The 72,089-nt window shown below is 46.4% G+C and overlaps 1 protein-coding gene across 2 annotated transcripts; it reads right to left on the bottom strand.

Moving 5' to 3' along the window:
• Positions 1-13,464: 13,464 nt before the first annotated feature.
• On the bottom strand, positions 13,465-56,418 carry LOC146839146 (uncharacterized). Of its 2 annotated transcripts, XM_085603197.1 has the most exons (3): positions 56,350-56,418; positions 17,145-17,222; positions 13,465-16,676 (listed from the first exon to the last, which is right to left on the bottom strand). In XM_085603197.1, exon 3 carries the CDS (start codon positions 15,790-15,792, stop codon positions 14,746-14,748), a length of 1,047 nt encoding a protein of 348 aa, XP_085459323.1. In that variant the 5' UTR covers positions 15,793-16,676; positions 17,145-17,222; positions 56,350-56,418; the 3' UTR covers positions 13,465-14,745. The 2 variants fall into 2 exon arrangements, with proteins under 2 accessions (XP_085459323.1, XP_085459324.1); XM_085603198.1 differs by lacking the exon at positions 17,145-17,222 and having other exon boundaries at positions 56,350-56,414.
• Positions 56,419-72,089: the final 15,671 nt, after the last annotated feature.

The following is a 72,089-nucleotide window of genomic DNA, read 5'->3' as shown; positions in this document are numbered from 1 at the left end:
TTTGTGATCTGTACTTACTTCAAATGGCAAACGCCACACATAGAAACTGAAGTGTTTAATCGCCCAATACACAGCCAACGCCTCCTTTGCTACTGTTGAATAATTTGACTCCGCCCCGGACAAAGACCTAGATGCAAAAGCCACTACTTTCATACTATTATCAAATCTTTGTGATAGCATGGCTCCTATTCCTTTGCCACTGACATCTGTGGAAATGATAGTGTCCTTGTTCACATCAAAGTTGCCTATGAATGGAGCTGAAATGCTGGACTCCTTTATGTTTTCAAAAGCCAGTTCTTGATTTTTTCCCCAAGTGAATGCAATGTCATTTTTTAAGATCTCTCTGAGGGGTTGCGATATCATCGCAAAATTCTTGATAAACTTAGCCATATATTCAGCCAAACCTAGAAATGAGAGAACTTCCTCTTTACAAGTTGGGGTAGGTGCTCTCCTCACTGCTTCCACCAGATCAATTTTTGGCTTTATTCCCTCTTCAGAAATTGTGTGCCCTAAATAGTCAACCGATGTTACACCAACCTTACATTTGCTTTCTTTCGTGGTGAACCCTACTTCTCTTAACCTTTTGAGGACTAACTCAGCATTCAAATTATGTTCTGTGTCACTCGAACCATAAATTAGAATATCATCTTGAAAACACATCGATTTAGGGCAATCTTTCAGGACATGTTGCATTGCTCTTTGAAATGCAGATGCAGCAGACGCCAGCCCAAATGGCATCCTTAAGAATTTGTAGTTGCCAAATGGGGTGGTGAAAGCTGTCAATGGTTGGGAATCAGGATGTAGTTTGATTTGGTAATAGGCCGATGAGAGATCAAGTACACTAAAAACCTTAGCACCTTGCAAAGTGCTCAGCATCTCATGGATCATTGGTAAAGGATGTCTGTCAACTACAATGTTGGCATTCAAAGCCCTCAAGTCCACACATAGCCTAATGCTCTTCCCACCATCCTTACTTGTAATGACAATGGGCGCCAACCATGCTGAACATTCAATCTCTTGAATGACACCCTGTTTGACCAATTTTTCTAATTCCATTCTTAAAGGTTCTCTCATCAACAAGGGGATCGAACGTGTTTTATGAATTACAGGTATAGCTCCTTCCTTAAGTACAATTTTATGCATGTCGTTTTTAGTACATCCAACTTTTCGTTGAAAACTTCGGGAAATTCCTTTACAAGATTAGCACCTACCACTGGAGGATCAATAAGTAGTACCTGCTCATGGTTATTTGGGTCTAGTTTAATTCCTAATTACTTCTGATGTTTCCACCCTAGGATACTTGAGCCCTCACTGGTTATATATATCTTCCCTACTGTGTGCCTGTTTTTGAATGAAATTCTCATTCTTACCATACCTTCCAAAGGGATGGGAACTCTATTGTACCCTGAGGGAGCAATATCAGCTGTTTCTAACTTGATGTTGTGTTTAGAAAATTTCTCATTAAAAATGTTCTTATCCACCAGGGTAAAAGGAGAGCACGAATCTGCATAAAATTTGAATTTTTCCCCATCTAGACTAATCTCACATGTGGGATACTGGGTTTTTTCTTCCTTGCTCCCGTCCTCTATCTGAAAGATAAAACTATTTTCCTCCGCTTCATCAACCACCTTGTGTTCAACAACATGAACCTTAGGACTGAATACATTGCACACTTTAGAAAAATGTCCCTTTTTGTTGCACTTCCTACACATAACGTTTCTGGCTGGACATCGCCAATTGTTGGCCAAATGAATATGGTTTCCACACCTAAAACATTGCAAGCCTCCCGTTTTATTACTAGGGGCCTCTCTATTTTTATTATCTAATTTGCAGACAGCCTCCACACTAGTAGAATCTTTGATTTCAGACTTTTCCGTAACCACCTCCAAACTTTTCATTTCTCTCGTACATAGTGCCGTGTGTTCCAGCCCTTTTGCTATACTAATAGCCTCCTCAAGGTCTGGATTTCTTGTAAGTAATTCCTCTTGAACCTTCACATCATTAGTGCATCTTACTAATTGGTCTCGGATGAGGGAGTCAGTAAGCGCCCCAAACTCGCAAGTGGCAGCCATACTCCTCAACACCGCTACATAAGAGGATACCTTCTCATCCTTCCTTTGATTTCTTTTGAAAAATGTATGTCTTTCAAGAACCACATTTATTTTAACTTTGAAATGCGCCTCCAATTTCCTTAACGTGTACTCATACACATCCACACCTTCCTCATCCTCATGAGGTTCATCCTCTATTAGTCTCCCTGTGATGTCCTCAAAAACTTTCCTCCCATGTATACCAAGATTGTGTAACAGTATGTGTTGCTTCCTTACATTTGAAAAATTACCACCCCCTATGGCTATAAGGCAAGACTTGAAAATTCCTTCCCACCTTCTCCATGGAATTTCAGGCTCCCCTAACTCATTTAAAAATGGGGGTGGTTGACTCATTCCTGCACCAGCCATTATGAAATAGTTTAAACAGTACTAAAATAAATACGGATCTTATGTCTTCCCTTTCATTTGGATAAGAAAACATCTTTCTTACTCGTTTTCTCCCTATGTCTTGAACTGTTTATTGGTTTTTATTGTTTGTTCATTGTGCATTATCTACTGAACAAGATGTGTTTTTAACTTTTTTAATTTTGTTACTTAATTTTGTTATTGTGTTGATATTTAGGGTTTTTAATAAAATACATGAATTCTATCTACACAAATATCCGACTGGGTACAGACTCTGGTGTCTTGTTCTGGTGATTGATTGGTTCGATGCATGTATGAGTGTGTGAGGTTCTTATATGTGCCAAAAAGGGGAATCTTTCTCTGGACTAAAATAAATCCAAGCCAATTACTAAACAGGTGATTACCTAGACAGATGGAAGTGATGAAAGGGAAGATTAAAAGGTAAGAAAAATAGAAAGAAATATGTATATAGAGAGAAAAAAAAATAATAATAATAAGACTAATTACATGCACTTATGCAGAAGACATTCCTACACCAGATATTATTCTAAATATCACAAAAACGATAGTACTGAAAAAAAAAGTAACACAAGTGGACAGCAACTCTTTTAACACCAATTAATTTTAGTCCTATTTTTGTGTTTAAAGTTAACCTCCCATAGTTCCACCAGAGAGGCAGGGGCGGGAACTTCCTGTTATTATATGCAGAAGAAGAAAAAAACACAGGAAACGCTGGCTTTCTCTCCTCCTGGATAAATCACAAACAAAATGCAAACCTTCTGTAGAAGTACGAGTAAAAATGTTCATGAATCAATCCTTTTAAAACCGCAGACTCCCACACGATCTTGAAAACAGTTCGTAATCCGAAACCCACACACGCTAGACGCTCGTGTGGAACTCTCCGAAACTGATGCGTAGAAGCCCGGGATGCCTGAAGAGAAGCGCCGCAGTGCATACGTCTCACACATCAAATCTTCCAAGGCGCGTAATAGGGGACAGAGGACACGCAGAAGACAAAGCCTGTCAGATGAACTGCCGAATGACGAATGAATTCAGGATCCCAGGGAAACACAAGCAACAGCCTCCGTGCTAACCACAAGCAAGACGCAAACCACCTCACAGTCACCAAGACTCTGCAGAGAAAATCTTCCGGAGAAGTAAAAAAAAACAAAATGAAAAAAAAAAAACGGAGGACTAGGAGATAACCGTCTGATTATCCCCCGTTATTTTGCACGATGCACCAGAAAGTCCGCTAAGGGGTACCGAGCAGCGGCTGTCTCTTTATGATGAGGAGGCTCCCCACAAAGTCAACGCTCGAGGGCACACTTGAGGGCAGGCTACGGAGGTGAATTCAACCCGTAGCAAAGCACCTAAAGTACCCCTGACTGAAGAGTTTGTCCTCTTGATGAGTTTCGGAGGGCAGGTCACTGACAAACTGCGCCCAGATCGCACCATGAAATAAGCACCCAGCAAAGATGAATAGAACACCTCACCGTCTTGTATAAATGATTAAAGCTGAATAACTCAAGAGGAGCTTCACTCGCAGGAGAATGACGGCAGTTCCTTAAACCAGCCAGCAAGACGAAATGTTCACAGGGAAGGATGCAGCGCTGTCCCTGTCACAGCTCTGTTTTCCCTCGTCGCCAAAATGAAGTAATGTTCACCACACAGGTAAGAGACAAGTTCCTTTATTTTTATGAACGATAACTGCACCCTCAGCCTGCTGGCGTAAGGTAACCTCAGTGAAGTTAGCTTGTCAACATTCCAAGGCTGCCTTCAAGTCAAAGTTCTAAACAATACCATGTATCATGAGTGGGGAGGGGAGGGTGGATTGTACCAAGTGGCAAACTATAACAGTTTGGCTACCCCTAGGGCCTGACGTGTATTTGTGCTATTTTACTGTCATATTTGAAGTGTAACTTATGTGTTTTGACCTCTCGTCTCATAAAGAGACTAAGAGGGTGTGTTTAGTAATAAATACATATATTTTATATATACCTGGTGTGCGATTCTAGAGGCGAAAGGCACCCTGCCTATCACAGTCGTGGTTCTTATACCACTTTATTGGTATATGGGTTGGTACGCCCCTAGGGCCCAAACGTCTATTTGTGCTTTTACTGATGCTTAAACACTTGTAACTAAAGTACTTCGAATTTCAGTCTCATAAAGAGACTAGAGGGGTGTGTGTTATCTTAAAGAGATATATTTTGAATATATACCTGGTGTGGTTGTCTTTCATTTAGGCACTCAAGTGATTATAGACTGGTAAAACAAGCTGCTTTACATTCCTTCAAGACTTAGACTGAAGGCTGCTCTCCATAGCTACCACTAGGATAGCTTAAAATAAAGGTTGTCTTTAACCTATAACCAATAAGGGCTTGTTTGGACTGGTACAGGGTGCCCACTATAATTAGTGGACAGCATATACCAGGCCAACTTCTAACATCCTTTGTCTAGTTTCGCGCCAGATCAGGAGTCAACAGCTCCCAGAACTGGTTTGAGCTGGACTAGGCACAGGGACACTAAATGTACCCCCAGTGCAGACTTTCCGGCATTCTCAGAGTGCACCCACCCAGCCCCAATACACTAAACCCTCTCTGGGAGCTGGTTACACCTCCCTGTGACAGGATGCCTATTGTCATGCCTTACTCTGCTCGAGCTTGGCTCAGCAGCAGGAGGTCAGAAATGTGTCTGTGGCTGGCAACGTCCATTTTGTGCTGCCCGGGTCGAGAAAGCCGAGACCGGGTAGACTTCATTTTACCTACCAAATAGGATTGTTTATATACTTCCGCTTACCATCTTCAATACTTTCTTTGATGGCACCTCACTATTTTTATCTATCTTTCGCCTTATCTGACTCAATTCCAATATGGCCACGTCTTACTCACTGGAACCTTGCTCATTTGTGGCTTAGTCCCTTTTCTATTACGCTGCTTGCCCATGGTATACTCTATCCTTTGACATGATATTTGGATTGGCTCAGTCCACTTTCTATTACCTTAGTAGCATACGTCACGCATTTCCCTATCGGCGGGAGATCTACACTTGATTTCTTTAAAAGCCTGAAAAATCCCTTACGGACGAAATTGATTGCAGATCGGCCCAGTCCACTTTCTATTACTCTGCTACCATACGTCACGCATCTCCCTATTGGCGGGAGATTCACCCTTGAACGTTTAAAACCTGAAAAATTCTTCACGGACAAAACTGATTGCAGACGCCTGCCTGCTTGGATTCCGACGAACGTATGATGTGGCCCGGGTAGTACTGTGAGTATCCTGTCCTGTTCTTCCGCCGCGTTCACCTAGGTCCCCCTCTATGAGCCATATAACAGCCATCAATAACGAGGCAGTCTTACTAATTTACGAGTTTCCAAAATAGAATTAGATCGTACTGACAAATATTTCCATCTGGCTGCTAACCCTTACATCCTCTGTTCCCTTACCTGTAGGAAACTATTTATCATCAGAAACGCTTGCGCTGCCACAGTGTCCTTTGACCTTTTGTTGCTTGATAAACATGTCCAGATGACTCAAGCCTCCAACCTATTCTCAATCATCATGATTTGCCGCTGTATTGTCTAAACAGGTGGGTGGTCACCCACTTCTCTTCAAACACGTGATTGTTTATCTTGCGTTTTTCTTAACATGATCATCCTGTCTCTTTCTTTTTCCCCCCTATACCATTCCCCCTCCTTCTCCTAAACAACCCCCCCCCGTGCCCTTCCCCCCCCCCCCTTCTCCAGGCTCTAACCTAAATACCTTTTTGTATGTTTTCTTTACAGACTTATCAATACCTATTACAAGCCGCTGCTGGTTGAAACTTACGCTTGCCTCTTCAACTGACAAAAATTTACCACCACATGTCCTACGTTTGTTTGAGCTTTTTTTCCGGACACCTGAGTCCTGGTGGGTTCCCCTCCTCCCCCTTAAACCCCCCCCCCCCCTTTTCCCCTTTCCTTTCCCTCCCGACCGCCCTTTCCCCTTTCCCTCCCCTGGTGCTACCAAATCCCTGATTAGATATGAGTCTTAATACCCCATGATTTTTCTCACCTTTACAGACCTCCTCAGTCCGGAGATGAAATACTAACTTAAAATTACTCATCCATCTGATTGACGCCATTTTTAATTCGTTCTATCAGGACATATGTCCCAACCTATACACGTAAGATTCTGCTCTACCTTTGTGCCTTCTCTGCGTCCAAAAGCAGTCCTATTCATGCATTGTTTATTACCTATTGACGAGCGTATATACTTTATACTTTGTTTATTCTGTGTTCTTTCACGTATTCCTTTCTTTTTCTATCATCTGTTCTCATATAGGAACCTCTATTTTGTTATATTGTTGGTATACCTTATTTGTGTATCCTTGAGATGCACCCGTTTCTATTGTTCTCCCTGGGTACCGTTTGGACCCTATTTTGTATCTTGATATCCATGTACGCACTCTGTTTTGAGCTGATTGCAACTAAGAAAAATGATATGCTTGATCTTCAACTCTGTAATTATCTGCACAAATATGTTTTTGTTATTCACTAGAAATCTATAAATCTCACACGTCTTCCTTTGGATTAAATTTAGGTATCGTCCATGTCCCCCTCGATTTATCCACCCTGCGCCCTGATGAAGGTGTGACCCCGATTGGGGTCTTACTCCGAAACGTGCGTTGGCGCCCGTATTTCTGGCACTCCTGTACCCCATCCAACCGTGTGTCTTCCAACCTGGATGATATACTTGTTAATCCTCCATATGACCCTTGTGAAGGAATTGTGCCAAATGTGATTGTCTTATATTAATTGATTTGTCCTGAATGATTGTTGGTATGTGTGTGTTGAATGTGGAATGGGACATGTCACTTTTTTGAATTGATCAATCTTGTGTATTGTTTGTCTTTTATCTATTGGATTTTTGCATCCAATTTTATTTTTAAAAAATTATACAAAAAGTATTCTATTATTCTAATTTTGTATCATCCTCTATGAAAAAAAGTAAAAAAAGAATTAAATAAACCAGAAATATATATATACATTTTTTGCTCATCACTCTATTATGTTACATATTGTATTGTCTTATATTTAGTGTCTTGTTGTAAATGCCTTCAGCCCAAATTGAGTGCGTTTTGATCTAGGGACCTATGCCTTAGGCCCGTCTGTATATACATAAAGGGGTGGGTGTTGTCGCTTATTTCTTATCGGGTAGACTGATGACCCATAAAGGTTACTTCTGAAGGGCGGAATCATACCTCCCACACCAGTTACTGGTGTGGAGGTATGATTCCAAGGTGTTTGACACCAAACACAACATGTTTCTACGCTGCCTTTTTAAAGATAGCATTATACCGAGGTTATAATGCACCTTTACCTATATGTCTGGCTGCATCACAGACAACCTCGGAGAATGGTCTCCAAAGGCTGCAGAGGGACACTACTCATGCAGGGGCACCCTCTCATGTAAAACGCAGCACCCTGCCTTCAGGATTGATAATGCCTGCCATAGGGGTGACTGGTATGTTTTAAGTGTAAAGATTTAGATAGATATAGTGAACCTATATCTGAGTAAGTGGTGTAAGCACCAGCTTACACAGGTTGCAGTAGCAGACCTGTTGTGTCATTTTGAAAGGCCTTTCATGGGTGGCATAATACATACTTAAGCCCAGGGGAGGCCTCTGGGGTACCTATGCCCGAGTACATGTGTACCATATGCTAGGGACTGATAAGGGTACCCCAGTATTTAATCTGGAGTGCACCTAAGGTACATAGATAGCAATTTAAAGGAGAAAGCAGGTAGACTGGGGTCCTGGATAGCAGGATCCCAGTCAGACTAGTTCAAAAACAGTGTGACATCAGCAAAAAGTGGGGGTAACCATAAGAAGCAGATACTACTTTCCTACAAAGACGACATCTGCCAACTGAAAGAGCAAGTAACCCACCTACGAGCCCACACCAAGGAACTGCACAGAAGAGCTGAGGACGCCAAAAATAGGTCACAGAGCAACAAACCCCATCTGGTGGGATTCCTGGAGGGGGCCAAATGGGACCAAATGCTGGCCTTCCTTGAAAGCAGGCTGACATCATAGATGCCCAGAGACGAGCTATCACCATGGTTCGCTATCGAACGTGCCCACCGATCTCTTGCACCTAAACCACCTCCTGGCGCCCCACTACGCCCCATCATTGCCCGAATCCTCATTTTTAAAGACAGAGATGCTATCCTGAATGCGGCTCGGGCCCAGGGCGCCCTGAAATTCTAAAATGAAACCATAATGATCATCTCAGATTACACTAAGGAAGTTCAGGTCCAGCGGCGCTCCCACACAGAGGTCAAGCAGAAACTTTGTAACTTGGGCCTCCAATACAGACTTCTCTTTCCAGCCCGTCTCTGAGTTGTTTTCCAAAACAAAACGCATTTCTTTGAGTCTCGGCAATCAGCCTGGACCTGGATAACCGAAGAATGACCCCTTCGGGTCCGCTCCGTTTCCTCGCCTGGGTCATCCAGATCACAAATACCTGGTCCTCCATCCCCTATGCAAAGCAGGAGATGCACAGAATCACGTAGGGGCAGGGGAGCACGCAAGGAGGCTTCCAAATCGTCTGGTGCAACGATCCGGGGATCCAGTATCCAGTGCTGCCACTTACCCGATGGGCTCTCCCTCACCCCACCCCCGACATCGAGATGGCTCTGCGAATGACCTGTCCCCTGCAAGAAGTCCCTCCTAGACTTTAGATCCGACAGCTACATACTCAGATCTCTCCAGAAGCCCTGTGATTTGAGGTATCACATCACCATTGGGAGGTGGGCAAGGGAGGGTCTAGCGGAAAAGAGACATGTGGACCATATCCCACGGAATTACAGAACCTAGGGATGCCTGCCATTGCTAACATTAGATCCGATATTATGGAGGGGTCCAACACGCAGCTCTCAGCGAAACGTATTAGTTTAGTTTAAGTAGTTATGTTTTTATTTTGCAGGGCGACAGATGCTTCCGTTCCGGAAGTATAGGGTGGAGGGGAGCAGGGCGGGGAGGGGTAGGACATTTGTCCTCTGCCTAATTTTATGTTGCAATTTGTAAAAATTTCCCTTCTTCATTGTTTGCAGCACCTCAGCACTTGATCACCATGTAAGCGCTACGACCACGCACCTCAAAGGGAGAAGACCAGTTGCACCCTCCCACAACACAGCACCAATCCCCTGGGGATTCCCTGCCCCATTTCCCATCCAATGCATACACCAGATATGACACGATCATCCACTTAGGGTAATCCCCTCTAAATTTTATCTTGGAATGTGAATGGATTGCTAGACCGTATTAAACGGACAGCGGCCCTTAAATGCGCCCAATGACACACCCCTGACATACACCTACTTCAGGAAAACCACCTCCTTGGGACTCAGTGCCCCTTCCTTGCGAGGTATGGCTTTGATAGGGTATGGAACTCTGGGTTTGAGCGAGGGTCATGAAGAATCATCATCCTGCTATGACGAGGCCTTCCTTTCACATTCAACCACATTACTACAGATCCTCAAGGCCGGTTTGTCGCCGTATCCGGGCCGCTCGAGGGGAGCACCCTCAACTTGGCATCCATATACATTCCACCAGCTACGGTCACCTCCTCTCTGCACCACCTCACTGACATTATCACTGCCCTACCCCTGGGCAGACGGTGATAGGGGGTGACTTTAATGCGGTTATGGCATCAACGCTCAACACCACTAGCACACTCACTACCGCTAGGTTGGCGAACGCAAAGAAACTGGTTGACTGGGCGGCTACCCTGGGGCTGTGCAATGTCTGGAGCATCTGGAACCCCTGGTGCTCTCAGTACACTCATACCTTGGCGGCACATCACACACATTCGCGAATCAACATGATCCTCGTGCCTGCCTCTGAGTGCCAGAGAGTATCAAACATTGCCGTCCTCCCCGGGGAATCTCAGACCATTCAGACCTACTTCTATACCTAGGCGAAACCCCTGATACGCCCTGCCCACTGTGGTGACTAAACGCTTGGTTCCTGCAGGACAAGGAGGCCAAGGAAGCGATAGGGGAGGAGATATGCCAATACTTCCCCGCTAATCTAGGATCTGTCCCCTCCTGAGCACCCTTTGGGAGGCAAGTAAAGCCACCATGCCGGGATGTAGCCAGAAGTCAAGTCCAAGCACGTCGGCTGGCCCAGACCAGCCGCTTAACCCTTTTTGAGGCCCAAGCAATACGGATTGAAACAGTCCCAAATGAATCCCCAAGCGATCTGGGAGACAGGCAACTCACGGTCATACGTGAGGAGATTAAACATATCGCATTAGAAACGGCCAAGATAATGTGGCGTTCCTCTGTAGCCCGAGTGTACGGCTGGGGAGACAAGAACGGGAAGCTGCTGTACAACCTGGTCTCTTACCCCCTGGCCAACCGAATAATCCCCGAGATCCATGACGCCTCAGGGACCACCAAGCACACGTCACCGACAATCGCACAGGCATTTGCAGACTATTACGCTCACCTATACTCCACTCCCAGGTCCGAAACTTCAGTCGTGGACATGATTAGCCAAACGAGGGTCCAGCTCCCCTGTCTCGTGGAGACCGAGGCGGCAGACCTGCATCTTCCCTTCACTCCAGAGGAAATACACAGCGCAATCTCCTTGCTGAAGGCCGGGAAAATGCCGGGGCCAGATGGCTTCCCGCAGGAGTATTATGCAGCTTATCGGGACCTATAGGTCCCCCACCTTACTGAACTGTATCGCTGTGTTGCTGAGGCCCGGTCTTTCCCCCCTTAAATAGATTGGGGTGGCAACCATAGTGGTGATCCCCACGACCCAACCACCTTCACCATCCTGCACAGACTACCGCCCCATTTCCTTAATTAACACCGAAGTAAAGATATATGCCACGATACTGGCCCAATGTCTGCACCCACTCTTAAACAAACTACTCCACCCGGACCAATGCAGCTTCATGCCAGCACACAGTACGAGGCACTGCCTGAGGCACCTCCACCTGGCCCATGTGCACCGTCGTCTTCTCTCACCCTACCGGACGCTCCTCCTTGTCTACTTTGAAAAAGCCTTCGACGCGGTTGACTCGCTCTACCTGGAGGGGGTTTTAAAGACAATGGGCCTGGGTCAGCACACCAAGCGAGCCCTGTCAGAGGCGTTCCCCATTCAAAGAGGAACGAGACAGGGCTGCCCCCTCTCCCCCTTCTATTTGTGCTGGCAATGGAGCCCTTGGCATGCCTAATTCGGTCAGATGACTTGATCCAGGGCTGGGCTTGGAGGAGCCACCACATCGACAAAATTGCCCTATATGCGGACAATGTCCTGCTTTTCCTGGCAGACCTGGCCAACTTGGGTCCACGCTGTCTCCAGGCCCACCATACCTTTGAGAGCGTCTCTGGGTTCCGGCTCAACCCGGAAAATTCGACCCTAGTACTCCTTCATCCCTCTAGGGAATGCTTCGACTGGCAATCCTCCATCCCTATTAGGAGACAATCCTTCAAATACCTGGGGATATGGATTGCTCTGCTCCCCAAACTAGAATGGGCATTAAATATTACCCCGCTGGTCAGAAAAACCAAAGAGGATCTCAAGCGCTGGCAATCCCTACCACTCAACCCACTGGGGAGGGTGGCTCTGTTTAAAATTATGATCCTCCTTCCACCTCCCATGCAGCTGGTTTAAGCTACAAGATTCCTGTGGGGGGGGGGCGCAAGAGCACGCATCGCCCTTGCTCGATGTCTGATCTCACTTTTGATGGCGACATGGGCATGATTGACTTTCACCTGTACTAATTAGCTACCCTACTTTTAGTCCTCCACGACTGGTTCACCGGGGGCTGGTCTGACTCGGCTTACAGAGCAGAGCTCAAGGACTGGGAGTTTCCTCAGATACAGGCATTCCTATATGGCAGCCCACTACCTACAGCAATACCACCAATTACCAGGGCAGTGCTGATAGCCTGGCGTATGGCCATCAGACACACACGTTGGGACAAGAAACTAAGCCAGCAGACACCTCTCTGGCAGGGCATGTGGCTGGGCAAGGTGGCGGCAGTCATGGGGGGTTCAGGCGATGGGACCATATTGGAATATCCCAACTGGGCGATGTCTGGGTGGGCGACCACATTAGACATTTCAAGACCTGCAGAAAAGCTACACTCTTCATACCTCACAATTTTATAAGTACCTACATTTATGTCATGCTCTCGGCACACATATTCCAGCAGACACAACACTCCTTGAATTTAGCCCATTAGAAGCGGAGGTCATAATGGGAAACTTGGGGAAGGGAGGAGTATCCCGGATATACCATACCTGGTGGAAAGGACGGCTGGCCTCTGGAGGAAGAGGACTGGCACGATGACCTTATGGCCCCCAAAGCCATTGCAACTTTGGCCAGACTCCGCCTAATCCAACCATATTACTTACACACTGCCTATGTCACCCCAGAGCGCCTTTTAAGAGCGGGCTTACGGCCCTCCCCAAGCTGCACACGCTGTGACCACAAACCAGCAGACTTTTACCACATGACCTGGACCTGCCCATGCCTTGCCCCTTACTGAGCTGCAATAGAGTCTGAACTCACACACATCCTGGGCTAGCAGGTTCCCCACAATCCCCTAAGGCTCTTTTTAGGAGTAATGGACGGTCTAGATGGATCTCGATCCGACAAGGTGTTCCCGGGGACAGCCATAGCAGTAGCCAAACGCGATGTTGCGGCGACATGGGCACAGTCTAAGCTTGCAACCATATCTAGGTGGCACCGAGGAGTAGACTGGTGTGCCGCGCAGCTAAAAAACCATATTTGAGGCCAGGGGATGCCATACTAAATACCAAAGGGTCTGGGGCAAATGGACAAATCAGTTAAATTGATTAGAATTGACACCCACCACTGTCTACAAATGTAATGTCCATGTGCTGTGGTTGTAGATCGACACGCTTACCTGTACCTTACCAATGCAACTGTACTCTGAGATACCATGTATTTCTGATCAAATGTGCTATGCTGCTATTTGTTTGCTGAGAAATCAATAACATTGTTTATCCAAAAAAATCCTCTTTAATAGTAAAGTTAGATTTTTACTTTCTATTTTGAAAATGGCACTTTCGGAAGGTTTTTACATTAAGTGGGATTTGATCCTGTTCACACTCATGGGGGGATCAAGTATTAAAAGTCGAACAGAAACAATACCTCCACCAGCCTTAGATTAAACTCTGCTGACCCCTGTGGGACTGAGTCCTATCCCCCAATTGTTGTCCTCCAGGTCCTGGACCCTTGGTTGGAGTCGGACTGTACTCCTCATTGCCCAACTGGAGACTTCACAGAATGCAGCACATGATGACACTGGGCCTCACAGCACCACTCAGCTCCTGGTCAGCAGATTTACCCTGACCTGATGCAGAGCAATGCCAAGAGTTGCATCACAGCTCACAGCACTGTACAGCTCCCGATCTTTGGCTCCACCGGACCACACACAGAGTCTCACATAGAAGCACCATGCAACTCCAGAGGGGTGGCTTCACCGGGTCCAACTCAGCATGCACAGTTTGACACAGAGCCCTGCAGAGCCGCACCACACCGTCTTCGCACCAATAGCACAAGGTAAAACTTCCAGCCGAATTAACCTGGACCTTGATACGGCCCACGCTTTTTCACAGTCATCCTGAACTTGTCACGTTTTCCCGCGCCGGTGTAATCAGATACCCACAATTGGTGCTTTGCACCTTTTTGTGATATTTTTACCTAAAATTGTAAAAACTCATAACACCGATTCTACTTATTGGATTTTTGTTTCCATGGTACCAATTTATTAATTAAAATATCCTCTATTTTTCTAAAGTGGTTTGAGATTCTTATTCTTCTTGTGTTGTGTTTTCACATTATTTCTGTTAGAGTGCTATGAATACTATGCACACCAACCCCAAGTTAAGCCTGACTGCCTAACCAGAATGTTAACCAAAGGTTTATTTAGTGAAGCTTGTGGTTCCACCTGACAACGACTGTGATATTATTAGACAAGGTTCTCACCCCCTTCAACCAATAATTCAATTTTGTACAGGCACTTTTATAACCCTACAGATAACTCTGCTTTTCTTTATTCTGACTGGTCAAGTTTTCTATCTACCTTTTATCATCTGGTATTTCAATGTCCTACGCAGTTGTATTTTTATAATTTTACGTAATTCCTTCATCTAACAATAACTGCACAATTTTGCTCCTTTGTGAGTCCACTGATGGGTCAAGATTATTGTTGTTTGTACTTAAATTATTGCCAATTTTGCTGCATCTCTATAAATTATTTCTATGTTTGTTCAGTGATGATGTGTTTTTGGTGATGTCCTTGTAAGTGTACTAACCGACTAAAGCTCTTCCCACATTCACTGCACTTGAATGCCTTTTCATCTGTGTGTGTTCGATGATGTCTTTGGAGGTGTGATAACAGACTAAAGCTTTTCACACATTCACTGCAATGATATGGTTTTTCCCCTGTGTGTGTTCGTTGATGTCTTTGTAGGTTTGATAATTGACAAAAGCTCCTCGCACATTCACTGCACTTGAATGGCTTTTCCCCTGTGTGTGTTCGCTGATGTCTTTTTAGGGCTGAGGAGTCCCTAAAGCTCTTCACACATTGATTGCACCTGAATGGCTTTTCCCCTGTGTGTGTTCGTTGATGTCTTTGTAGGTCTGATAATTGATAAAAGCTCCTCGCACATTCACTGCACTTGAATGGTTTTTCCCCTGTATGTATTCGCTGATGTCTTTTTAGGGCTGAGGGGTCACTAAAGCTCTTCTCACATTCATTGCACCTGAATGGCTTTTCTCCTGTGTGTGTTCGCTGATGTTTTTGGAGATCTGATAATTGATAAAAGCTTTTCACACATTCACTGCAATGATATGGTTTTTCCCATGTGTGTGTTTGCTGATGTGTTTTGAGGTTTGATGACTGACAAAAGCTTTTCACACATTCACTGCAATGATATGGTTTTTCCCCTGTGTGTGTTCGTTGATGTCTTTGTAGGTTTGATAATTGACAAAAGCTCCTCGCACATTCACTGCACTTGAATGGTTTTTCCCCTGTATGTATTCGCTGATGTTTTGTTAGGGCTGAGGAGTCACTAAAGCTCTTCACATATTCATTGCACCTGAATGGCTTTTCCCCTGTGTGTGTTCGCTGATGTTTTTGGCGAGCTGATAATTGACAAAAGCTCCTTGCACATTCGCTGCAATGGTATGGTTTTTGCCCTGTGTGTGTTTGCTGATGTCTTTGTAGCTGTGATAACCAACTATAGCTCTTCTCACATTCACTGCATTTGAATGATTTTTCCTTTGTGTATGTTAGCTGATTCATTTTTAGGTTTCCTGAGTGACCAAAGCTACTTCCACAGTCACTGCACTTGAATGGCTTTTCCCCTCTGTGTGTTCGCTGATGTCTTTCTGTGTGTAATATCAGCCTAAACCTCTTCACATATTTACTGCACTTGACTGTCTTTTCCACCTTGTGTGTTTGGTGATGATGCTTTAGTTCTGATGACAAACTGAAGATTCAGCGGCATGTGTTTTTTTTTCTTTCTCGGGTAGATATTTTTCTACATCCCATGATTGTGTTTTCTGAATGGCCCCTGTATGTATTGGTATTTTGTAAGTTTGATTTCTAATTTAACAATAAAGTACAATGGTCACTAAATACTTGTCGCATTCATAATATGTGTCAGGCGTCTTTTTGGGTGATTGTCTCTTTAAACTAGATAACGGTTTTGCTCACTTGTGGGTACAGATCCTTCCTCCTCCTAGTTGATGCAAACTGAGGCAGTCCTCTGTATTTAAGACAGAAGAGCTCCTCTTTGCCTCACCCTCCAGTTGTCTGGCTCCACTCCATTGTGCCTTTGTCTGGTTGCTGTGGTTTTGCCAGAAAGAGTTTACAAGACACTCAGAGCACTGAATGATGGTCTGATATCATTTTAGAAAGAAGAGCACTGCTGTAACCACATCATACCGATCCCATGATCAAAGCTGTTGTTGGACACTGACTTATACCGGAGGTGGTTTGTTATTGTTTTTGCCTTTAGTTTCTAGATGTCATTTCTTCGTCGTGTGGCTGGAGGCGCCCAACTCTGACTTATGCATTCACTGAACTGCCCTTGACGGCTCCTTCCAGGATCGGTGAGTTTAGGTTCAGGTTCCTCTGTCTCGGACTGCGCTTATTTTGTGCGCTCAAGACTTGTTTCCTGTTGGCTGTAAAGAGATTGAAAATCGCTAAATGGAAATGTAATGGAATATGAATACACAATATTTTACTGGTTGCAAAAGACATGTCTCCTTCACCATCTGTGAAACTTATCAAGCGATATTTCATCATACACTAATAATTAACTAAAAGTTCTATTACCCATGTGACATCTTTACTTCACAAAAGGTGGAGATTTACCAGGGTTCACAGAGTAACTCAGTAAAGAATGGGCGGTCACAGAGCACCATGTCCAGCTTTAGGCAGATCCAAGTGGACAATATTACATTTAAACAAGAACAGATTCAGGAAACAGAGATGGATCAGGACATGATGCTGCTACTTTAGTTTGAGGAAGTGTATAACAAAGGTAACTCTTCGGGAAGTATATAACAAAGGTAACTCCATTCACACACTTCTTCACAATCCTTTCCTGTTCACATTGGATCAGCTGATGCGCCAACTCCTTTCTTTACCTTGTTGCTCACTTGTTATCTTTGCCACTTTGCACAGCCCCCCTGGGGTTGGTTCAAGCATTTCTGGTCGCTTCAAACCTGTAAGATTGGAGCATTATTGTGAATTGAGGTGGATTTTCTATCGCCATAATATCCGCCCATCTCCCTGAGACTAGTGCAGCTACACGGCCTAGTTCAGGCCCGGACACTTTACACAAACTAGAGATTCTTTAGTTCTTCCTAAAGCAGATAAAGTTCGGATCTTGTTACACTTTCAGCTGCAACTCTTTCCAGGATGAGACAAGGCACAGAAACAACAGCAATATCAGTCATTTAGCTCTAAACAGAGTGAATCCACCACAATCAATAGTTTACCTGACATACCCTTGCAGCCAAAAGAGGTGTTCATATTACACAACTGTTGCTTTTTTTCCTTTCAATGATATTTAATTTAATTTAATGTTGTCCGTTTAGTGCTGAGGAGGCTACTCTGTGGCCACAAGGGTATTTGGCGGAGCGGAGGAGGTGTAAGTTCATCACCCCCTACCACTCCCCTATACCTGCTTTCTCACTCTACAGGGCTCACTGTTAGCCAAAACAAAGGGAGCGGTTTGAAACCTGTTCAGAGCACAAATCGGGTAACAGCCTAATAGTCAAACGACCATTGTTGGCAGTGTGGGATCACAAGCTTCATTTTTAGAAGTTCACCTGGGAGGTATAAATGGAGGAGGTGCACCGGTAGGTGCTTATGGGGTACAGACAGAGGAGGGGCAGAGGTAGGTACTAATGAGGTACAAGCAGAGGAGGTGCATGGCTAGATGCTTGTGAGGTACAAACAGAGGCGGTGCAAAGGTAAGTACTTATGAGATACAAACAGAGGAGGTGCAGAGGTAGGTGCTTATGACATACAAACAGAGGAAGCACACAGGTAGGTGCTTCTGAGGTACAAACAGAGGAGGTGCAGAGGTAAGTACTTATGAGGTACTAACAGAGGACGTGCAGAGGTAGGTGCTTATGACATACAAACAGAGGAAGCACACAGGTAGGTGCTTATTGGGTACAAATGGAGGATGTGCACTGGTAGGTGCTTAAGGGGTACAAACAGAAAAGGTGCAGATGTAAGTGTGTATGAGGTACAAACAGAGGAGGCACACAGCTAGATGCTTGTGAAGTACAAACAGAGGAGGTGCACAGGTAGGTGCTTCTGAGGTACAAACCGAGGAGGCGCACAGCAGGTGCTTATGGGGTACAAATGGAGGCGGTGCACCGGTAGGTGCTTATGGGGTACAAACAGAAAAGGTGCAGAGGTATGTGTGTATGAGGTACAAACAGAGGAGGCACACAGCTAGATGCTTGTGAAGTACAAACAGAGGAGGTGCACAGGTAGGTGCTTCTGAGGTACAAACCGAGGAGGCACACAGCAGGTGCTTATGGGGTACAAATGGAGGCGGTGCACCGGTAGGTGCTTATGGGGTACAAACAGATAAGGTGCAGATGTAGGTGTGTATGAGGTACAAACAGAGGAGGCACACAGCTAGATGCTTGTGAAGTACAAACAGAGGAGGTGCACAGGTAGGTGCTTCTGAGGTACAAACGGAGGAGGCGCACAGCAGGTGCTTATGGGGTACAAATGGAGGCGGTGCACCGGTAGGTGCTTATGGGGTACAAACAGAAAAGGTGCAGATGTAGGTGTGTATGAGGTGCAAACAGAGGAGGCACACAGCTAGATGCTTGTGAGATACAAACAGAGGAGGTGGACATGAAGGTGCTTATGAGGTACAAACAGAGGAGGTGGACATGAAGGTGCTTATGAGGTGCAGACAGAGGAGGTGCACAGGCAGGTGCTTGGGAGGTACACACAGAGGAGGTGCACAGATAGTTGCTTATGAGGTACAGAGGAGGCACACAGACAGGTGCTTATTAGGTATAAAAAGAGGAGGTGCAAAGGTATGTGCTTGTGAGGTACAAACAGAGGAGGTGCCCAGGTAGGTGCTTATGAGGTATAAAAAGAGGAGGTGCACAGGTAGGTACTTATGAGGTACAAACAGAGGAGGCGCACAGGTAGATGCTTGTGAGATACAAACAGAGGAGGCGCACAGGTAGGTGCTTCATGAGGTATAAAAAGAGGAGGTGCACAGGTAGGTGCTTATGAGGTCCAAACAGAGGAGGCGCACAGGTAGATGCTTGTGAGATACAAACAGAGGAGGCGCACAGGTAGGTGCTTTATGAGGTATAAAAAGAGGAGTTGCACAGGTAGGTGCTTATGAGGTACAAACAGAGGAGGCGCACAGGTAGATGCTTGTGAGATACAAACAGAGTAGGCGCACAGGTAGGTGCTTTATGAGGTATAAAGAGGAGGTACACGGGTTGGTGCTTATGAGGTACAAACAGAGGAGGCACACAGGTAGATGCTTGTGAGATACAAACAGAGGAGGCGCACAGGTAGGTGCTTCTGAGGTACAAACAGAGGAGGTGCAGAGGTATGTGCTTTATGAGGTATAAAAAGAGGAGGTGCACAGGTAGGTGCTTATGAGGTATAAAAAGAGGAGTTGCACAGGTAGGTGCTTTATGAGGTATAAAAAGAGGAGTTGCACAGGTAGGGGCTTATGAGGTGCAAACAGAGGAGGCGCACAGACAGGTGCTTATGAGGTGCAAACAGAGGAGGTGCACAGACAGGTGCTTATGAGGTGCAAACAGAGGAGGCGCACAGGTAGGTGCTTATGAGGTATAAAAAGAGGAGTTGCACAGGTAGGTGCTTATGATGTGCAAACAAAGGAGGCGCACAGACAGGTGCTTATGAGGTGCAAACAGAGGAGGCGCACAGACAGGTGCTTATGAGGTGCAAACAGAGGAGGCACACAGACAGGTGCTTATGAGGTATATGCAAAAGAAACAATTGATGGACGGAATGCTGGACAATGCAAACATTCACCCCTAGTCACAAGGATCTCGGTTTAATCCATCATTCCTTCAAGATTTAGGTACCTTTAATATGCCCCAGATCCCTCTTGTCATCCTCCGTATAAAGAGAGCAATAAAACTTACCAAATGCATCCCTTATGGACTCTGGATTAGTGGTCTGTCCTATCCCCGGGTGGATAATGTCTTGCATTATATTGGATGTTGTTTGCTCCCTGATGCGAACTGCTGGTTGGTGGCCAACCTGTTGATTTAATTCATACACCATTTCCCTTCGTGCTATCGTTTTGCTCACCGCTTTGTCCGTAAATTCATTGATAATGGCTGCTTTTGCAAATCGGTATCTCCCGCTGTATTAACGCAAGATCTTGACCTTCCTCAACTGCCCTGACCAAATCTTCTTCAGCTGCCCCCAGATTATCCTGTAATGTTTTTAGGGACTGCTTGACCTGTTTGTCACGATTCAAGGAATATCGCAATGTTTCCCCCCTAATTCTGCTTTCATGGCATCCCATACTACCTCGATGGAGGTACTTCCCTATATTATCTGCCAGAAATATTGGGATCCAGCGTTTCATATGGGTAGAATATTCAGTATCAGAGAGTAAAGCTCTCTCGAATGACCAAGACCTCCAGTTAAAATTAGCTCCCTCTATTTCAATCTCTAGTACTAACGGATGATGATCCGATAGTACTCGTGGCAGTTTCGATATATGGCATATTGAATTCAATGAATTTGAAACAAACATATAATCCAATCTTGCATGGGACCTGTGTGGATTAGAAAAAGAGGTGTACCCTGGTGTACCCTGGATCATTTGATCTTAACAATTGCAAACAGTCAACTAAGCCATGAGTCTGACACATGATCCTTAAGGCTTGAAATACTTTTGACTTTCGTCCCACATATCTCCACCCTCCCTCCAGAGACCAATCACTTGGTAAATTAATATTGTAGTCTCCACATACAATAAGTGGGAGTGGCCAGTGAGCGAGTTCGCTCGAGATAGTATTCAATACTGTAGGATCATCTCTGTTGCATCCATATAATGTGCACAGCGTTAGTTTCTTTCCCGCCCCATATTGGCATTAAGAGATAGCCCAACGTCTGAATTTATCTGAACATGATCGATTAAACTGTAGCCCCCCTCCTTTAGCCAGGATCACCACACCCCGTACCTTAACCCCCTGTGTTGTCGCACTTATCACCCTAAATCCCAGTGTATTTAGAATATGTAGTTGTGACCCATCTATATGTGTCTTCTGGAGGCAAATGATATTAGCACCCATCAATTGTAACCCAACCGCAACTTTCTGTCTTTTCTTTACACCGTTTAAACCACATATATTCATAGACACCACTCTCAATATCTCCATACCATTTTATGGTGTTGACCTACGACTAATACCTTATCTCCATTAAACCCCGCCACCTTTCCAAAAATTTCTATCCCCTTATAAGAAGTACTGCACAAATGTCTAAACCATCCAAGAAGCAATGTAGGCATAACTTAGTTCATTTCCTCCCCTGTCTGGGAGCCCCCCCTCCCTCTCCCCCTCACCCCCCACCACAATTCAGGTAACCAGGCTCAGCCATGAGCTCGTGTGAGGACATCTGTACCGACTCTCCTCTCCCTTAAGCTCCTCCCCCATCGAATGTGCCTTACCAAATACCCATATCCAGAGGAACCATCCTTCAAGCCTACAATTCTTGCTTACAATAGTTACTACATTTTTTTTTACAATTTACGATTTACCCCCCCATACTCCCCGCTGCAATATCGTCCAAGAGTTTCTGTGCTTGAATTTCAGAGGTGAAACTGAAATTCTGGCCTTTGTATATCACCTTTAACCTCGCTCGATTTTGTAGGAAAACCACGGTCCCTGCACATTGAAATGGGGTCATTAATTGCCTGAGCCGACCATCTCCTCTCGACCGTAGCGTGTGCAAAATCCGGTTTGGCAAAAACAGAAAAACCTTCAAAGTTCCTTTTGGCATTGGGTCTAACTAAATCATACACGGCTTGTTGAAGCAAGAAGTTACCAAAATAGATCAATATTGCATGGGGTAGAGCTTTTTCTCTGGAGGAATGCCTTGATGGTAAAAGGGGGAATCTGTGAGCACGTTGAACTTCCTTGTCCCAATCCCATGTTGGGAGCTCGGGTAGGGAGCCTCTTAGCATGGTTTCTATGAACTTTCTTATGTTGTTACCCTCACAGTTTTCAGGAACTCCCTAACAGCCTGAGGTTATTGCGGTGCTGCTGGTTCTCATTGCCCTCAAGCATTTACATCACATCTTTTATAGTACTGCCCTGCGATGACGCCTGCGCCTTTCCACTGTGCTTTCAAGCATTTCCGTTCAGTCACTCAGCAATGTCCGAGCAGATCTTTCCCACTTTCCCTATGGAACCTTAAAGTTTCTTAGTTGCTAGTCGTGCCTGTCGATTGTCGGCTTTGACATCATCTTGAAAAGCTTGTAGGGACCGCAATATCAGAGCCAGTGAGGGATCAGCCGGGTTAACTCGCTTCGTCTGATCTGAGATCCCACCGGTATTTTCCGCCGTTCGCTTCTCACCTTCGTCTTTTCCCTCCGGGGATAGCATTGATGTTGCTGAATAGTCATTCCTCCTCCGTCTCCTGCTCCCCTGTGATCTTCCAGCGAGCCTTCTTCCCCGACACCCATTTGTTTTTTACTTGAGGTTGTGACTCTCTCTGACTCTTCTGTCAGTGAGAAGAATTTTTCCCCAGGTACATCTGGGGTCAAGCAGTCGGCTTCCATATCCCCGTTTGGCCCGTTTTTGCCAGCCACAGCTGTTACTGTTCTCCTGTTCGCTCCTAGCTGTACCAGAAATACCAGCGTCCAACATCCGGGATCGAGTACCCTGCATTAATACGTCTTTACTTGGGCTAGTATGTACAGCATGCACTTGTGCCTCTATAATGGTATTATCACCATTTGCCTGCCATGGAGTCGAGTTTCCCCCATCCGGGACGTCTGACCTTTTACTTTGTCCAGTGGGCGTTCGCACTGCGGATGTTATTGCCTGGTCAGTTTCTGATACATGGTCGCTTCTAATCCTGTCCATATCACCATTGCCATTATTTTTGTTATTGGTGAGGTCCTTTTGTGTCTCCATTTTTAGGGGCCCCTTACCCACCAGAAGCTATGGGCGAAACGATGTTTAAAATGGATGGTTGTGCTTCCTCTACATCAGTAGATGGTTTAGTTCGCCATAAGTTTGTTTTTCCAGAAAGTTCAGTTTTGTCATGTTCGATTTTCCCTTGCTTGTCTCCTTTATTTGGCCGTAGATCCCCTTTTTTGAGATCTATTTTTAAATCAGAGTCCTCCCGCTGTAACTGTACGGCGGTAGCGCTCACTCGTTGCTTTCCCCTGCCTCGAGCAGCGATTGCCACTGACTCGCTGTTACGCTCAGGCTCCGTGTCTAACAGCGCTCCTGCCGATAGCGTGTTGCCATCTCCAGGCAACCACTGCGAGACGTAGGCATGCCCTGAACCTGTTGCTGCCATCTGCAGAAGCCACATTAGGGCCTCCCAGCGTCCCTGACAGAAGTTCCCTTTAGCTCTGCAGGAATGCCCTCGCTGTCCGACTTGATGGAAAGTTGGAGAAATCCACCGGAGCACAGCATATCCGTCGCGGATTTCCCTGCAGCTCCAATGCATACTCTTGGGGTCCAGCTAGGATGTTTACAGCGAAGAGGGGGAGAGAGGTAAGGGGTGGCTCCTACTCAGACTCCATATTGCCCCGAATTGTGCTAGTAACAAATTTGTGATGATGTTTGGAGAATTGTTTAAGGATACGTTGGGGCGTATGAAAGGCTATAGTCATCGTATTAAGTTGAAGCTTGGAGCCAAGCCAGTTGTAGCTAAGGTGAGGAGGATTCCTTTAAGTGTGCAGGATGCCATGAATTAGGTAATCACCAGGTTAATGGATTCTGGATTGATTGAGCCTGTGGAGGCAACGGAGTGGTTTGCTTCAATTTTGGTGGCCAAGAAGAGTGATAATGAGATTCGCTTATGTGTGGATCTTCAAGCACACAATATGGAGGTGGTGGTGGATAAATTCCCACTCCCTAATATTGATGAGGTCATGTCAACTCTGGATAGGGCATTTTAATGTAACATTCTTGACCTAGCATCCGCCTACCATCAGGTTCACAGGCGTTGACAGCATTCATAACTCCCCTGGGGTCTTTTAAGTTCGTAGGGATGCCATTAGGTTTGGTGTCGGTGGCTTCCGTCTTTCAAAGGATCATGAATGATATTGTCAAGGGGATTGCAGGTGTTCGTTGTTACCAGGATGATGTGTTGGTTTATGGGAAGACTATTGACTATTTCAAAACATCTCTCATTGAATCATTATTGAATCCCTACACTCCCAGCAATCGGTAAAAATTCGACCCCTAATGATGGCTGAACAAATAATGTTCTCCATCACACTTGAGTTGGCACGCACATGGAAGACCTATGATGCGGATCTCCTTTAAAAAGCATAAAACTATGTGTTCCAGATCTGAATTTATGTAATCAATTATCTGAATATATCTAGTATGAAACAGTCTAATCTTAACTCTCGGAATAATTTGACCATTTAAAGATGGCCGAGAAAAAATATATCATCTCATCATATTGGTATCGGCACAGATGCGGACGACGCGTCACGTAGACTTCATCGATAATCGTCAGATTAGGTGTTCTGGTTTCGATTCACTCTTTTTAGGTATCTAAATGTGTCCAATAGGACACGGTCCGATTAAAGAATAACTTGACAGTATTAGGACCATTCATGTGTCAAATTTACACAGATTAATCCTCATAGTCCGCGTTACTCGTTATAACTTTGTACATTCAAAGATGGCGGAACTATTCTCACTTAACTTAGCCGATGTCGCGAGATTACTGTGACCTGTAATAAGCGCTAAACCAGTTATTTACGACCTGTACAAACTATTCAAGAAATCTAAACAAAGTGATTAGGATATAATTCGATTAGAAAGCATCTTGAGTAAATTGGAGTAGGAAAAAGATTTTCTATCCATTCTGCCTTTTATTAGAGGAATTGTCTTGTAAACAACTAACGCGGTCCCCGCGTTAAATATTAATGAGTCGATTTCAACTCTTCTTTCTATCTTCCTAAAAACAACCAATTCAGATCCATCTGTGCACAACTAATACATGGAATATTTTCCATGTTCCGCATTTAATATATGAAATCGGCCATTTCAAAATGGCGCTACGATTCGCGATAGCCTGTTAGACTTGGGTAGGCATTCGTGTCGACGACGCATATTCGTGACATCATCAAACATGGGCCCAACCAGGTGTTTCTAATTAAGAGCATTCAAATAAACTATTTAAACACGAGATAAGCTGGGTAAAACGGTCGGAGAATCTGGATGTGAATGAAGAACGCTTAATAAGGTACCTGGATTATTTTAATATCCTCTTTGTGATTTTTGTATGTGAGATAGTGAATAATCTTACTTAAAAATTTAAAGTTTATAATTAAATAATATTCAATTCCAGGTAAAGTAATTGGCCTGGATTCAAATAACTGTGTAGAATTAGGGGGTTCTCTGTGATTTCTTCTAGTCTTGAGAGACTGTGACCCTGGAGATACATTAAGTTGAGTGTATACTCTGTCAATATACATATTCTAATGGAAACAGATTATTTAAGACCACTTAAGGTTATTCAATTTAACCTTAATAATATCCATTCTTGGGTTATATTATGCTTTTTTCTACTTTCCTTTCATCCTTTTTTAAAAAATCATATAGGTTATTTTACCTTTTATTAATGATTTGACATTTTAATTTGGATTATTCAGATTTAGAATAATGTTATAGATAATTTCAATCACATTACAGAATATCATTTGGTTGGTGTTAAGCCACTAATGTGTTTTGCATATTTCCCCATTAGGTGTTTATTTAATAAATATACTGACATTAAACTGAGCATCTACTACAGATGACGTTTGAAAATCTGCTATAAGAACAGAATTAAAGGAACAGTACAGGTGAGATCACAACATACCATAAAAATATAGATAAAAGCACTATTTCGGGATTATTTTATCTTCTAAAAGTTGTGGATTGGCTTAGTGTTTGGGGTCATTTGAACTTTGAATTACCATTTCGAGGGACATATAAAATTACTTTGGCGTTTATTATGTTCTTTGTGATTATTATCTAAAAGTATCGTATCTTGGGGTCATCTGAACTTGTAATTACCATTTCGAGTGACATATAACAACACTTTGGCATCTATTATGTTCTTGTTGATTATTATCCGAAAGTTTCATCTCTCGAAAATCTATTTCATATTAAGCAGTTTGTTTATTCATAAGGTCCTCTGAAAATAGAAACTCCTACAAGTAGCTCTTATAATAATGAAATAACTCTTGTACTAAAAGTATTGGCACAAATCGTTGAGCCTGTCATGCACTTAAAGCAATGTACCCCATCACCTTAAACTAAAAGTAATTAAAATAAGATAATAATCATTTGTTTTCTTTTTCTATATATTAAGTTTTCACTCTGCATCTTGTTTCAGATTCTCAATATGAATCTGGGTAAATCACCATTCAAATGGATCTAAATATTATACACTTCAACGAATGGCATTTTAGCTTTAATCAGACCCTCCACGACCTATCTGGTGAGATTTTTGACTTCACCCACCCCCTCTTTTCCGCTCAATTCTCAAACATCATAATAATTAATCTAGATTGTTCTAAATTTGGTCTCCGTGTCACACTTTCTCTTTTAGAATATCTTCTGATCTCTGGATAAGTTACAATGTAAAGTTGAACAAACTACCTACTCGCCAATTTTGGAAACTCTAATTCCTGCATTTAATTTGCTGTCACTTTGAGGTAAGATGTTAGCCAGAACATTATGAGTTTTATCTTTAGTCAAATAGACGGAAAATGAAAGATTGTCTAGATTATATAAATCATGTAATACGGAGTATTTGAATACTGTGTTGGTGTATTAGAGCTCCTTTCTCTTTTAATAGTCAACCATGAATTTTTGGAAATTCCATGTCTATGTATTACAAGTGGACGTGTATAAAAAAGAAAAAGAAAAATTTGTACACAATTTGTAAATACAAATCCCATTTCGGTACAACCGGATTGATCGAAATGACACTACAAATTGTTTTTAATGTTTGTAAATATATGTGTATGTCCGTCAGTTTTAATGATTGTATTATATATATATTTTTTCTATTTTCTTATTACAGCCCTGAAGAAGTTCCGTTAAGAAATTATATCTTTAAAGGAACGAAACGCGTTGGCTGTGGTTTTTGTATCTATCTACTTGAAATAAAAATTAAACAAAGAAAAGCACAAAACAATTTTGGACTTTGTTTCTATGTTCAGTGCACCTCCATTCAATGTAAACTATTGAAGAGCATGATGACAGAGTGGCGAAGGTTTTGGAGAGGCTATTAAAGGCAGGGTTCACGCTACGGTGTGAGAAATGTAAATATGGAGTAACTAAGGTTGACTATCTGGGTCATCACATATCAAGCAGTGGGGTTAAGTCAAATAAGGATTTGTTTGACACAATAACACAATTGAAAGATCCATGTTCTAAGCAAGAGATGGCCTCATTTTTGGGTATGGCTGAATTTTATAGCAAGTTTGTAAAGAAGTTTGCGGAGAAAACTAATCATCTCAGAAGTATGTTCGGCAAGAAGGTAGAATTTATGTGGGATGATGTGGTGTGCAAACAGGAGTTTACAAGGGGTAAGGCTGATCTGACATGTGCTCCTGATCTTCAGGCCTTTACACCAGGTGATGCAACGTATATAATCACTCATGCAAGCAATAAAGGGTTGGGTGCTCTGCTAGTTCAACAAAGGAAAGATTTGGAACATCTGATTGCCTGGGCTTTGAGATGCTTAAGAGGTGCTGAGATAAACTACTCAGTCAATGAGAAGAAAGCACTTGCGATTTTCTGGGCAATAAACAAATTCAGGAAGTTTGTGTGGTGAACCTCCTTCATTGTTAGGTCTGATCTCAAACCTTTCAAGGAGATTTTTGAGAAGTGAAGAACCAGAACCTTATGGGCCTGGCGGCGCAGGGTACGCCTTAATCTCCTGGGTTCACCTGCTTTAACTAACAGAGACACGGGACACTCTGTCAGGCGTAAAAGATCAGATTTATTTAGCTGCAGCTAGCACAGTTGTCCTAGAAGTACACACTGTATATTCTCAGGAGACTGCCACTTCACTCCGTGGCGTACAATCTTTTATAGTAAATAGATAATATATACATTAACTAAGAACACTTCTAAAACATACATGAAGAGCCAGTAAGAATAGCTTAAAGACAGGACAGAGCCAATAGAAATAGTTGGAAAACAAAAGTATCGAGTAACCCGAAGAAGCCTCTCCTCCAACTGTGTTTGCCACCCCTCCCCATAGGTTAATTCATTAACGGGTCTGTAACTGACTTGCAGGTGGCGAGACACGTTTATGTGTTTTGGAGGACAGTTGTGAAACGAGAGAATACGAGCAAAGGACAGCGAAGGCCAGACGATAAGATAAAATCAGAAGAGAATAGTGTGAACCAACAGATAGTTGAGACAGGGATTAGAAAAACCAGACAGGGATTAGTGTACTCGGCCAGTCTCAGCTTTGCAAAACAGAGGCAGAAGGCTATTTCGACACAATACTGCAGAAAAGGCAGAAAAGACTTCGTTCGCCGTGCTGCCTGAGTGAAGGCAACACAAAATGGCGACGAAGTACAAAATGGCGGGTCGATACGATCGCGATCGAAAATCGAATTTCCTCAGAAGAAAGGTTTGGATTCAATTTCTTCAAGGATAAGGAAGTGGGTTATTTCCCTGCAAGAATTTGATTTCTCTATAGAATACATTCCAGGTGCTACTAATGTTAGGGTAGATTGTCTTTTGTGTCTGGTTGACAGTGTGGATTCTGGGGTTAGTAAGGAAGACATGAACATTGTGGAAGAGTTTGATGTGAAAGTGTGTGAGATCACCTTGGGAGCAATCAAAGAGGAAGAATGGAAGGAGGATTTAAAGAAGGATTCTGAGCTTGTGAAAGTGATGGATCTGATTCTGGAAGATAAAGTGGATAAGCTTGAGAAACCTTAGTCGTTGTTGAGTGATGAGTTGGCCATTTGTAATGAGATGCTTACTAGGGGCATGAGGTTGGTTCCCCCGGTAAGTCGGAGGGACAACATCATTCAAATGGCCCACAAAGGGCACATGGGAATTTTGAAAACCAAAGAACGCATTAGACAGGATTTTTGGAGTCCTGGATTGGATCTCATGGTCAAACGCGTGGTGAGTGAATGTGTACCCTGGTGATAAGATACTCAGGCCGAGACAGTCACCTATGGTCTGCAGAAAATTACCTATGTGTCCTTGGGAAGAGGTAGCTATAGATATTGTTGGAGCTCTTCACGGTGATCAGACACCGTATTTGATTGTTCTTCTAGATTTATACTCCAGGTGGATTGAAGTGAGTTGTGTACATGACATTACTTCTCAATATGTGATAACATTTCTGGATGCAGTTTTTAAACATGAAAGTTTTCCTAGGTTCTTGTTGTCGGACAATTGTCCACAGTTTTGTTCGCGAGAAATGGAGCAATATTTGGAAGGTTGTGGAATTGAACACAAGAAAACTTATTTTTATCATCCAGAGACTAATGGAGCCATTGAGAGGTTGAACAAAACTTTGAAGGAGGGAATTCATTTGGTGAGGGTGAACAGTTTGAATTGGAGAAACAAGTTGCAAATCCGGATTTCAGCCTACAGATTCACACCTCATTCCTCCACTGGGAAGACTCTCTTTGAATTCTTCAAGGGGAGATTTCCTAATACTAAAATGTGTCCTGGATGGATGATTTTGGACAAAGGGGAGAAGGACAATGGTATTGGCCAGTGGAGGGAGAAAGAGTTGTCATTGCAGCAGAAAAGGAAAGAGTATTTTGATTCCCGTAAATGTGCTAAAGCAGTTGAATTCCAGGTTGAAGACAAAGTTAAGATTAAGACACCTGTGGGCTGTCAAGACTGGTCTAAATTCACAAATGTGAAGGTAGTAGTGAAATTGTTTAAGAATGCAGCGAAAACCAATAATGGACGTATCTGGAATCACAGCCATGTGGTTCACGTAAAGACAAGGAATGACAGTTCTTTCGACAAAGTGTAAAACACTGAATCAGCATCCAGAGCCATGTCTTAGTTGGGGTGTTCGGCGTTTACCCGGAGGAGGGTGAGAATTTGCAGAAGCCCAGCATTTCTTACGGACTTTGTGAGGAAATAATTGCATATTTGCAGGAGCTCACCTTGTTTGGTTCATCTCTATTACTTTTTTTCTTGTTTTTTGGTTGTCTCGGTTTCTCATTTGTTTTAAGGGAAAAGAGGTTGTGGTGTTTGCCTTAGCTCATGTTAATTGTAAGGGGGAAGAAGTGTGAGGTAGCTTGGTTCCATATGGAATATCAAGGGCGAACAGGGTGTGGATTTGATTGGTGATAGTTGACCGCACTTGCTGATGGATGGGGTGTTAAAAAACTGCCTCTTGATCTTACCTGTGTCTTCAGAGGTTTCTTCATCATTACAATTACCGTCGAAGGACCTTTTGAGGGTACGTGTCTGTGAAAGAGAGAGCTTCAAACAGAGATTTACTTCTCTGAGTTCTAATCTTGTTTGATAGCCCAAGGCTCCATGAAGAGATGGTGGTGAGGTTATTTAGAGAGTACACTCAATTCATTCATAGATAATGGATCATGAGAAACTAGCCTAAGCCAACAGACAGTGGGTTCACCAAATTGGTGAGCCTCAACAATTTAGAAAAGAAAAATGGTTTTCTAGAGTGCCCTCACTCACCCAGGGTTACCCTTAGGTGACATGCTTCATCATTGGGGCCATCCCAAGCATCTACTGCTTGGGGCGTGCTACGACTTGCGAGATTTACGTAGGAGCACTTTTTTGTGTGAAACTATGTGTTGTGCAGTGTTGGGGGAGTGGTGTTTGTGTTAGTTAAAAATACTTAACTAGTGAGTTAACAATTTATTCCTACTCCTAGCTGGTAAGATAAAAAGGGGATAATAACAGGAAAAATATAACTGTTATGTGGTTATATTGCCTATTATTTTGTCAACATGTTTCGAGGTATCCCCTAACCTCTTCTTCAGGACTGCATGGGATCCAGCCCCACGTGTACCACTCCGTGTAGAAACCTAAATTAAGTGTGACCTGTAAGTCCCAGGCTCGACCGAATATGCGGTCGAGCCTGGGACTTACAGGTCACACTGACGGAGGGATGCCAAGAACAGGTCCTACAGGCCCCTCCACCCAGACAGACCATGGGGCATATTAGTGCTACCATATAAATACTACGTGTTCATTAATAAAAGTATGTATATAACCAAGTGTGCTCAATAGGCGCACGTTATTAGTCTAATTTTTCACCTTAATTTAGGTAGTAGGAATAAATTGTTAACTCACTAGTTAGGTATTTTTAACTAACACTAGAAACACATTTTTCTTTTCTAAATTGTTGGGGCTCACCAATTTGGTGAACCCACTGTCTGTTGACTTAGGCTAGTTTCTCATGATCCATTATCTACGGATCAATTGAGTGTACTTTAATGATATAGGAGGACGAACCTAGCCTGAACCTCCTTCTCCCTCTTATTCTGACGAGGTTATTTAGAGAGGCAGGGTGGGAGACGATGTGCTGATCACCCACAATGGACAAGGATAGCTCGAGGCTCCATGAAGAGATGGCTCTGAGGTTATTTACAGAGACAGTGAGGGAGACAATAGTTGCAGGGATTCTGCACATACACAGAACTATGCACAGGAAACCAGGACTTCGGTGTATTGTGGTGTACCAAAAACACGCCTCAGTGCCCAGAACCCCTATGCGGCTAGCTATAGTATCCCATTCGCTCTCCATACTACAGCAGAGCTACCAATGAATGGAAATCCTCGAACATGTGACTCAGGGCCTCTCAGAACTCGTGGTAACAAGACACTCTTTCACTTAGATATTCATACCTGTTCACAATGTGAGTAACCAGAGACACTGTATAGTTTCAAATGTTTATTTCAACTAACGTGCTCTGTAATGCAGTACACGTGCTAACATTAGCAAAGAAATGCATAAAAACAATGTAATCAGCATGATTACAATTCCATGTAATACGAACGAGGATAGCATATTATAATGACAGTGGATGAAGCCTTATAGCGCTTTACCACCCTCCCCGTGCTACAAGCTATGTTTATTATATCAGTGGAAGACCTCTGGGCTTGGACAGCGGAACCCCCTACCTCAAGTCTTAGATGATAGGATTTACATCTCCGGACAAGCACAGCTCTTCCTCTGGAAAGGTTTTCTCTAAGTGTTTTTTAACTTGCATCCCGTGCAAAATTAAAAGCACCCGAAAAGTCAGAAGCGGAGCTGTGTTCCCTGTTATGTCTATATGTCTGTGGGACGGACCAAAGCCGATTAACCAGTTGAGTTGTTTACTGGCCTTGAGCACGATGTACAGATGAGAACTCAGAGCACAACAGAAATAGTGAAAGGCAGACAGTTCCCATGTGAAGCAGCACGAGCAAAAGTGTTTACGGGAACCAAGGCATGTAGTGTAGTGTGCAAAAGCGGTAAGGTGGCGGTGATGCAAAGCACAAACTAATGCTAACTTAGCAACGTCCGCTGGCTCCCCTAAACCCTCACGACACAATGTGCTGATCACCCACAGTGAACAAGGATAGCCCAAGGCTCCATGAGGAGATGGCGGAGATGTTTTTTATATTGACAGGGAGGGAGACGATGTGGTGGTGGTCACTCACACTCAACAAGGACAGCTCGAGAATTCATGAAGAGATGGTGGTGAGGCTATTTAGAGAGACAGTGAAGAAGACAATGTGCTGATCACCCACAGTGAACAAGGATAGCCAAAGGCTCCATGAAGAGATGGCGCTGATCTTATTTAGAGATACAGGGAGAGAGACAATTTTCTGATCACTCACAGTGAACAAGGACAGCTCAAAACCTCATGAAGAGATGGCGGTGAGGCTATTTAGAGAGACAGTCAATCAATCAATCAATCAGGGGGTTTGTAAAGCGGGCTACTCACCCAAGAGGGTCCCAAGGCGCTGGGGGGAGTTCGGCGGGGGTTGGAAGCAACTCCGGATCAGTTAAAGAGCCAGGTCTTGAGGTCCTTTCTGAAAGTGTGCAGGGTCGGCGAGCGTCTGATTTTCACACGGAGCTTTTTCCAGGTCTTGGCTGTTATGTCGGAAAAAGCTCTCCCACCTGCTCTGTTTCTGCAGATGCGGGGGACCTCCGCCAGGGCGAGATTGGTGGAGCGCAGGGTCCTCTTGGGTACGTGGAAGGAGACTCTCTCTTTGAGGTATTTGGGTCTGATGTTGAGCGATTTGTAGGCGTGGGTGAGGAGTTTGAAAGTGACCCTCTTCTCGACGGAGAGCCAGTGGAGCTCTCCTAGGTGTTGGGTCATGTGTTCGTAACACGGTGTCACCAGGACGAGTCTGGCAGCGGCGTTCTGGATGGTTTGGAGTTTGTGTAGAAGTAATCTGTTGATTACGGCGCATAAGGCGTTTCCGTAGTCCAGTCTGCTGGTTATGAGCGCGTGGGTGCAGTCGATGGGATTCATTTGAAGGTTTTGCGGAGAATGCACAGGCAGTTCAAGCTGGTGGAATCGACGACGTTGATCTGGTGTTTTATGGATTGGGAGGAGTAGAGGATGATGCTGACGTTTTGTGCGTGGTCTGTAGGGGTGGGTGGATTATCTAGGGTGGAAGGCCACCAGGTGTAGTCCCAGGCAGAGGAGCAGGGTCCGAGGATGAGGACCTCACTTTTCTCTGAGTTGAGATTTGCAGCTGTCTTTCATTCATGCTGCGATGTTCTTCATTCCGTCATGGAAGCAGAGTTTGGTGTCTTCGGGACTCTTTGTGAGTGAGAGGATGTCTTCGGCGTAGGATACTATGCTGAGCCCATGCTGTCTGACAAACGCGGCGAGGGGGGCCATGTAGATGTTATAGAGCGTGGGGCTGAGTGATGATCCTTGGGGAACTCCGCAGTTGGTGTCGGTGGGAGCAGAGAAGAAGGGAAGGAGACTGATCCTCTGGGTTCTGCCAGAGAGAAAGGATTGGATCCAGTCGAGGGCGGCTCCTTGTATCCCTGCGTCGTGAAGTCTGGCTGCGAGCGTGCGATATGACACGGTGTCGAAGGCTGCGGAGAGGTCTAGAAGGATGAGGGCCGCAGTGTGTCCCTGGTAGAGTAGCATGCGGATGTCGTCAGAGGCGGCGAGGAGGGCGGTCTCGGTGCTGTGGTTGCTGCAGAAACCAGACTGGGAGGCGTCTAGGATGGAGTTCTCTTCGATGAAGGCGTCAGCTGGGCGTTGACGAGCCTCTCGGTGACTTTGGCCACGAAGGGGAGGAGCGAGATGGGCTGGTAGTTTTTCAGGTCCGTTGGGTCGGCCGTGGGTTTCTTGAGGAGGGGTTTAACCTCCGCCCATTGCCAGTCATCTGGGAAGATGCTGGATCTGAAGGAGGGGTTGATGGTCCGTCATAGTTCGGGTGCAATGGCCGCGGCGGCTCTGTGGCATATGTGTGGAGGGCAGGGGTCAGTTGGGGCTCCTGAGTGGATTTTCTTCATGGTCAAGGTCGAGGTGTTGTGTTCATCGGTGGCGGGATTCCAGGTCATGATGGTAGGCTTATCGGCGGTGGTGGGGAGGGGGGTGGTGTCCGGTGTCTGTGTCATAGAGGGCCTTGATCTTCAGATGGAAGTAGTAGCTGAGCTTGTCGCAGAGTTCCTGGGAGGGTGTGACATCTGTGAATTCACTGTGGGGTTTGGTGAACTGGTGTATGAAGCTGAACAGTTCCTTGGCGTTGGTCTGGACTTTGTCTCTTATGAAGGTCCGTTTGGTGTCTCTTATGCGCTGCTGGTATTCCTTCAGGGCGCTCCTGTGGTTTTTCCGTACTCACAGTGAACAAGGTCAATTCAAAACCTCATGAAGAGATGGCGGCGAGGTTATTTAGAGAGAAAGTGAGGGAGACAATGTGCTGATCACTTACAGTGAACAAGGACAGCTCGAGACCTCATGAAGAGATGGCGGAGAAGTTTTTTAGAGGGACAGGGAGGGGGACGATGTGGTGATCACCCACAATGGACAAGGATAGCCCAAGGCTCCATGAAGAGATGGTGGTGAGGTTATTTAGAGTGACAGTGAGGAAGACAATGTGCTGATCACCCACAGTGAACAAGGATAGCCCAAGGCTCCAGGAAGAAATGGCAGTGAGGTTATTTGGAGAGACAGTGAGGGAGACAATGTGCTGATCACCCACAGTGAACAAGGATAGCTCGAGGCACCATGAAGAGATGGTGGTGAGGTTATTTAGAGAGACAGGGAGGGAGACGATGTGCTGATCACCCAGAGTGAACAAGGACAGCCAAAGGCTCTATGAAGAGATGGCGGTGAGGTTATTTAGAGAGACAGAAGGGAGAAAATGTTCTGATCACTTACAGTGAACAAAGACAGCTCAAGACCTCATGTAGAAATGGCAGTGAGGTTATTTGGAGAGACAGTGAGGGAGACAATGTGCTGATCACTTACATTGAACAAGGATAGCTCAAGGCTCCATGAAGAGATGGTGGTGAGATTATTTACAGAGACAGTTAGAGAGACGATGTGCTGATCACCCATAGTGAACAAGGACAGCCCAAGGCTCCATGAAGAGATGGCGGTGAGGTTATTTAGAGATACAGGGAGGGACACAATGTTCTGATCACTCACAGTGAACAAGGACAGCTCAAAACCTCATGAAGAGATGGCGGTAAGGTTATTTAGAGAGACAGTCAATCAATCAATCAATCAGGGGGTTTGTAAAGCGCCCTACTCACCCGAAAGGGTCTCAAGGCACTGGGGGGGGAAGCAACTCCGGATCAGTTGAAGAGCCAGGTCTTGAGGTCCTTTCGGAAAGTGTGCAGGGTCGGCGAGCGTCTGATGTTCACAGGGAGCTTGTTCCAGGTCTTGGCTGCGATGTAGGAAAAAGCTCTCCCACCTGCTCTGTTTCTGTGGATGCGGGGGACCTCTACAAGGGCAAGATTGGTGGAGCTGAGGATCCTCTTGGGTACGTGGAAGGAGACTCTTTCTTTCAGGTATTCGGGTCCAGTGTTGTTGAGCGATTTGTAGGCGTGGGTGATGAGTTTGAAAGTGACCCTCTTCTCGACGGGGAGCCAGTGGAGGACTCGTAGGTGTTGGGTCATGTGCTCGTGACACGGTGTCCCGAGGACGAGTCTGGCTGCGGACTTATGGATAGTTTGGAGTTTGTGTAGAAGTGATCTGTTGATTCCGGCGTATAAGGCGTTTCCGTAGTCCAGTCTGCTCGTTATGAGCGCGTGGGTGACTGTCCTTCTGCAGTCGGGGGGAACCATTTGAAGGCCTTGCGGAGAATGCGCAGGCAGTTGAAGCTGGTGGAAGCGACGATGTTGATCTGGCATTTCATGGAGAGGGAGGAGTACAGGATGGTGCCAACATTTCGTGCGTGGTCTGTAGGGGTGGGTGGATTACCTAGGGCAGAAGGCCACCAGGTGTAGTCCCAGGCGGAGGTGAAGGGTCCGAGGATGAGGACCTCAGTTTTCTCTGATTTGAGCTTCAAGCAGCTGTCTTTCATTCATGCTGCGACGTTCTTCATTCCTTCATGGAGGCAGAGTCTGGTGTCTTCGGGACTCTTCGTGAGTGAGAGAATGAGCTGGGTGTCATCGGCGTAGGATACTATGCTGAGCCCATGCTGTCTGACGATGGCGGCGAGGGGGCCATGTAGATGTTATAGAGCGTGGGGCTGAGCGATAATCCTTGGGGAACTCCGCAGTTGGTGTCAGTGGGAGCGGACTAGAAGGGAAGGAGTCTAATCCTCTGGGTTCTGCCAGAGAGAAATGATGAGGGCCGCAGTGTGTCCCTGGTCGAGTAGCATGCGGATGTCGTCAGAGGCGGCGAGGAGGGCGGTCTCGGTGCTGTGGTTGCTGCAGAAACCAGACTGGGAGGCGTCTAGGATGGAGTTCTCTTCGATGAAGGCGTCAGCTGGGCGTTGACGAGCCTCTCGGTGACTTTGGCCATGAAGGGGAGGAGCGAGATGGGCTGGTAGTTTTTCAGGTCCGTTGGGTCGGCCGTGGGTTTCTTGAGGAGGGGTTTAACCTCCGCCCATTGCCAGTCATCTGGGAAGATGCTGGATCTGAAGGAGGCGTTGATGGTCCGTTCTAGTTCAGGTGCGATGGCCGCGGCGGCTCTGTGGAATATGTGCGGTGGGCAGGGGTCAGTTGGGGCTCCTGAGTGGGTTTTCTTCATGGTCGAGGTGATGTGTTCAACGGTGGCGGGATTCCAGATCATGTTGGTAGGTTGGAAGTAGTAGCTGAGCTTGTCGCAGAGTTCCTGGGAGGGTGTGACGTCTGTGAATTCACTGTGTGGTTTGGTGAACTGGTGTATGACGCTGAACAGTTCCTTGGTATTGGTCGCGTTGGTCTGGACTTTGTCTCTTATGAAGGTCCGTTTGGTGTCTCTTATGCGCTGCTGGTATTCCTTCAGGGCGCTCCTGTGGTTGTTCCGTACTCACAGTGAACAAGGTCAGCTCAAAACCTCATGAAGAGATGGCGGGGAGGTTATTTAGAGAGAAAGTGAGGGAGACAATGTGCTGATCACTTACAGTGAACAAGGACAGCTCGAGACCTCATGAAGAGATGGCGGTGAGGTTATTTAGAGAGACAGGGAGGGAGACGATGTGCTGATCACCCACATGAACAAGGACAGCTCAAGGCTCCATGAGGAGATGGCGGAGATGTTTTTTAGAGAGAAAGGGAGGGGGACGATGTGGTGATCACCCACAATGGACAAGGATAGCCCAAGGCTCCATGAGGAGATGGCATTAGGGTTATTTAGAGTGACAGTGAGGAAGACAATGTGCTGATCACCCACAGTGAACAAGGATAGCCCAAGGCTCCATGAGGAGATGGCGGAGATGTTTTTTAGAGAGACAGTGAGGGAGACATTGTTCTGATCACTTACAGTTAACAAAGACAGCTCAAAATCTCATGAAGAGGTGGCGGTGAGGTTATTTTGAGAGACAGTGTGCGAGACAATGTGCTGATCACATACAGTGAACAAGGACAGCTCGAGGCCTCATGAAAAGATGGCGGTGAGGTTATTTAGAGAGGCAGTGAAGGAGACAATGTGCTGATCACTTAGAGTGAACAAGGACAGCTCAAGACCTCATGAAGAGATGGTGATGAGGTTATTTAGAGAGACAGGGAGAGAGACGATGTGGTGATTACCCACAATGGACAATGTTTGCTTGAGGCCTCATGAAGAGATGGCGTTAGGGTTATTTAGAGACACTGAGGGAGACAATGGGCTGATCACACACAGTGAACAAGGATAGCTCAAGGCCCCATGAAGAGATGCCAGTGAGGTTATTTGGAGAGACAGTGAGAGAGACAATGTGCTGATCACCCACAGTGAACAAGGACAGCTCAAGGCCTCTTGAAGAGATGGCGGTGAAGTTATTTAGAGAGACATTGAGGGAGACAATGTGCTGATCACACACAGTGAACAAGGATAGCTCAAGGCCCCATGAAGAAATGTCAGTGAGGTTATTTAAAGAGACAGTGTGCAAGGCAATGTCCTGAGCACTCACAGTGAACAAGGACAGCTCGAGGCTTCAAGAAGAGATGGTGACGAGGTTATTTAGAGCCACAGTGAGGGAGACTATGTGCTGATCACTCATAATGAACAAGGACAACTTGAGGCTTCAAGAAGAGATGGTGGTGAGGTTATTTAGAGAGACAGTGAGGAAGACATTGTGCTGGTCACTCACACTCAACAAGGATAGATCGAGGCTTCATGAAGAGATGACAGTGAGGTCATTTAGAGAGACAGTGTGCTGATCACCTAGACTGAACAAGGACAGCTCGAGACCTCATGAAGAGATGGTGGTGAGGTTATTTTGAGAGACAACGAGAGAGACGATGTGCTGATCACTCACAATGAACAAGGATAGCCTGAGGCTTTATTAAGAGACGGTGACATTATTTACAGAGACAGTGAGGGAGAAATGTGCTGATCACTCACAGTGTTCTCTAAATATGGGGACAGTGATCCATCAGGGTAGGAGAGATCTCACATTATGGAGACAGTGATCCATCAGAGTAGCAGAGATCTCACAATATGGAGATAGTGATCCATCGTGTAGGGGAGATCTCTAAATATGGGGACAGTGATCCATCAGGGTAGGAGAGATCTCACAATATGGAGACAGTGATCCATCAGGGTAGAGGAGATCTCAAAATATGGAGACAGTGATCCATCAGGGTAGGGAAGATCTCAAAATATGGAGACAGTGATCCATCAGGGTAGGGGAGATCTCAAAATATGGAGACAGTGATCCATCAGGGTAGGGTAGATCTCAAAATATGGAGACAGTGATCCATCAGGTTAGCGGAGATCTCTAAATATGGAGACAGTGATCCATCAGGGTAGGGGAGATCTCAAAATATGGACACAGTGATCGATCAGGGTAGGGGAGATCTCAAAATATAGAGATAGTGATCCATCAGAGTAGCAGAGATCTCACAATATGGAGATAGTGATCCGTCGTGTAGGGGAGATCTCTAAATATGGGGACAGTGATCCATCAGGGTAGGAGAGATCTCACAATATGGAGACAGTGATCCATCAGGGTAGGGGAGATCTCAAAATATGGAGACAGTGATCCATCAGGGTAGGGAAGATCTCAAAATATGGAGACAGTGATCCATCAGGGTAGCGGAGATCTCTAAATATGGAGACAGTGATCCATCAGGGTAGGGGAGATCTCAAAAAATGGAGACAGTGTGAAGTAAGCTGGTTCCAGACGTGGAGGTGACACAGCAGACGTAGCCAGGTAGTGTCTTTCAAGTAGTCTATTTAGTTCTTAACAACATAGATTGCAGGGATAGCAGCTTGCCTGCTGCTCAGCCCATCTTCCCAACTGTCTCACACCCAAGGCACCCAAGCATTCCACTCATGTCAATATTCCACTGAGAACACTCACACTGGCTGAGCAGCTAGTTACAAGGTAAAGGGGAACACTGCAAACATAACATGAAGATACTACACAGTGATCCATCAGAGCAGAACATTGTGATCCATCAGGGTAGCAGAGATCTCTAAATATGGACATAGTGATCCATCAGGGTAGGGGAGATCTCTAAATATGGAGAAAGGGATCCATCGGGGTAGGGGAGATCTCTAAATATGGGGACAGTGATCCATCAGGGTAGGAGAGATCTCACAATATGGAGACAGTGATCCATCAGGGAAGCCAAGATCTCTAAATATGGAGACAGTGATCCATCAGAGTAGGGGAGATCTCTAAATATGGGGACATTGATCGCTCAGGGTAGGGGAGGTCTCTAAATATGGAGACAGTGATCCATCAGGGTAGCAGAGATCTCACAATATGGAGACAGTGATCCATCAGGGTAGCAGAGATCATTAAACATGGAGACAGTGATCCATCAGGGTAGGGGAGATCTAACAATATGGAGACAGTGATCGATCAGGGTAGGGGAGATCTCTAAACATGGGGACAGTGATCCATCAGGTAGGGGAGATCTCTAAATACGGGGACAGTGATCCATCAGGGTAGGGGAGATCTCAAAATATGGAGACAGTGATCGATCAGGGTAGGGGAGATCTCAAAATATGGAGATAGTGATCCATCAGAGTAGCAGAGATCTCACAATATGGAGATAGTGATCCATCGGTGTAGGGGAGATCTCTAAATATGGGGACAGTGATCCATCAGGGTAGGAGAGATATCACAATATGGAGACAGTGATCCATCAGGGTAGCAGAGATCTCTAAACATGGAGACAGTGATCCATCAGGGTAGTAGAGATCTATAAATATGGAGACAGTGATCCATTAGGGTAGCAGAGATCTCTAAACATGGAGACAGTGATCCATCAGGGTTGGGGAGATATCAAAATATGGAGACAGTGATCCATCAGGGTAGCAGAGATCTCTAAACATGGAGACAGTGATCCATCAGAGTAGCAGAGATCTCTAAATATGGAGATAGTAATCCATTAGTGTAGCAGAGATCTCTATATATGGAGATAGTGATCCATCAAGGTAGCAGAGAGCTTTAAATATGGCGATAGTGATGCATCTTCTTGCTATCTTATAGTGAAGATATGGGAGGGACTAGCTCTATGACCACTCCTATGTGAGGGTCAGGGGAGTGGGTGGCTACACCCACTTCCCTTTGTCCAGTTTCGCGCCAGAGCAGGGGCAGGTAGGCCCTGAACCGGTTTGAGCTGGCATATGCACAGAGGAGCCTACTGCTCCCCCAGTGCAGGACTTCAAAGCACTCTAGGAGTGCACCCACCCAGCCCCAATACACTAAATCCTGTCTGGGAGGTGGTTACACCTCCCTGTGACAGGATGCCTATTGTTGGGCCTCCTCCATTGCGAGTTTCGGTCAGCAGCAGGAGGGCAGCCGAGTGTCTGTGCTGATTGCATCTATTTTGTGATGGCAGGGCTCTTCATGATTCTACCCTGTTTCCACAGTAGGTACATGTCTATCCCTCTAAAAGGATGGGATCATACTCCCACACCAGTATGATTCCAAAGCGTTTGACACCAAACACGACATGTTTTGATGCAGCCATTCCAAAGTTGGCATTAACCGCGAGGTTATAATGCACTTAAGAGTATATGGTTTAACCGCATCCACAAACAACCACAGAGAATGGACTCTGAGAGCTGCAGAGGGGCCCTGCTCAGGCAGAGGCACCCCCTCACATGGAAACCAAGCACCCTGCCCTCAGGATTGATAGGGCCTGCCTTAGGGGTGACTGATAGGTTTATATGTGTGTGTAGGTAGAGATATAGTGTACCTATATCTCAGTGAGGAGTGCTAACACTACCTCCCCAGGCTGCAGTATCAGGCCTGTGGTGTCAGATGGAGTCTGCTTCCCTGGGGTGGCATAATACATGCTGCAGCCCCTGGTAGGCCTGTGAAGTCCCTATGCCCTAGGTACCTAAGGTACCATATACTAGGGGCTCATAAGGTACCACAGTATCCAATCACTAGTGCACCTAATGTGCACTCCAAGTTGTTTAGAGAGAACAGAGAGGCTGGGGCCCTGATTAGCAGGGACCCAGCCAGACTATAGCCAGAAACCAGTGTAAACATCTGAAAAAAGAGGGGGCAACATAAGGTGCAGATCCTACTCTCCTCCAATGGGCTTCCTGCAACATCAACAATGAGGACAACTCCAGCTGACAAGCTTCACCTGGATTTTACTTGGATTGACCTGGTGCGTGCTATGAGTTGTAGTCTCAGGTTCCAAGAAGCAACCCCGAGCTTCTGAACCTTTGGCTGGTGCTGTGGACCACTTTGCTGCATCAAGAAATACTTCTGGAAGTAAGTGTGAAAGTGTTACATCGTGGGGGCATGATCTCTTGACTTTGTGCCGGTCCAGCGTGACCTTTTTTTTAACCTTTGAGTGTTATTTGCTTCTAAGCGTTAGTTTGACTTTTAATCTTTAAAAATTCATATCCACTGTTCCCTACATTGGATTTGTAATTTTGGTGCCATTTTGAACGAGGCGGTGTTGTGGCCCTAGCACCGACGGGAGAGTCTTGCTCAGTCGGTGCAGGTTGTTCGAGTTCTCTCCCCAGAGTCCCACAAGAGAGGCGTGGGAAGCAAGCGGAGCCGACAGAATGTCAATGTGGATCTGGCTGCATTTGGCGAGAGGATCGCATAGTTTGTGCTGATCACGATCCCTGCTGCTCGGTCCCCTAGTCTGTTTAGGTGGTGATGACCCTCTCGGGACCCGTTCTCACCAGGGCTGCCTCTTGCGACCTGGAGTGGGAGCGCAGGCCGCTGGGAGGCACAGCGGTCACAGCCCCAGCCAAGGAGGGCTGGGACACGTCTGATTCTGGTGCGGCACTGCAGCCCCCGCTGATAAGGGCTGGACCACGTTCGATTCGGCCTGCAGTGGCGAGTACCTTCACCTCATAACTGCTACTGAAGAGAAGGGTCCCTGATGGAGGTGAGAGAGAAACATAGTGGTCAGTGAGTCGGTTGCAGCCTGTACAGCGCACACATCATTTTTGCCATGATCTCCTTCACTAACCAGCTGCGGCCCTGGGGAGTAGGTGGATCGCCATGAAGAGTCCCTACTTCAGTGGGATAGACGGAGGCTGATATTGCAGACCTCAATCTTACACAAGAACTGGACCTCCTGATCCTAACTGAAACTTGACTCCATGATTCCTTCTTACTAATTTTGGACTTTTTAGTTTGCCTGAATATGAAATCATCAGACTGAATAAACCGGGCTAAAGTTGAATCGCATAGCAGGCATCTTTTGCTCCATTCTCACCCTGAGGCATACACAAACTGCTTCGATGTCTACTTGTGAACACCTGGGCATCGAAATCTGGAACAATGACAAGATAGCTTGTACACCCCACAAATCTATCACCTCCCAGGTGCTAATCTATTTAACAAACAAATAATGGAGACTATATCCTCTAACTCTGACCAACACCCTAACCAGATCTTCCCTGGGTATTTCAACTTACACTGGAACAACGCAAATGATCCCTTACTGTGCTTTCCTCTCCGACCTAAACTTCGCCCAGTCCTATAACGGACCTACCCACAACAAGGGCCCCACCCTTGATTTAATCATAGCTAAAGATAACGTTACACAACTGGATGGCATATCACCTTGTGACTGGTCAGACCACTACCTCATCTCTTTTCTGATCTTGGAAAGGATGCTGACTAGACAGGGACAACCTCGTAAAACCAAACACTGGTCTAGGGATTTGACGAACATCAACGTAAATGATCTAACCTACATTAGCAATAACCTACTTCCTCCGCCCCCCAATATGACAAATCTGGATAACCTTACTGAACACTACATCCACTCCATGATGGATTTGTTCGACGCAATTGCTCCAAAGTAATTCAAAAGGAATCCCAACAAACATTCCAATCCCTGGTTCAATTGCTCCCTTAACGAGGAAAGTCACAAACTAAGGTTGGCAGGGAGATCATGGAGAAACTCTCCTTCTATAACAAACCTCAAGCAGTTGAGGATGACAAGAAGTGTGTACAACAGACACATCCATTGCACAAAAGCCGATCACTTTAAGTTACAGCTAGACAATGCCAAAAACAGACCAAAAAAACTTTTTGAAATCATCAAACAAGAAACTAACCACTCCACTAACCAACACTCTGCACTCAAGGACTCACTCCCTAGCCGTGAGAAGTTCTCTACACACTTCATTGAAAAGACAAGAAAGATTGAACTAGAAATACAACTGACCTCAAAACAAGCATTATCAGACCAAGCCCACTCCCCCTCCATGGCTGCCCTTGGCCAGTTCCCCTCTTTCTGGCTCTAGGGAGTATACTGAAAAAAACATCGCATCATGGAATACCTTTATACTACTAGATGAAGCTAAGCTACTCACAATTATAACTCCATTAAAACCTTCAAATAATGTCAATGATCCTCTGCCCGCCAAGTTCTTCAGAGAGCTTAGATCTTCCATTCTCCCGCCCTGGTCTAAGATTGTCCATGAATCTCTTGTGCAGGGCTTGATTACCGGCTGCCTCAAGATAGGACAGGTCACCCCCATCCAAAAGAAGCCACATGTAGACTTATCTGAGCCTAACAACTTCCGACCAATTTCTAATATCATGACTTTAGCCAAACTACTTGAGAAATGCACACACACAACTCTGTAATCACATCCAACAGTTTCAACTCCTAGACCAATACCAATCAGCCTTCAGATCGGGACACAGTACGAAACTGCCCTAACGCGCATTGTTGATGACGCCCTGAGACTACTTGACTAGAACGAACTTTGCCTACTTATACTTCTTGGTCTTGCCTCAGTATTTGACACGGTCAAACATGACAACATGATTGATCTTCTTGAAAAAAGGATGGGATAATCGGATCCAGTTTTAACTTGGCTTGCCTCGTTCCTACATCACAGAAAGCAGAGAATCCAAGTCAACCATTCCCTTTTTAGCAGTACACCGGTCTCAATTGGATGCCTCAAGGATCCACACTCTCGCCGGCGCTCTTCAACATGTTCATGGAACCTCTCACCGAAACTCTGAACTGCTCAAAGGTACAATATCACTTGTATGCCGATGATACTCAATTCTACTTGAAAATGTCTTCACCGGATGATATCTAAACTCTTAACTTTGCTCTTCTAAAAAACTCAACAATGGTCAAGTCAAAATCAACTTATGTTAAATACATGCAAGACGGAATTCTTCCTGATTGCCCCCCACAATCACTCTGGCCCCATTCAAGATTGGCTCAAACAACTAATGGTTCTCAACTGCGCTCCACATGTTGTTGACTTCACTAGATCTTTAGGCTTAACTCTGGACAAACACCTGAATATGCAAGACCACATCAGTGCAACAACTAGGGGAGCCAATCACCAATTCAACACTTCAAGGAAAATCAAACCGTTCCTGCCTCCTGTTGGTATGCAGATAGCAGTACAATCCCTAGTTATCTCCCGTTCAGATGACGGAATTGTGACCCTGGCAGGGCTACCCAAAGCTAGACTGGCCCCTTTAAGGGCTACTCTGAACTCTGCGGCTAGACTAATCATGGGATCGAGAAAAGGTGATCACATCACACCACATATAATTCAACTCAATTGGCTCTCACTTGAAGCAAGGATTCGCTTCAAGATAGCCTGCTTGAGGCACAAAGCGCTTCATTATAACACTCCCGTTTACCTGGCAAAAAAAAGCAAACTATCTGGTTTGAATCGGTCCCTAAGAAGCTCTAACAATCTACTATTGGAACCACAAAAATTGAAAAAGAAGAGAACTTATAACCGCACCTTCTCCGGTCTTGCTCTGAGAATATGGAATGATCTTCCTCCCCAAATCAGCGCTAACCTTCCACGCCTCATTCAAAAAAGAAGTCAAAAGGCGGTTCCTGAATAGCGACCTGCAGCAATAGACTTGAAGTAGCCGAAACTAACATTTATCTCATGTTTACAGCACTGTTCTCTCTTTCAACTATGCAATGCTTTGCTTCTTTATATCTAATATTATGCTGGCTGTTCTATTTTTAGCATTCTGTATGTTTAGCTTCTTATGTGATTAGTACTTTACGCCTTCACTTGCTTATCTTGTCCGCTTCTATGTACAGGGCTCTGATACCCTGACCATGTCTGCGTGGACTTTGTGGCCGTAACCTTTCACTTCCGTGCTAAAGAAAAGCTGCATTTCTTTGCTCGATGCTTTAATTGTTTTTTATGCAAGCCATGGCAACCGTACTTGGCCAGTCCCCTAATTCATGACCCTGCAAAGTTTAGCACTGCTCTGTGGTGGCTACACCGATAATTATCCTTTACTGCTTTATTAGATTCGTATTATTTTTCATGTTTCTGATTTGGAGTTTGTTTACATTATTTGTGCTCCCTTCCACGGGCCTGTCTTCCCCTCTGCCTTCTTTCCCTCCTTATTTTGCTTTCTCACAGACATCACACACTGCTGTACCAGCCCCCCTTCCCATAGACCAAGCACCATAACTAATGACCACACAACGCAGCCTTATTCTCAAACCACACAACAACTCCATTGTATAGTTTAAGATGGCAGTCCTGGTTTTTTTCATCCAGCTTCCTTGAGTTGTGATACAAGTTTCCCTCTGTGACAATCTTCATGTTGTCAGTGCTTGTCCTTTTTCTTCCTCCCATTGTTGGTCAGTTTGACAGGCTCTTACTCTGGAAATCCCCCGTTTTGACACAAAATAGGTTTATCACCTACCCTGTGATGTGCTACCTGCAATGCAGAACCACCAAGTGTTCCGCTTCTTCAACCTGCCTAGGGACACCTCTGGAGCAGTGGGAATCCAGATGTGCTCATTGACGAAGCCCTCAAGCAAGCCCCTTGCTTCATTGTTGTTCTGGAAGCGGTTATATGTGCGTTTTAGTGTTTTTTGCTCGTCTCTAACCGAAACGATTCCAAGACTTAATTTTTTTATTAGATATTTGTGTTGCAACCAATTGCCATTGAATCAGATCACCCACCCCCAAATTTTGAGAAGAAATCTACAATTGCAAAGAAGATTCCATCCACCAAGCCAGTGTAATGATATACTTACTGAAGGCCCAAGCAAAACTGGATTTTCCTGTTCTTCTCCCTGAAATTTGTACCAACAGCTGTAGATGTTTGTTCGCTGTACGCGCCCTTTAAAAACCTCAAAGAGAGATCACAACTCTGCCAGAGATTCAGATCCTGCCTCGGTGCAGTGTTTGAGAGGAACATGCAGTGTCTCTGCGCCTTTGACTCTCACTTGTGACAGTCCCAGCTCCTCACTCTACCGCCCATGCTCTGTGCAAACATTTTATTTTGGCTGAGCCGTGTCTCTAACTCCCGATCCCACATACACTTTCTCGTGCTCTCTTTCTACGTGTCTCTCTCTCTCTAAATCTCCCTCTGACATTCTCTCTCAATTTATCAGTCCACCCATGTCTCCCAATCTCTCCCTCTCTCACCTCTCTCGCTCACATTTCCCTATCCCTGGTCTCCTCATCTCTCTCTTTCTGTCTCTCTCACCAGACCCATCCGCTTGTCTTTTCATCCCACTCTCGCCCTCTCTCTATCTCTCTTATTTAACCCACCCATCCGTGTCACGCAATATCTCACACCTTCTCTATTTATCTTTCATCTAACCTACCCGTTGTCTTATCTCTCCCTTGCTCGTTCGTCTTACTTCTTCACCCAAGACGTCCCATCTACCTTTCCCTCCTTTTTTCTTTTTTTCTCACCTTACCCACTCACCACTGTGTTTTCATCTCTCTCCTCTTTCTCTCCCACCTTTGCCTTCATCTCTCTCTCTCCGTTTTCTCTCTTGCCCTCTCTCTGTAACTATCCACACATTTTGCCCCATCTCGTTCTTTGTCCTTACCATCTCTTCTTTCTTCCCATCTGTATCTCTATTTCTCGCGTCTGGATTTTTCGGATAGCTCTCCCCCATCTCACACACTCATCTCTCTTTTGTTTCTATGTCTGCGCCCTATCTTCCTTTTATCTCCATCTGTCCATCTGTCTCCTGTTTCTATGTCTGCCGCCCTATCTGCCTCTTATCTCCATCCGCCCATCTGTCTCCTGTTTCTATGTCTGCCGCCCTCTCTGCCTCTTATCTCCATCTGTCCATCTGTCTCTTGTTTCTATGTCTGCGCCCTATCTTCCTTTTATCGCCATCCGCCCATCTGTCTCTTGATTCTATGTCTGCCGCCCTATCTGCCTCTTATCTCCATCCGGCCATCTGTCTCTTGTTTCTATGTCTGCGCCCTATCTTCCTTTTATCGCCATCCGCCCATCTGTCTCCTGTTTCTATGTCTGCCGCCCTCTCTGCCTCTTATCTCCATCTGTCCATCTGTCTCTTGTTTCTATGTCTACCGCCCTATCTTCCTTTTATCATCATCTGTCCACCTGTCTCTTGATTCTATGTCTGCCGCCCTATCTGCCTCTTATCTCCATCCGGCCATCTGTCTCTTGTTTCTATGTCTGCGCCCTATCTTCCTTTTATCGCCATCTGTCCATCTGTCTCTTGTTTTCATGTCTGCCGCCCTATAGGCCTCTTATCACCATCTGTCCATTTGTCTCCTGTTTCTATGTCTGCGCCCTATCTGCCTCTTATCTCCATCTGTCCGTCTGTCTCTTGTTTCTATGTCTACCGCCCTATCTGCCTCTTATCTCCATCTGTCCATCTGTCTCTTGTTTCTATGTCTGCCGCCCTATCTTCCTTTTATCGCCATCTGTCCATCTGTCTCTTGATTCTATGTCTGCCGCCCTATCTGCCTCTGATCTCCATTTGTCCATCTGTCTCTTGTTTCTGTCAGCCCCCTCTCGGCCTCTTATCTTTATCTATCCGCTGCCCCAATCAGAACACTTCAAAAGCTTACATTTTCAAAAATGCAAATTAAATATTTAATTGAAGCCACCTCACAGGGGTGAGACAAGAGACACAAGAGTGTGTGGGTGCCTGGGTGCATGTGTGTGTAAGTGTGCATATATACGTAGGTATGTATAAGTGCCTGTATATGTCCGCTTGTATATATGTGCATGTGCGTGTGTGTAAATGTATCTCCTCATGGTAATGCTGTATATGTATGTGCATGTTTGCTTATGTGCATGTCTATGTGCGCGTGTGTGTCTGCGTTTGGTTGTTCTCTTGCCCACATGCGAATGTATGCATGAGTGTGAGTGTGTGTGTGTGTGTGTGAATGTATGCTTGTGTGGTTGCATCTATTTGTGTATGTGGCTGCCGGTGGCTGTTTCCAAATGTGTGCATGTCAATGTGTGTGTTTCTGTCTGCGTATGCGTGTTTATTTGTATCTGTGCTTGCACGTTGGTGTGTGCCTATCTGTGCATCTATGTTTATTTTGAAGGTTTTTTGTTTTATTGCACTTAAAAGGCCCATTGGGTGGGTGAGAGTGCTGTACTAAGAACAATATTTGTGACAATAACTACTGGCTGGGAAAAAAGTAACCTCATTAGTACCAGTTTAGTACCTGAATTCAACAATCCGCAACTGTACGGTAACAGATAAACTTTGCAGAGAACATGCCAGTGCCCAGCACAACGGCACGTTTTTTTTTTGCTTTCATTTGAGCTACGATGTGTTTATTGTTATAATCTGAGATTATGCAGTAGGTTGAGGATTATGTGTCATGTTTGTGAATTACATAGTCCTGTTTAAAGTCCTGTGGCTTCAAGAGCATATAATTCCATTGTTGTTACTTTCTTTTTCAGAGCCAGCATATTACTCTTGTCTCCCCTCCCGTCATTACCTAATTCCCATTTTCTGGTTCTCCAGCGCCACAAGGTCATATGAATGGCAATATTGCTTTGCAATATCACCACTCCAATGCATACAAAAAACAAAAGTAAAAACATTGTCATTTTTAACACAAGAGCTCTAGCTTTTACAAATGTGATACCTATTGCATTGCAAATGCTTGTTATAAATTGGTGTTGGATTTGTATTGTGTGTTGTTTCCTTCCTATTTACTGTTATTGGTGTTTTTAAATGCTGAACACACCCGTCTCCCAAGTTAAGCCTCAATGCTCGTGAGCCGAGCCACCATGGGTCGAGCAAGGATTCATTTATTGAGACTTTACTGGACCTTACCTGCGATTGTGGCGTTGCTCCTAGCTGTAGGTACTTACCCGCACTTACTAACAAACCACCTTCCAACATTTGGTGCGCAGTAGTGGGGTCCAGTGTTTGCGTTTAATGCAATACAGCATTTAAGTGAAGATCTTTAAAAATACTCCAAACTGACCTAGAGCAAAATAGATTTAATGAAATGTTGACAAATTTCTTTTAATTACTTCATTTTTTAATCTTTCTAAATAGTTCTGATCAATTGGTGCCAAAGCTTTTCTGTGACCCAAAACTGATCGATCTGGCTCGCCTACCCACACTCACTGTAGCTGAGCTTAGGGTGATGTGCAGAAAGAGGGGTTTACCTGCCCATACCAACACTAGGAAAGGAGAGCTGGTGCATTCCTTTGAGGCCTGGGCAGTGCTAGAAGAAAGAGGAAGTTCCACTGACAGAGGGGGGGGGGGGTAAGTTGACCCTTCCAACCTCCACGAGGAGGATGATGACCGCCTGTCCATTCTTTCAGACACCAGGGCCAGACCTACAGCTCGTGGGAGGAAGGATTTATGGGATCCACCAAAGAAGAGGCAGAATTGTCCCTCAGGAGAAGAGTGTGAGGCCCAGTTAGCTTACATAGCTGTGGAGGATAAAAAGCATGCCTTGGCGCGGGAGAAGTGGACATGTGAAGGCAAATCAAGAGATGGTGGCAACTAAACAGATATTTGAGATGTCAAGGGGTGGTGGGTTTGACCCAAAGCTGCCCAAGGAGGTTGTCCCTAAGTACTAGGAGTGTGACAACATACAAGAGTGGCAGGCAGCATTTGAGAGGGCCCCCAGAACGAGAAGGGTTAACTCTCCATACTGGGGTTCACTCCTGTAGGACTTGGTCCCAGTAGCTGGGAGGGATGGGCTCCTGACGCTAGAGGGGGAGGCAGCAGAGGCTTACTCACACATGAAGCAGTGTCCGATCGGGAAATCTGGGCTCACCCCACAGCAGTACAGGATGAAGTTCAGGGCCCCCGACAAAGTCAGCACCCAATCTTGGGGGGACTTTGTTGGTATATCAGTGAAGGCACTAGAGGGCTGGATACAGGGTAAAAAGGTAAGTACATGTGTGGGGTCTCTCATCTGTTCATGGAGGAGTCTCAGTGTCTAGTTGATTCTAAGTTGTCTGGCCCCAGGGAGGGGAGACAGCTGATAGGTGGGTGTGTACAAGAGTTCCAAGGTAGACTCCAAGAAGGGAGCGGGGGGGGTAGGCCCACAAAAACCTAAAGAAGGAGGTGGTAGGCTAACTGAAGTGATTCCCTCAGTACCCCAGAACCCTAAAAAGAAGGAGGGCAGATCCTACCCCAACTCTGACAAGCAGAGGCAGGGAAACCAGGGCTTAAAAACATCTTTGAGAACACTGTGTATTTTGACTGTTTGAAGCCAGGTCACTTTAGAGGTGACCCCGCCTGTTCCAAAAAGGTGGTTAGTACTGGGCTGTCCAGTGTAGCCTCCATAAAGTAGGACACCTCAGATGAGGAGGTCCTCCTAGCATTGTGTTGGACGACAGATCCAGATGGTTAGCTGGGGATCCCTGAGGGTGGGAGTAGGCAATGGGGCGGTCGCCCAGGGCACACACCCATCCAAAGATCCTGGGGAGCCAGTCCCTATGGTTAGGAGACTGGGATACCAAAAGAAAAGGAAAGGAAAGGGAAGCCACTCCTAAATAGAGATTCAGTGAGCCAAGGGAATCCCGACCCAGTAAGGAGGAAGAGCAGAGATGGCATGGTAAGGCTTCACCTGACTCCAAGGACGTCCTGAGCAGTCCGGCAGCTGTCAAGGTGGAGGGTGGAAGAAGGGTGTCTGCCACAGGATGTGGTAGCCCCCACTCTAAACAGCAGAAGAGGTTCTAAGAACCCACAGTTGCCCCTAAAGCAACTCAGCCACTTGTCAGTGGAGAGCTGAGGGTGTGGTCTATGATTTGTGCTCCCCTCAGTGTTGAGCAGTCCATGATTTGCTCTTCTCTCAGTGTTGAGTGTAGTGTGACACTACAGTCAACAATGACGGGAGCACAAATCATGGACTTCATGTACCATGATGCAAAGGAGCAAACTTTTCTGGGATATGATGTAGTGTCCGGCCACACCCTTTTCCCTGCCCAAACTGCTTTTCATGACCTCCTCTACCATTTAGCACACATTCCTAATGTTCCTTCTTGTAAAAAATTGGATTCCGGCCCATTGATTACACTTCATCTGGCCCGAGCCGGTGAGTACGGCTGGAGCCGGAGAGTACGGCCCGGGTGTGGAGAGTACGGTCCGGGTGAGGAGATTCTGGCCAGACTGCGGAGATTCCGGCCTGACTGCAGACATAAAGATACGACTCGTAAATGACCTCTGTGAATACCAAAAGTCGTAAAGATAGACTTTTGTCTCAGATGGCCTTTGTGAATTCGGCCTATCTTTTGACAGGAGTAAGCAATAATAATAATTCAAACGTGTTAAATTAATAGATGCAATTAATCCAACAACTTGCCATGGTTGGATGTATTGTAACTATTGGTGGAATTAAGTTATAGAATTGCTTTCCAAAAGTTACCCAATTCAACTCTGTAGCAGCCTCTTCGGATTGGCCAACCTTTGACAGGCTGAGCCAAGCTGCCTTAATGAGGTGTGAAGTAGCCTGACATGAGACTAAATAGACATCTGGTGGGAGAAGATATGCAGCTGTCAGGACAGGAAGGGGGCTGGGTAGCCAAACTGGCCTTCAAAGGAAGAAAGACAGTGAGGACAGGAACCAGGCCCACCCCCGCTTCCTGCACCCCCAGCCAGGTGGGAGCCCCTGTAATTGAATTAAGAGAGGGGCTGGAAGGCAAGTGTAGGGGGAAAGTTAGCCACACCTGTGGGTGGGCTTAGCCAGACTTGAAGCTCCAGGAGAGATTTTCTCCATTTTGTTTTTTGTGCCCTCATGCTTTCTGGGACACAAATATGTCACACTTCAGGGGAAGTGGTCATCACAGAAGATGGCACCCTGCACCCCATTGGTCAGGGGCACGCCCCTTGTTGTCAGCCCAGAAACCTGGAACTATAGGGGATAGCTGCCCAGCAACATCAGATGCCTGCCTGGAAATATCAAGAGAAGAACGTCTGCCCTGGTGAACCCCTGGTCTGCACTACAAGATGACTGCCCTCATAAGGACTGCACCTGATACACACTTTGTGCTTTACAGAAGAAGACTTTACCTTGCTTCAAAAGATTAAAGAGTGGACTCCCTGAAAGCAACAGTTAGAAAAGAGCTCCGAGTACTCACCTGCAACAACTCTACCAAGACAAGCCCAGCTGACTAACTTCACTTGGACTTTAAAGGATTTGACCAGGTGCATTATGGGAATTGTATTCCTAAACCTCCAAAAGTCAAATCAGAGCTTCTGGACCCTTTACTGGTGTTGTGGCCCCTCAAACACCCAAACTAAATATCTGGAGGATAAGGACTGCCCTGCTGGACCCTTGGGCTGCTCAAGAGAGCCCTGCACTCATAAGGACTGCACCTGCTGCACTCACAAGGCTTCCCCACAAAAGGACTCTGCCTGTCTCAAAGGATAAGAAGTGGACTCCCTGATCAGCAATAGGTAGAAAAGTGCTGGAAGGGCTACCTGCAACATCAGCAACAAGGACAACTCCAGCTGGCAAACTACACCCGGATTTTAATTGGATTGACCAGGTGCATTGTGGGAGTTGTAGTCCCAGATCCCAAGAGGGGTCTGGGACTACAACTCGGCAGACATCAGACGCGCCCCCTTACCTGAACACCTTCAGGAAGACCCTCAAGACCAGATCTGCGGACCCCTCCTCCCCCTCAGCGCCTTGAGACCCTCACGGGTGAGTAGCACGCTTACAATTCCCTGACTGACTGATTGAAGAAGCAAACCAGAGATTCTAAACCTTAGGCTTGTGCGGTGGACCACTTCCTGCATCAAGAAACACTTCTGGAAGTGAGGGTAAAAGTATTAAATTGCAGGCGGCCTGAACTCTTGACTTTGCCCCAGTCCAGAACAACCTTTTCTTAACCCTTTGAGTGCTATTTGCTTCTAAGCACTAGTTTTACTTTTAATATGTACAGATTCATAGCGCCGGTTCCTGCATTAGATTTTTGTCGTTTTGGTGTCATTTTAATCATAAAAATATTGGCTATTTCTATAAATTAGTGTCAGATTTTTATTTTGTGTTTTTTCCTACTTATTTACTGGTGTGTTCTAAACCCTTTACACACCTGTCTCCTAAGTTAAGCCTGACCGCTTGTGAGCCAAGCTATCAAGGTTTGAGCAAGGACTAATTTATTGAGACTTTACTGGATTTTATTTGGGATTGTGGAGTTGGTACTAGCTGTTGGTACCTACCTGCACCTACTAACAAACCACATTCCAACGTGCAGTAAGATACAGTGTGGCGTTCAGAAGTTTCTTGCAGTACATTAAGATGCAGTGCAGTGGCACAGATTTCGAACAGCTCAGTAATAAGCAGTGCAAATTGAATAGATTTATCACAGTAAGATGTAGTGCAGTGGGACAGATCCCTCACAGTGCAGCAAGATGCAGTGCAGTGCACAGATTCCTCATAGTGCAGTAAGATGCAGTGCAGCGTGCACAGATTCCTTACAGTGCAGTAAGATGCAGTGCAATTTGCACACACTCCTCAATGCAGTAAGATGCAGTGCAGCATGTACAAATTCCTCACAGTGCAGTACGATGCAGTGCAGTGTGCACAGATTCCTCATAGTGCAGTAAAATGCAGTGCAGCATGCACAGATACCTCATAGTGCAGTAAGATTCAGTACAGTGCACAGATTCTTCAAAGTGCTGTAAGATGCAGTGTCAAGTGCTGATTCCTCACAGTACAGTAAGATGCACTGCAGCATGCACAGATTCTCAAAGCGCAATAAGATGCAGAGTGCACACAATCTTCACAGTGTGATAAGATGCAATGCACACATTCCTCATTGTGCAGTAAGATCTAGTGTGCACAGATTCCTCACAGTGCAATAAGATGCATCGCAGTGTGTAGAGATTCCTCACAGTGCAGTAAGATGCAGAGCAGTGTGCACAGATTGCTCACATTGAAGTAAGTACAATGGGCACAGATTCCTCACATTGCTGTAAGATGCAGTGCAGTGTGCTCAGATTTCTCATAGTGCAGTAAAATGCAGTGCACAGATTCCCCATATTGCAGTAAGATTTAGAGCATTGTTTACATATTCCTCACAGTGCATTAAGATGCAGTGTGCACAGATTTCTCAGAATGCAGCAAGATGAAGTGCACAGATTCCTTATAGTGCAGTAAGATGTAGTGCAGTGTGTACAGATTTCTCACACTGCAGTAAGATGCAGTGCGGTGTTCTCAGATTCCTCATCGTGCAGTAAAATGCAGTACACAGATTCCTCATAGTGCAGTAAGATGCAGTGCATTGTTTACATATTCCTCACAGTGCATTAAGATGCAGTGCAGTGTGCACAGATTCCTCATAGTGCAGTAAGATGAAGTGCACAGATTCCTCATACTGCAGGAAGATGCAGTGCAGTGTGCACAGATTCATCACAGTGTATTAAGATGCAGTGTAGTTCACAGATCTCTCATAGTACATTAAGATGCAGTGCACAGAATCCTCACAGTGGAGTATGATGCAGCCCAGTGTGTACAGAACCCTCATAGTGCAGTAAGATGTAATGCACACAGATTCCTTATAGTGAAGGAAGAATCGGTGCAGCATGCACATATTCCTCAAAATGCAGTAAGCCACAGTGCAGTGCACATATCTCCTCTTTAACACAAAGGAAAGCCCCCCGAGGCCCCCGGATAGAAGAGCCCAGCTCAGCCCCCAGAGGCCCCTGGATAGAAGAGCCCAGCTCAGCCCCCAGAGGTCCCCGGATAGAAGAGCCCAGCTCAGCCCCCAGAGGCCCCCGGATAGAAGAGCCCAGCTCATCCCAGCTCCTGGCAGAGATTCCCTCCAGGATTGATTATTCAGTTTATTTCTGCAAACACAGCAGAAGGTGCTGACAATCTCCTACCTGAGCAGAGACCTGTGCAGACATGTCCAGGCTCCCTCCTCCTCCTGGGGCTGGGGGAGGGGGGGGGGGGTGGTAGATCTGGGGTCTGAGGGGGGGGCAGATCTGGGGTCTGAGGGAGGGGGCAGGGGCAGATCTGGGGTCTGAGGGGGGGCAGGGGCAGATCTGGGGTCCGTGGGGGGTCTGTGAGGGTCTGAAGATGAAGATAACTGCACAGACACACAGGGGTCATTCCTCCTCTGCAGAGGCCGGCAGTGATGTCACCATCCGCTGCTGGTGCTGTCTCTGTCGCCGCTGACCCGGAAGAGGAAACCCTTCTCCCTTTCATCCAATGTGGAGCTCAGAGGGTTTCATTAGCAGGCGAGGAGCGCCCTCTGGTGGCCGCTGACGGAACCGCCGGTGTTCTTTAAATGTCCCAGACAGGAATGTTCTTCCATCAGTTTGTGTCTCACACTTGGGGTCACAGAGTCCCTCAGACTCCCCACAGTGAACCCCAAAGGGCACTTTATGCAGCACTTTGTATTTTGTGGGGTCTGTAGAGAAATATTAACAGCTTCACTTGCAGGAGGATCTTCCAGACACTGGTGCAGAGGACAGAAGTGTGTCTGGTGTTTACAGACAGACAACCGGAAGTGACGGCTTGTGTCATTACACACATGCTTGGGGTGAACTGGGCAGCTTCTTTCTACCTCTCCAGGTTCTGTGGGTTTATCCTTTATATTTAATATGGCTGTGTGTCCTCAAACACTCCCAGCTGTGGCTCAAATGAAGTTGGAATGTCTGGTTTAAGAGCCTGGTGCCTCTTCCAATATTACACCCCAAGCCTCTGTCTGCCAGGCTGTCACCAGAGGCTCTCTGTTTGTTGCTGCTGTGGGGGCCTCTAGGGTGGCGCCTTTACCAGACAAACATAGCAGCCGTCTGCTCAGGTTTTAACACTCAGCAAAGGCCGGACATGTGGAACTTTACATGAAATCACCAGCATTCATTTTGAAAATGAACTTCCTGTGTTGACATTATTCAAATTATTATTAATAAAATTATTATTATTTTCACTTATAGAGCCCAACTGTTACCCAAGAATGTCTTGGCACCTAAGAAAGAAAAAACAGACAGTCTCAGTGGAAAGACTCCAAAGACTGCACAGAACCGAATTTGTTAATGTTTGTAAGGCCAGGTTTTCAGTAATTTCCACAGAGAAAGAGCGACCACCAATCCGTCTCCTCCTCACTTGGGGCACAATAAGTAGGTTGGCATTAGCCAGTGAGGCACAGTGGCGGCTCATCCGCTAAGGTGGAGGAGCGTCGCCCTACTGCTCTTAGAGCAGTGAAAGAGGGAAAAGTAAAATGATGATAACTGAACGCTATCATCATTTTATTTTTGGGTGCTGCGAGGCTGGGTTAGGGTCGGGCAGGGCTGGTGACTAAGGGGGGAGGAGTGGACTATGCACACTAAGTGCGCATGACTGCTTGGCCGGACGTTTGCGACAGCCTGGTAGGGATTATGCACAGGCTCCTACTCTTGATCTGGGCGCCGATCCACGTGCCCAGACCAATCACAATGCTCCATTGCAGAGTTGTGATTGGCTTAGGGGAGCCTGCGTGCCCGGGTGCTTCCTGCATCTTCTTCCAGACTGGATTTAGGAAGAGCAGAGAAGCGAAGGAGAGATGATTATGTTTAAAAAAAAAAAAAATCAGTTTGTTCACTTGAGTAGAAAGGGCCAGATCTGCATCCATGTAAACTCCCAGGTTATGACCCACACAGGTGGAGAATTCATTGGCAGAGGCCAAAAGCCAGCCAGAAAAGGGAAGGGCAGATTACCAATGGAGCAGTGGAAAATTTCCATTGTTTTTCCTCATTTAATTTAAGGGAATTCATTCCCAGCCAGCAGGAGATATTCCTTAAACAATTGTGAAAGGAGTCAAGCCGTAAAGGGCTGGAATAATCGACTGACAAAATAATGTGCATGTCATTGGCGTAGCTCCCTAAATTAATTTCATGACTGCAAATTAGTTTTGTCAAGGGTTTCAGATAGGTGGTAAACAGAGAGGGGCTAAGAAGATTAGCCACGAGGACACCTTGTCTACTACTTCCCTAAACAGGTATACAGAAGGAGGGGGGTGTACATCTCGTGCTCTGCTATCCAAATAGGATGAAAACCAAGTGAGGGCCACGCCTCAAATACCTATTTCACTCAGCGTAGAGATCAAGAAGTTATGATTTACTGTATCAAAGGCAGCAGGCAGGTCTAGTAGCACCAAGGCTAAAACCGACCCTTCTCTGCTGCTCTTCCAAGATCATCTAACACAGTTACCCAGGCAGATCCCATGCCATGAGCAGGGCAAAAGTCAGACTGTGCTGGATCAAGTAAATCATGATCTTCGATTAAAGAAGCTTGTTGACATATTTTTTCAAAGTCCAAAAATGGAGCACAGAAATAGGTCTAAAATGTCCAGAGACCGAGGGTCGGCTGATGTGTTTTTGAGATTGGAACCGCCATAGAAATTTTCCAGCCATATCATATGGTGCTGCACACCATGGGGCAGATTTATGTTGGGCTTGCGCCACTTTTACGCCGCCGTTGCGTCACTTTTGTGATGCAGCGGCGGCGTAAACTCTGCGCCACGTTTCGCCCTATTTACATCGTGACGCATCTATGGAGATGCGTCACGGTGTAAAGCCCTGTGCCACATGAAACCTGTGTCAGGTTTCATGTGGGCGTTTCTACTCAGAGGGGGTGTTCCGTCGCAGGAACGCCCCTGAAAAGTGACTCAGTGAAATCTACAAGATTTCACTGAGTCACTTTTCCAACGCTGATGCGTCAAAACCCTGCGCCTCCTTGAAGCAGGCGTAAGCCTTGACGCACCATGTTGTAGATAGGGCAAGTTGGAGGAGTGCTGGAGTTGTGTGTTGCATGCAACACTACTTCAGCACTGCGCCAACTTTACGCCCCCGATGCGACACGCATATGTTTATTCCTGCGCCATGATGCGCCGCATTGTAAATGCGGCGCATCATGGGTGGCGCAAGGGTAAACTTGCGTGCCGCATGTTGCCTGGCGCATCCCTGCTGATCTTGGTCCATAAAGGGGTAAAGGTGAGATTGAGGTTTATAGCCAGGCAGGCAGTGGGTCTGTGTAGGAGGGGTAGGGTTTGTATTTGGCAATCACCATGGAGATGTCCTCTTCTGTGAGAGGTTTGAAGTCCTTCCAATTCTTGGGTGTGGAGGAAGGTTTTGGATGCTGTATTATTTTTGCAGTTGATGGGGGAGCAGTCTCGGTTTTGGGGATTGTGGAGTGAGCTAGGGATGAGTTTATCTTCGTTTTGGGTGAAGAGTTCCTGTGTTGAGTTTGTGGGTGATAGTCTAGGGAGAGCTCAATTTTGGTGATTTTCTCATTGTAGAATGTGGCCTGGTTGTCTCACTGTGGTTTTGAGGCAGGGGGATTTTCTTTGGCAGATTTGGAGGTTTGATTTCAGATGATGTTGAAGAGCTCTTAGGGGCGATTTTTAGCTTTGTCTAGGGTGATACCGAAGAAGGTGGTTTTCTCTTTGAGGATGCGTTTTTTGTAATACCTACATTCTCATCTGAGCTGGAAGAGATTGGTTGTAAATGGGTTTGCTCTCCAGAGTGTTTCAACGGCTCTTACTTGTCTTCTTTCAAAGTTCAAGTCTTTGTTGAACCAGGCTCTTGACGGGGTATCTCCGATCCTTTTGTGTTTCAGGGATGCCAGTTGGTGCAGCGCAGTTTTCATTGTCGAGTCGTAGAGGGGAGTGAGCTCATCCGTAATGAGGTCGTCTGTGGTGGGTGTGAGTAGGGATGACATTTTCTCTTTCAAATTAGAGCGAGGGATAGGATTGAGGTTTCTGCGCCATTGATGTGTCACCTGAGCTTGTTTCAGTGGCACTGTGGCTTAGTTAATATTAAAGAGGATGTCGTGGTGGTCTGACCAGTCGATTGGGAGAATTTTGTTGATGCTTACTTTTTCGTTTTTGACTATGATAACATCTAAGGTAGTCAGGAAGTCACCTAGGATAATGCTGTTGGAGTCAGAGAGGGAGTAGCGTGTTAGTAGGCCAGATAGTTGTTCTCCGAGTGCAGGAGTGTTTCCTGGCGGGTGGTAGATGAGATGACATTTTGTTGCTTTGTTGTCATTTCGTGTTAGGTTGGTGCTGTGTTATTCGAATGTTGGATAGAAGGAGGTTTTAGTTTCAGCTATTTTGATGCTGTTCTTATGTATGATGGCTATACCACCGCCTAGATGATCTAATCTGTCCTTTTTGATAAAAGAGAAACGTGGGGGACTAGGAGGTAAAGTATCATAACGGAGGATTCATTTAGCCAGGTTTCGGTGACAAACATAATGTCAACGTCGTAGTTCAGTATGCTATCTGCCAAATTCGGTTGCATGTTTGATTGCTGATCTACAGTTTATAAGCATGCAGTGTACCTTGCAGCTGGTGGTCTGGATTGGGGGTGTGTTGTTTTTTTGTGCTCTTATTATTTCAGACTTAATTTCTTAGGAGTAATTTACTTGCCAAAGCGTTTCACTAATTTTACACTCACGTTTAATTAGTTTACGGTTGTCATGGTGCAGTGGGCCATTTAACTGGGAGACACGACTGTGAGGCCAGCTAAATCCAGTTCAGATATAAAACGGCAGCTTCCACCACTGAACATTCAGGTGGCAAAATGGTGACTGATTCAGGCACTTTTGTGTCCATAGCGGTGACTGAAGTATCATTGTCAAACTCAACTAAATACTTGGTTGCCCAGAATAAGATGGTAGAAAGAGGACTCGACAAAGCTTCAGGTGACAGTTTCGCCTATGGGAGTGCCTCAATAAATGGCTTCTATCGAATACATGAAGTGGCCCTTCTGACTTATAGAAACAGCAGCCTCTACCCTCCCCACACAGCATTGTGTATACCAGCCTCCCCTCTCACAGACTGCAGATAAGTATGAATAGTTGAAGAACTTGGGTTTGAACGTACAAATCACACGCAGCCTCACCCTGACACGTATCCAGGGCAAGTATGTTGGACCGCTGTTATACAATGATCTTAAAGGTGATGACTGTCTCATTGATGTGCGCTTGTAGAAACAATATACAAACTTTCATAACACAACCGTGTATGTTCCAGCTCATTATCCTTAGCTTCAGAGAGTCTCCTGTCTCTATGCATGCTCCTTTATGGAGTGGGGTGAGGCTTCCCCATGCCGCAGCTCATACATATGTATGAACCGTGCATGTTCCCTCTTATCACTTGAAGCTTCAGAGAGAACTCCTGACCCAATGCACACTCACATATGGAATGGGGCGAGGCTACCCCATGCCGCAGCTCAGACCTATGCATGAACCGTGCATGTTTCCACTGATCACCTGAAGCTTCAGAGAGTCTCTGTTCCTATCCATGCTCATTTATGGAGTGGGGCTAGGCTACCTCATGCAGCAGCTCATACCTATGCATGAACCGGGTATGTTCCGTTATCACCTGAAACTTCTAAGAGAACTCCTGACCCAATGCACACTCATATATGGAATGGGACGAGGCTACCCCATGCCGCACCTCAGACCTATGCATGAACCGTGTATGTTCAATTATCACCTGAATCTTCAGAGAGACCCCTGTCCATATGCATGCTCATTTATGGAGTGAGGCGAGGCTACCCCATGCCGCAGCTCAGAACTATGCATGAACCGTGCATGTTCTGTTATCACCTGAAGCTGCAGAGAGAACTCCTGTCCCTATCCATGCTCATTTATGGAGTGAGGTGAGGCTTCCCCATGCAGCAGCTCAGACCTATACATGAACCGTGCATGTTCCCTCTTATCACCAGAAGCTTCTGAGAAAACTCCTGTCCCTATGCATACTCATTTATGGAGTGGGGTGAGGCACCCCATGCAGCAGCTCAGACCTATGTATGAACCGTGCATGTTCCCTCTTATCACTGAAGCTTCTAAGAGAACTTCTGTCCCTATGCACACTCACTTATGGAGGGGGGCGAGGCTACCTCATGCAGCAGCTCATACCTATGCATGAACCGCGCATGTTCCCTCTGATCACCTGGAGCTTCAGAGAGTCTCCTGTCCCTATGCATGCTCATTTATGGAGTAGGGAGAGGCTACCCCATGCAGCAGCTCATACCTGTTTATGAACCGTGCATGTTCTGTTATCACCTGAAGCTGCCGTGAGAACCCCTGCCTCTATGCATACTCATTTATGGAGTAGGGAGAGGTTAACCCATGAAGCAGGTCATGCCTATGCATGAACAGTGCATGTTCCCTCTGATCACCTGAAGCTTCAGAAAGTCTTCTGTCCCTATCCATGCTCATTTATGGAGTAGGGAGAGGCTACCCCATGCAGCAGCTCAGACCTGTGTATGAACCGTGCAACCTCCCTCTTATCACATGAGCTTCAGAGAGTCTCCTGTCCCTATCCATGCTCATTTATGGAGTAGGGAGAGGCTAATCCATGAAGCAGCTCATACCTATGCATGAACGGTGCATGTTCCCTCTTATCACCTGAAGCTTCTGAGAGACTCCTGTTCCCATCCATGCTCATTTGTGGAGTAGAGAGAGGCTAACCCATGAAGCAGCTCATACCTATGTATGAACCGTGTATGTTTCGCCTTATCACCTAAAGTTTCAGAGAGAACTCCTGTCCCTATGCATACTCATTTATGCAGTGGGGTGGGGATTCCCCATGCAGCTGTTCAGACCTATGCATGAACCATGCATGTTCCCTCTTATCACCTGAAGCTTCAGAGAGTCTCCTGTCCCTATCCATGCTCATTTATGGAGTAGGGAGAGGCTAACCCATGAAACAGCTCATACCTATGCATGAACCGTGCATGTTCCCTCTTATCACCTGAAGCTTCAGAGAGTCTCCTGTCCCTATCCATGCACATTTATGGAGTGAGGCGAGGCCCCCCAAGCAGCAGCTCATACCTATGTATGAACCGTGCATGTTCTGTTATCACCTGAAGCTGCCGTGAGAACTCCTGCCTCTATGCATACTCACTTATGGAGTAGGGAGAGGCTAACCCATGAAGCAGCTCATACCTATGCATGAACCGTGCATGTTCCCTCTGATCACCTGAAGCTTCAGAGAGTCTCCTGTCCCTATCCATGCTCATTTATGGAGCAGGGAGAGGCTACCCCATGCAGCAGCTCAGGCCTGTGTATGAACCGTGCATGTTCCCTCTTATCACCTGTTGCTTCTGAGAGACTCGTATCCCTATCCATGCTCAATTATGGAGTAGGGAGAGGCTAACCCATGAAGCAGCTCATACCTATGTATGAACCGTGTATGTTTCGCCTTATCACCTAAAGTTTCAGAGAGAACTCCTGTCCCTATGCATACTCATTTATGCAGTGGGGTAAGGCTTCCCCATGCAGCAGTTCAGACCTATGCATGAACCATGCATGTTCCCTCTTATCACCTGAAGCTTCAGAGAGTCTCCTGTCCCTATCCATGCTCATTTATGGAGTAGGGAGAGGCTAAACCATGAAGCAGCTCATACCTATGTATGAACCGTGTATGTTTCGTCTTATCACCTAAAGTTTCAGAGAGAACTCCTGTCCCTCTGCATACTCATTTATGCAGTGGGGTGAGGCTTCCCCATGTAGCAGTTCAGACCTATGCATGAACCATGCATTATCCCTCTTATCACCTGAAGCTTCTGAGAGAATCCTGTCCCTATCCATGCTCATTTATGGAGTAGTGAGAGGCTAACCCATGAAGCAGCTCATACCTATGCATGAACCGTGCATGTTCCCTCTTATCACCTGAAGCTTCTGAGAGACTCCTGTTCCCACCCATGCTCATTTATGGAGTAGAGAGAGGCTAACCCATGAAGCAGCTCATACCTATGTATGAACCGTGTATGTTTCGCCTTATCACCTAAAGTTTCAGAGAGAACTCCTGTCCCTGTGCATACTCATTTATGCAGTGGGGTGAGGCTTCCTCATGCAGCAGTTCAGACCTATGCATGAACCATGCATGTTCCCTCTTATCACCTGAAGCTTCTGAGAGATTCCTGTACCTATCCATGCTCATTTATGGAGTGGGGCGAGGCTAACCCATGAAGCAGTTCAGACCTATGCATGAACCGTGTATGTTCCGTTATCACCTGAAGCTGCCGAGAGAACTCCTGTCCCTATGCATACTCATTTATGGAGTAGGGAGAGGCTAACCCATGAAGCAGCTCATACCTATGCATGAACCGTGCATGTTCCCTCTGATCACCTGAAGCTTCAGAGAGTCTCCTGTCCCTATCCATTCTCATTTATGGAGTGAGGCGAGGCACCCCATGCAGCAGCTCCGACCTGCGCATGAACCGTGCATGTTCCCTCTGATCACCTGAAGCTTCAGAGAGTCTCCTGTCCCTATCCATGCTCATTTATCGAGTGGGGCAGGGCTTCCCCATGCAGCAGCCCAGACCTATGAATGAACCGTGCATGTTCTCTCTTATTACCTGAAGCTTCAGAGAGTCTCCTGTCCCTATCCATGCTCATTTATGGAGTGAGGCGAGGTACCCCATGCAGCAGCTCAGACCTATGCATGAACCGTGCATTGTCCCTCTGATCACCTGAAACTTCAGAGAGACCCCTGTCCCTATCCATGCAGCAGTTCTTTGCAGTCTTGCATTGAAACTGACGACATGACCCGACGCCAAAAGACACCTATGCACCCGGCTTCCCTGGGTAAGGTAACTCGAGTACTCCAGTGCTCCTGTGGGTGCTAGTCCTAGAAAAAGGGTTTGGTCCTGCCTCAATCAGATGTGTCCCTAATCTTTAAATTTCCAACCACGACATTGCCCATAGAAGATAACGGAACCCACGGTTGTGTTTACACACTGCATACAGTCCCCGTGGGTTCCCTGTGTCACTACCTTGGGTGGTTTCTTGGGGTCTCAGCGATTCTACAGGCTCTAGGCCTTGTGTCTATTTCAGTCGTGGTTCTTATACCACTTTTTTGGTATATGGTTTGGTACGCCCCTAGGGCCTAAACATGTATTTGTGCTATTACTGATGATTGCTCACTTGTAACGTAAGTACTTCGAACTCCTTTCTCATAAAGAGACTAGAGGGGTGTGTGTTAAGCGAAATACATATATTTTGAATATATACCTGGTGTGGTTGTCTTTTCATTTGATCATTCAAGAGGTTACAGACTAGTAAAACAAGCTGCTTTACATTCCTTCAAGATTTAGCCTGAAGGCTGCTCTCCATAGCTACCACTAGGATAGCTTTCAATAAAGGTTGTCTTTAACCTATAACCAATAAGGGGTTGTTTGGACTGATACAGGGTGCCCACTATAACTAGTGGACAGCATATATCAGGCCAACTTCTCACACAGGGTGTGAATGAACCCTGTGTATCGTCGATGAATAATCCTCTTTTTCCGATATTGAAACCGGATGGTTCATATCGTATAGTTTTAGATTACGTACATTTGAACAGTCATGTTCGTAACTTTGCCATTCAGAACACACATAGCTCTGTGTTATTAAACAACATTGTTCGCATAAAATATAGAACAACTTTTGATATTCCCAACAGCTTTTTAAGCCATTGTTTGGCTCCTGAGAGCCATGGTTTGACCGCATTCAGTGCGTTAGGCAATCAAAGACGATATACAAGATTGCCTACAGGATATAAGAATAGCCTTGGCATGTTTGCGGCACGCATTGTATCAATTTTACATGAGATTGACCCTCAATCAATCAATCAATCACTTATAAAGCGCGCTACATACCCGTAGGGTCTCAAGGCGCTGGGGGGGGGGGGGGTGCCGCTACTGCTCGAACAGCCAGGTCTTCAGCTTCTTCCTGAAGGAGAGGTGGTCTTGGGTCAGGCGCAGGTCGGTCGGGAGGGAGTTCCAGGTCTTGGCGGCCAGGTAGGAGAAGGACCTTCCTCCTGTAGTCGCTCTTCGGATGCGGGGGACGGCGGCGAGGGCGTGGTTGGCTGATCGGAGGTGGCGTTTGGGAGCGTAGAAGTTGACTCAGCTGTTGAGGTAGCTCGGGCCTTGGTCGTGTAGGGCTTTGTGTGCGTGGGTGAGGAGGCGGAAGGTGATTCTCTTGTTGACGGGGAGCCAGTGAAGGTCTCTCAGATGTCCGGAGATGTGGCTGGATCGTGGGATGTCGAGGATGAGTCTGGCTGAGGCGTTCTGGATCATCTGGAGTCTCTTCTGGAGCTTGGCGGTGGTACCGGCGTAGAGGGCGTTACCGTAGTCCAGTCGGCTGGTGACGAGGGCCTGGGTGACGGTCTTCCTGGTCTCTGTGGGGATCCACCAGAAGATCTTCCGTAGCATGCGTAGGATGTTGAAGCACGCCGAGGAGACGTTGTTGACCTGCCTGGTCATGGAGAGGGAGGAGTCCAGGATGAAGCCCAGGTTTCGTGCATGGTCCGTCGGTTTGGGTGCGGTGCCCAGGGCGGGAGGCCACCAGGAGTCGTCCCAGGCGGAGGGTGAGGAGCCCAGGATGAGGACCTCCGTCTTGTCCGAGTTCAGTTTCAGGCGGCTGGACGTCATCCACTCGGCTACCTCTTTCATCCCTTCGTGCAGGTTGGCTCTGGCGGTGGCGGGGTCGTTGGTCAGGGAGAGGATCAGCTGGGTGTCGTCGGCGTAGGAGATTATGCTGAGGTTGTGTTTGCGTACGATGGCCGCGAGGGGGCTCATGTAGACGTTGAAGAGGGTGGGGCTCAGAGATGATCCTTGGGGGACGCCGCAGATGACTTCGGAGGCCTCTGACTTGTACGGTGGTAGGCGGACTCTCTGTGTTCTTCCGTCGAGGAAGGAGATGATCCATTCCAGCGCCTTGTCCTGGATTCCGATGTTGCTGAGGCGCCGTACTAGGGTGCGGTGGCAGACCGTGTCGAATGCCGCGGAGAGGTCTAGGAGGATGAGGGCCGCTGTTTCTCCATTGTCCATCAGGGCTCGGATGTCATCGGTGGCGGCGATGAGGGCGGTCTCGGTGCTGTGTTTGGCTCGGAAGCCGGACTGTGAGGGGTCGAGGGATCCGTTCGTCTCGAGGAAGGCGGCCATCTGCTTGTTGACGGTCTTCTCGATGACTTTGGCTGGAAACGGGAGAAGCGAGATGGGGCGGTAATTCTTGAGGTCGGTGGGGTCCGCTGTTGGTTTCTTGAGTAGAGCGCTGAGTTCGGCGTGTTTCCAGCTCTCAGGGAAGATGGTGGTGTCGAAGGATGTGTTGATGATGTCTCGCAGGTGGGGTGCGATGACAGCGTCGGCCTTGTTGAAGACGTGGTGAGGGCAGGGGTCGGTCGGTGATCCGGAGTGGATGGAGTTCATCGTGCGGATGGTGTCTTCGGTGCTGATCGGGGTCCAGGCGTGGAGGGTGGTGGAGGGGGGGGGTGGTTGGTCGGTCATGGTGTGCGTTGGTTGGTTGTTGAAGCTACTGTGTATGTCCGTGATCTTGTTGTGGAAGTATGAGGCGAGGGAGTTGCAGAGGTCTTGCGATGGGGTGATGTCGTTGTTTCCTGCGCTGGGGTTGGAAAGCTCTTTCACGATGTTGAAGAGTTCCTTGCAGTTGTGTGCGTTGTTGTCCAACCGGTCCTTGAATGCTGTTTTCTTGGCGGCGCGGATCAGCTGGTGGTGTTTCCGGGTGGCAAGTTTGTAGGAGGTCCTGTTGCCCGGTGTCGGTTCCCTTTTCCAGACTTTCTCGAGGGCTCGGCAGTTCTTCTTGGAGCTCTTGAGTTCGTCGGTGAACCATGGGGCCTTCTTGCTGCCGGGTCTGCTAGGCGGGGTCCTCAGCGGGGCGAGTTCGTCCGCGCAGTTGCTGATCCACTTCGTGAGGTTGTCGGCGGCCTGGCTGGGGTTCGCTGAGCTGGCAGGAGGGTGCTGGCTCAGGGAGGTGGCGAGCTGGTCTGCTGTGATCTTGTTCCAGCTTCTGCGGGCGGCCTGTTGCTGGTGATGGTGGGTCGTCGTTCTCTTGAAGGTGAAGTGGACGCAGCTGTGGTCCGTCCATTGAAGCTCTGTGGCGTGGCTGAAGTCGATGTCTGTGCTGGATGAGAAGACGGCGTCGAGTGTGTGTCCGGCGAGGTGGGTGGGGGTGGACACCAGTTGCTTGAGTCCCAGGTTGGCCAGGTTGTCGAGCAGGGTGCTGGTGTTGTGGTCGTTGTTGTTCTCCAGATGGAAGTTGAGGTCTCCCAGGAGGATGTAGTCAGCGGAGGGGAGGGCATGCGGGCTGACGAAGTCGGCGATGTCCTCGCTGAATTGCGTGCGTGGTCCAGGGGGTCGGTAGATCAGGGTGCCTCTGAGGGTGGTGTTCGGGTTGGTGTGGATCTGGAAATGCAGGTGTTCGGCGCTGGTCAGGGTGTTGTCGGTGCTGGTCGTGAGACGGATGGTGTTCCTGTGGATGATGGCGATGCCTCCTCCCATCTGGTTGGCGTTTCGGTCCCTCCGGACGATCTTGTAGCCCTCTGGGAAAGCGATGGCGATGTCGGGAGCTAAAGAGGCATTCATCCAGGTCTCCGTGAGGAAGGCAACGTCAGGGGCTGTGGCGTCTAGGAGGTTCCAGAGTTCGATGGCGTGTCTGTGGACGGAGCGGGTGTTGAGCAGGATGCACTTGAGGTGGGTGCTGCTGGTGTTCGACTTGGCGGGTGCTGGTGCGGGGCTGGTCTGGATGCAGGAGAACTTGCAGGCGTGGCAGCTGAAAGGTCCGTGGGTGCGTCGTGGTGTGGCTTGGTGGCATTCTGGGAGTCGGCCGGTGTTGAGAGCGATGAGGGTGGCGGCGGAGTACGTCAGGCGGGTAGGTCGGGGTCTTCGAGGGCCAGGGGTCCTGGCGCTGGACGCGATCCGGTCGCGGACGGGCGCAGACGGGCTTGCCTTTGGCGCGCCTTCGGCGCACAATCGGCGCACCCGCTGCGCGTGTCCGCTGCGCGTTCGCACGGTCGCCATTTAAGGCGAAGTGCGCGGGTGGGCGGAGCAGCTGGGAGGCGGGAGCGGGGAGGGTTACAGAAGACAAAAAAGGGGCGGGGACAAGCGGCGGTGGCGGGAAGGGAGGGCGGAGGGCGGCGAGGTAGGCGGACAACAAGGAAGGAAAGCAAACACGGGGAAAATGAAATTACAACAAAACAGGCACAAATAAACGATAAAACAAGGGAAAAAAGAGAGTTAAACCAAGCAGGCAAAAAATAACGTCAAAACAAGGGCAAGGGAAAATGAAATTACAACAAAACAGGCACAAATAAACGATAAAACAAGGGAAAAAAAAGAGAGTTAAACCAAGCAGGCACAAAATAACGTCAAAACAAGGGCAAGGGAAAATGAAATTACAACAAAACAGGCACAAATAAACGATAAAACAAGGGAAAAAAAGAGAGTTAAACCAAGCAGGCACAAAATAACGTCAAAACAAGGGCAAGGGAAAATGAAATTACAACAAAACAGGCACAAATAAACGATAAAACAAGGGAAAAAAAGAGAGTTAAACCAAGCAGGCACAAAATAACGTCAAAACAAGGGCAAAAACAACCGCAGCGGCGGCAGCCGGCAGCCGGCAGACGAGGCAGCAGCGAGGCAGAGGGCAGGCAAGGGGCACACGCAGCAGCTGGTGGCCGTGCGGCGCGGGGGTGTCCCACAAGTGGGTCACCCTAGTGCCTTTTCGCAAGTCAATGAAATTTATTTGACTGATGATGAGATAAATTCTCATCTTCTGCGCGTTGATCGCATTGTCACACATTTTGCTAAATTGGGCTACAAATCGCACATTGCTTTTCTGGCAGTACTTTTTCTTGGTTATGAACTTAATCACAAAGGTGGGGGGTTGGCTCCATATTTGTTTTGAGAAATGTGCTCAATTGCAGACTCCCTCTGCCCTTAAAAATTTGCAGTCTTTGCTGTTTTTTCTAATTTTGGTAGAACATATATTCCTGATTATGCCCAGCATATCAAGCCGCTATACGCATTGATACAACCCTCTTTCTCATCTTCCAGTTGGCTTCCAGAACATACAGCAGTATTTGGGGCTTTGCCATCTGATCTGCTTGCCTCTCAGTGATTGTTAACGAGAGATAGTACTGCTAATGTGGTCATAAGGATTGTCCCAGGCGGGGTAGCTTTTACCTTCGTGACTTTCAATGAGGGGGGGCATGGTCCCCATTGCTTATAAATCACATTTGTGTACTCCAGCTGAGATGTGTTTCTCTTCTACAGAAAATTTTTAACAGCTGTCCAGATGGCGATTCTGAACCCTCTTTGGCTCAGGATGAACGCATTTTCATGGTCTCGCCAGTACCTGCTTTAGATGCGGTTACGAAAGCTAGTGTCTCAAATTCCAAAGCCTTGCATCCACATTGGATACAATAGGCTAGTTCTTTGACGTCGTCTGATGTCAACTTTGTCTTGAAACTTCTTTGCAAACACAGGAATTTTCACAATGTGAACATGTTCATCCAACTCCTTTATCATGACTCCCTCTTGATCAGTACAAATGCATTATTTACACTGATGGGTCTGCGTAGCCCGCCATTGGTTCTAAACTTGCTTATTCTGCAGCCTACGCAATTGTGGCAGGTTCGATTATTGATGGGGATTTCAAATCCTCCTTGGTGCACACACAATCTTTTGGGAATTGCACGGCTCAATTGATGGAGCTACATGCTTTGGTTTTGGCTCTTGAGTTTGCTTATTCGGACGTTCCTACACTTGTTGTGTGCGTTTCTTTTTCCTGTGTACAATCCTTCAATGACGACTTGTCGTGATTCTAAAAGTAGCGCACCTAAGCATAAAACGCTTTGGGTCCAAGTGGCTGCTCTTAAGGAACTTTTAACACTAATATGTTATCCATACTTTGGGACATCAACGTGTGAGAGCACACGCTGTTGGTAATTCAATGGCTGATGAGGCCGGCAAATCTGCAGTAGCCACTTGTTCAGTAGCAGCAGTCAGTAGGTCTATGACTAAAAGTGATGATGATATTCTAGCAGCTATAGAGGCGTCGAAGGATGGTACGGAGTTTCCCTAAGGTTTCCCTTCACATTATACATACCACTTGTCATCTGATCAAATTCCATTTGCAACTATTCCATCTGTTAGGGGTCGGCTGATTGCCAAAGAGAACCGAAGACTTTTTTTGATCATAGCCGCACATGAAGGCATTGCTGTGCATGCTGGAGTGACAGCGACTATTTTCCTTTAACAGCAACGTTTATGGTGGCTTGGCTTGTATCAACAGGCACGTAAATACGTTCTTTGCTGTGACATTTGTCAACAGATTAAGCCTTCAACTGTTTCGCGTCCACTTCACACTCAACTGTACATTTCAAATCAACCGTTTGGTTGTATTTATCTTCATTACTGCGGTCCTTTAACGTCTGATAATGCTTCTAAATATATCTTGGTTGCAGAGGATTCATACGCTAGAATGCTTTGGGTTTGGCCTCAACGTAGTGCTGACACTCGAACTGTTATATAAGATTTGTGTATCTTTGTAGGGACATTTGCCTGTGGCACCTTCCATATAGACCAAGGTCCTGTTTTTGCCTCTAAGGCTTACTGGGATGCGATGAAGTGTCTGGGGGTGCAGGTGCAATTCTCGTCTCCATGTCGGCCTGAGGGCAATTCTGTTGTGGAGCGGATGAACCGTTACTTAAAGCAATCTTTGACAGCGAGGGTATTAGGTACGTACTGGTAGGGGCTGGTTTACTCATCTATATGGAGTTCAACGTGCATTTAACAATCTCCCAAGAAGATCTCTGAGTGGGCGGACCCCATACAAAATG

This window comes from Triturus cristatus, chromosome 4_2, assembly GCF_964204655.1.
Source record: "Triturus cristatus chromosome 4_2, aTriCri1.1, whole genome shotgun sequence".
In the NCBI taxonomy this organism is placed as follows: Eukaryota; Metazoa; Chordata; class Amphibia; order Caudata; family Salamandridae; genus Triturus; species Triturus cristatus.
The sequence above is the reverse complement of the archived record's forward strand: the minus strand, read 5'-3'. Positions and strand labels throughout refer to the sequence as shown.

Coding starts and splice junctions, on each gene's coding strand:
- LOC146839146 (XM_085603197.1), bottom strand. CDS start 15,792: ATGAATCAGCTAACATACACAAAGGAAAAATCATTCAAATGCAGTGAA.